The sequence below is a fragment of the Miscanthus floridulus genome, chromosome 18 (genome assembly GCF_019320115.1).
Source record: "Miscanthus floridulus cultivar M001 chromosome 18, ASM1932011v1, whole genome shotgun sequence".
NCBI lineage: Eukaryota > Viridiplantae > Streptophyta > Magnoliopsida > Poales > Poaceae > Miscanthus > Miscanthus floridulus.
The window spans coordinates 28,517,761-28,588,833 of NC_089597.1; the positions used below are offsets into that span (position 1 = coordinate 28,517,761).

At 48.2% G+C, this 71,073-nt stretch overlaps 4 protein-coding genes and 1 pseudogene across 4 annotated transcripts in view; 2 read left to right on the forward strand and 3 right to left on the reverse strand.

The window, feature by feature from the left end:
• Window positions 1-6,715: 6,715 nt before the first annotated feature.
• Window positions 6,716-9,660, reverse strand: LOC136523575 (tuliposide B-converting enzyme 1, amyloplastic-like; annotated as a pseudogene).
• A 350-nt stretch (window positions 9,661-10,010) lies between these two features.
• Window positions 10,011-14,952, forward strand: LOC136519520 (pyrophosphate-energized vacuolar membrane proton pump-like). The gene is made up of 8 exons (XM_066512912.1): window positions 10,011-10,385; window positions 11,881-12,455; window positions 12,562-12,941; window positions 13,021-13,107; window positions 13,197-13,527; window positions 13,796-14,206; window positions 14,287-14,346; window positions 14,441-14,952. The coding sequence occupies exons 1-8, from the start codon at window positions 10,142-10,144 to the stop codon at window positions 14,645-14,647; spliced, it is 2,295 nt and encodes a 764-aa protein (XP_066369009.1). The 5' UTR covers window positions 10,011-10,141; the 3' UTR covers window positions 14,648-14,952.
• Window positions 14,953-15,684: 732 nt separating this feature from the next.
• LOC136521415 (heparanase-like protein 3) lies at window positions 15,685-19,058 on the reverse strand. Its single transcript, XM_066515154.1, has 9 exons — window positions 18,692-19,058; window positions 18,531-18,567; window positions 18,230-18,419; window positions 17,992-18,140; window positions 17,310-17,543; window positions 17,037-17,226; window positions 16,824-16,949; window positions 16,457-16,556; window positions 15,685-16,342 (listed from the first exon to the last, which is right to left on the reverse strand). The coding sequence occupies exons 1-9, from the start codon at window positions 18,929-18,931 to the stop codon at window positions 15,950-15,952; spliced, it is 1,659 nt and encodes a 552-aa protein (XP_066371251.1). The 5' UTR covers window positions 18,932-19,058; the 3' UTR covers window positions 15,685-15,949.
• A 48,466-nt stretch (window positions 19,059-67,524) lies between these two features.
• On the forward strand, window positions 67,525-69,624 carry LOC136521374 (uncharacterized). Its single transcript, XM_066515109.1, has one exon. The coding sequence runs from the start codon at window positions 68,325-68,327 to the stop codon at window positions 69,051-69,053; it is 729 nt and encodes a 242-aa protein (XP_066371206.1). The 5' UTR covers window positions 67,525-68,324; the 3' UTR covers window positions 69,054-69,624.
• A 140-nt stretch (window positions 69,625-69,764) lies between these two features.
• The window catches only part of LOC136521373 (protein NUCLEAR FUSION DEFECTIVE 4-like), a 3,470-nt gene continuing 2,161 nt past the window's right edge, over window positions 69,765-71,073 (reverse strand). Inside the window, exon 3 of the mRNA XM_066515108.1 lies at window positions 69,765-70,606. Within this exon, the coding sequence (XP_066371205.1) occupies window positions 70,126-70,606 (481 nt within the window). The 3' untranslated portion in view covers window positions 69,765-70,125. The remainder of the gene's footprint in view (window positions 70,607-71,073) is intronic.

Genomic DNA, 71,073 nt, shown 5'->3' on the forward strand with positions numbered 1-71,073 from the left:
CAGCGACGACGTGTTAATTGCAAGGCCTTCATCATCACTACCACCGTTTGATAGTACAGTAACACACTAGTACTCATCTTATCGTGGTTGTGGTTAAATGCAGTCAAGAGAATCCACACAAAGGCAAGTTGTTTCGAACACAAACCAAAAAGAAGAAGGGCTACTCATCTTTGTGGGTGCGGTTAAATAATGCAGTCAAGAAGAAGACCCTTTTTTAGCATCACCGTGGAGCCAATTTTTCGTTGCATTGCTTTGTCGAGTAACCTCGCGCTCACGCCGCTGAAAACGCCGTTAGCTCGCCCGTAATCGCGCGCTTAAGCAGGAAGCCCCGCACGGCCACACAAGGAAATTTCACGCCGCGATCGCGCGCCCATGCACCCCCTCTCTTCTCACGTCGTGATCGACCTTCCATCTATTGCCGCCCATACCAAAATTCGACCACCATAGATAAAAAATAGGCACTAGTGCATCACCTTTCAGCACCAAAGTCTCACCTACAAATGTATCCATCGCTAACTGCACCTCGCTCTCGGACATGCTGATCAATTCCTTGCTCTCGCGTTAGCCATGGGCTCTTCATCTTTGTCGCTGGAATCTGATGCCCAGTTGACACCACGCACGTAGTGCACCTCATTTGCGTTGTCCTAGCGATCCATCGCATGCAACAACGTTGCGTCGTGGAGCGAATTGGTGGTGCTAAGACGTGTTAGCACGACGATGTGGAGCGACTTGCAGCGCATCGGTGCTGCGGAGAACATGGAGGTGTCGGTGTTTCATAAACCGAACTAAATTTATACGATTATCGCGCAGCTCTAGAAAGACGATGATAGCATCCAATAGACATAAGTATTTATACTGGTTCAGGCCGGAGCCCTACGTCCAGTCTCAGAGAAGATCGAGTACGTGTTCCTCGCTTGAATGCTCTGAAGTTCTTACAATGGGGGTGCAAGAATGGTGAAAGAGGTGGTAGAACCTATGCTAGATGAGGGATAGTTCGAAGAGAAGCTCCAGAAGCCCTACTGCTATGGATGAAATGGTAGAGGATGAAGAAATGTCAAGATGTCCCGAGATAGGAGCCCTGGCCACCCTTATATAGAGTCCGGGGCTAGGGCTCGTTACAAAGAGAAGGTTCTCCCGACCGAAGGGTCGAAAGCCTGAGGAAGGTCCTAACTAACTTGGCTTGCAAGCCACGTCGTCTTCTGATGTTTGCCCGGGCGTGGCTGTCGTCATGGTCTTGTGGCCACGTCGCGGCAGGGTTTGACGTGGTGCTACTGTGCTGGCCGTGGCAGCACTGTAGCCATGGTGATAGTTCATCAGCTATCCTGTGCAACGTGGCATCCTTCATGATCTTCGCCGTTGCATCTAGGTTCCCCGGGGCATCGTACCCATAGTAGATAGCCGCCCTATGTCGTCGTTCGCCTAGTCGCTTCATGAGGCTGAGGGCCACGACCCCTATCGTTGGTGTCGGGGCTCTCCGCAAGTCGAGATGGTCTCTAGGTCGAGACCATTGTCATGGATCCCATCCCGTAGTGGGTGGGATCGTACGCGCGTCCTATCAGTCCGTATTCGGATGGTGGGTTTCGTTCCCGTTGCCACCGTTGTGTGGTGCTGTATCGTTGGTGCGGCGTGGCACAGGGATGGCGTCTGACCGGATCGAGGTGACTGTTGTCCCCTCGGTCCTTGTGAGGTCAGTGCGGCATGCCTGCTTTTGTCAGAGCAGACATACTGAGCCGCGCTCGATCTCTCCCCGTCCTGCCCTCGGGGTCGTGATGAGGGAGAGGTCGCGCGTCTTCCGTGTGGCTAAGGTAGGAGAAGGGGTCGTGGCCGACCTTGGCCTAGGCGTTGGTTCGGCGTGCTATCCTAGCTGGGTCTCAGTCATTTGGGTCATTGTTAACCCGATGAGTTATATGCCGCGTGGCCTGTCAACTAATCGGTGCCTTAAGACACCTCAGGGTCATAACCCCAACAGGAGCGAACAGAGTTGTATTTGAGGATAACGGAAGGAGGATTGCGTCGTAACCCTGCATGCCATACAAGGCGTTGCCCGGGAATAAGCCCGAGAGGAAACACGAGGGACCACTTTAGATGATGCAGACTCTAAAAACACATTTTTCTCAAACGATGCCCATGATGCCCATTCGTCGACGGAGGGAGTATATAAGTATTTTAATAACTCATGCTTCAAAATAGCCAAATAGCGTTAAAGTATAGTTCTCACTAGATTCGTGCTCGTGCGTTGCTACGGAACAACTAAACTTTTATACTAAAAACATATGGATCGCACGATAAGATAACAATACTGTGAAATTAAATACAAATGTTAAATTGACAATTAATCCAAAAGGCAAAGTTCGTAAAATTAACATAGTCACGGAGAGCTTGGTGTCGCAGGCTCACAAATGCTATGCACAAGCTGCTGTATATATAAACTTAAATATAATATTTGAGTAAATATAAACATGTTCTTGAAATATAAATCTAACAAGGAATATATAACTAAAAATCATATGGACCGTCGGATCAGGCAAACTAAATATATGAACCGTCCGATTGCAAATCGGTTCAGGTCTTGCCCATTAAACCCCATGCACGGGCAGTTGTGAATCGTACAAAACCCGCTTGTCCCTTGGGCATGCTCCGCCGAGCTCCGCCTCTTGCCATGGCGCGCATCTCCTCCTCCAGTCTTCCTGCTCGTCCCTTCGCCTACCCCGTCTCTCGCACTCCACCCTCACCGCTCGTCACCCGTGCCCCCCAAAACCTAACCATAGCGGCAGTGCGAGGCGGCGGCGACAGGCACGGCGTGAGGAGCAGCGCGGGCGGCAGCAGCGGCAGCGCGCGCATGCCGCGGTGGTGATGGCGCTCACACAGGATCTCGCGAGGCGGCGGTGCCGACACCGTCTCTACAAATTATTTAGTATCTGCACTTGTACAAATTATTTAGTATCTGCACTTGTACAATGGACTTAGTTCTACAAATAAACAAAGCACATGAGAAGAGATGAATCAGCTTTGCTATGGTTGAGATGGAGTCGATGGCGTACTTGTATCAGCTCCAATTATTTAGTACTACAAGTAAACAAAGCTCATTATGAATAAACAGAGATATATTTATCGGGACAATAGTTGCAGAATGGATCGTCATTACAAGTTTAACTAAACCAAAATAAATTATATTGATAACTTGTTGCAATTTATTATTGAACCAAGGGATAATACAGACTACTTATGATATACAAAGGATTAGAAAACACTGATTCAACACTGGAGAACTCGGTTAGCTCCGCATTGGAACTTGTTGAAGCACAAGCTTGCTGCTTAATTTAATGGTTTGCTCGGCACAAGAATTCCTTGCTTTAACCCTTATCTTGGCTTGCTCTTTGCTTTTATGGTTAGCTCGGCACAAGAATTTGTTGCTTTAGTTGTTAGCTCTGCATCAAGAATTTGTAAATCATTGAACCAAGCATGCAGTCTTGAATAACCTTTAATTCAAGTCTCTTGTGAAATTTTACTTAAACTTGGATGGCACTTGACCAAATCTATAAAATATGGAGTGTTGAACGAACAACAAAAGATCAGAAAATCGAACAATTTATCATTTTAGTGTATAAAATATAATCAATATAAAATAAGTAACTTAATTTGTAGAGGCATTTTATGAAATATAGGTAAATGCCCGTGAGTTGCAACGGGAGCGTGTGTCTGTTATCTAAAAGATATACTATCATGATGTTGGTAACATCAATATCAATATTATATAAGTCTTCATGAAATATATTGTACAGTTAAGAATATAGTCTCTCAATAGTTCTACGAGGCGAACTTGTTGCTCTATGTGTACTATTGGTTGGCTAATTCTACTTAGTATTCCATAGTGTCATGATTAGATGGTTAAACCATAATGAAAATTAGATATTAATTAAGTCTACAATTATATAAAAGGAGTTTTTAGAGTTTCGATGACTTCAACTGCTACTGCTCAATTTTTTACTATATATCAGACCACAACGTGATATTGAATTACCATCTGCTGACAAAGATTCCAACTGCTACTGCTCAATTTTCTACAACTATCTCATGGTGAAAAATAGTATAGATGTCCAACGCACGATGATGCAAGCAAGTATATTATAGATTGATGACCAACATATAGTGGTAGACGGAAACATGCATGCAAGACTGAAAGGAATAACTTCAAGTAACAAAACTGCAAAATTGAATTTGTCGGACAGGAGCAGTGGTAGATCTAGGAAGACCTAAAAATGAAGTTACTCTGAGATGCAAGTGAACTTACCAGGTTTGCGAATTCGTGAATGACTACAAGACCCAAATTGTTTGCTGCTTCACTATCTGTTGAAAGGTCCTAATGGCTAGAGGGGGGTGAATAGCTTAATAAAAATTTCTATAACACTTAACCAAATGGTTAGACAATTATGAGGCGAAGCAAGTGTTGCGCTAGCCTACTCAAAATGCAAGCCACCTACCACAATTCTAGTTTAGATAGTGCCAATTCACACAAGAGCAATGACACTATCCTATGTTAGTGTGCTCTCAAAGGCTAACTAAAGAGCCACACCAACCAAGCATGTAAGCTCTCACAACTAGCTACACTAAAGAGCTTGTCAACTAGTTTGCGGTAAAGTAAAGAGAGTGATCAAGAGGGTTATACCGCCGTGTAGATGAATGAACCAATCAATCACGAAGATGAATAACAATGATGACCAATCACTTCGGAATCAATGATGAACACAATGATTTTTACCGAGGTTCACTTGCTTGCCGGCAAGCTAGTCCTCGTTGTGGCGATTCACTCACTTGGAGGTTCACGTGCTAATTGGCTTCACACGCCAAACCCTCAATAGGGTGCCACACAACCAACATAAGATGAGGATCACACAAGCCACGAGCAATCCACTAGAGTACCTTTTGGCGCTCCGCCGGGGAAAGGTCAAGAACCCCTCACAATCACCACGATCGGAGCCAGAGATAATCACCACCCTCCGCTCAACGATCCTCGCTGCTACAAGCCGTCTAGGTGGCGGCAACCACCAAGAGTAACAAGTGAAATCCACAGCGAAACACGAACACCAAGTGCCTCTAGATGCAATCACTCAAGCAATGCACTTGGATCACTCCCAATCTCACTAAGATGATGAATCAATGATGGAAATGAGTGAGTGGGAGGGCTTTTGCTAAACTCACAAGGTTGCTATGTCAATGAAAAATGTGCAAGAAGGTGAGCTTGAGCCGGCCATGGGGCTTAAATAGAAGCCCCCACGAAATAGAGCCATTGTACCCCTTCACTGCACTGAACACGGGCCGACTGGATGCTCCGGTCATATTGACCGGACACTGGACCTCAGCGTCCGGTCGTGCGATGTGCGCCACGTGTCATCGGCTTCAAACGCTGTTCGTCAGATTTCAACGGCTACGAAGCTGACCGGACGCTCCGGCACAAAATGACCGGACGCAGAAGCCTCAGCGTCCGGTCGTTTCTAGTAAGCTCCCCGAGGCGTATTTCTTCGACCGGACACGTCCGGTCCACCTTGACCAGATACAGACCAGCGTCTGGTGCAATACCCTCGGTACTGTGCAGACCCGTCAGTTTGATCGGACGCACGCTGCTAGGGTCCGGTGCTTTCAGACCCAGCGTCCGATCAGTTGACCGACACCAGCGTCTTCGCGATCAACTCGTTTTCACTTCTAACTTCTTCACCCTTCAATGTGCCAACCACAAGAATTTACATCCGGCACAATAGAAAATAGGCATTCTATTTTCTCGAAAGCGCCGAATCCCAAACCCATCTCAACCCTGCAAACACCACCTCCTTTGTAGATGTGCCAACACCACCAAGTGTATCACCTTGTGCACAAGTGTTAGCATATTTTCACAACTATTTTTAAGGGTGTTAGCACTCCACTAGATCCTAAATGCATATGCAATGAGTTAGAGCATCTAGTGGCAGTTTGATAACCGCATTCCGATACGAGTTTCACCCCTCTTAATAGTACGACTATCAAACCTAAATGTGATCACACTCTCTAATTGTCTTGATCACCAAAATAAAATAGCTCCTACAAAATATACCTTTGCCTTGAGCTTTTTGTTTTTCTTTTTCTTCTTTCCAAGTCGAAGCACTTGATCATCACCATGCCATCATCATCATCATGCTATGATCTTCATTGGCTTCTCCACTTGTAGTGTGCTACCTATCTCATGATCACTTAATAAACTAGGTTAGCACTTAGGGTTTCATCAATTCACCAAAACCAAACTAGAGCTTTCATCTATCCAGTTTGTCTTGATAAATCCAAATCCTAAAACAAAGAATGCACCATTGAAAAACCACTCAACAGTATGGTGACGATGTACAGTACATCTTGTGGCAGAACCACCCGAAATAGCATACTTACGGAGGCGCTTGTCTTCCACCAGACACTAAGCACCCCGAAAGCAAGCTACAACGGGTGGTATCTATCGGGCACACCCCAAGGGAGAACCCTAAAGATCCACATTTTCCCCCAAGGATCCAATAATGAGAACGAGTTACAATACTTAATCCATTTTATACATCTAAAGTTCATAAAAATTATATTATTACATTTCCAAAGTCAGAGTACGGAATATTAAACAGTGGAATTAAAAGTAAACATCTAGCGATAAAGAACGAGGATCCGTCTGTACCCACTAGAAGAATCCTCCACACAAAGGTGGTCTTCAAACATTACCTGCAACAGGGGTAAATAAACCCTGAGTACATAATGTACTCGCAAGACTTATCTGACTAGTGGGAATAATTTTCCGACTCCAAGGAATATGATAAGCTTTATGGTTTGCTGGTTTCTTTTTTACAGAAAGCAATACTAATAGTGAGTCCTTATTTATGTTATTATTAATAGCCATATTAATTTATTATCTAGTTGTTCTACGTAAGCCTCTATTCTACCTTCAAGCAAGAGTTAAGCAATTAGTTCCGTTTTATCACTTTCCATCTTTTAGTTCTTACTACGGTGCTAGACCCAAAACAAGCCATACCGGATTGCCCGGCGATTCGCGAATCAATGCCCCCAGCTGGGTACCCTGAAAACACACGCCTCGCTTGTACTCCAGGCACAAGCAGGATCAACCCATCACCCTCCTGTCATGGGGTCTAAGTTCCTGTCTAAACTTGGACTCCAAGCCCTCGCTTCTAAGTCTCGGACTTAGTGCGGTGCAAGGACCTCCACCATCCCCGCCTCCAATCAGTCCGTCCGAAAAGAGCCGAAACCCACAACAAGAGAGCAACAAGTCTTCCCTGCACCTATACCTAAGTATGTGCTCGGAATAATAAATCTGTGACTTACCTTGAGACTTATGCAACGGCCGATCCTTAACCGACACAGATAGAGAAAAAGTGTAACCAAGCTATGCCCTGTTGGCCTCAGGACACAACCTCTTACACCTACCAGTACCCAAACCATATCCCTGTCCGGTCACCACTTTTCCTTTCCACCATTATATCATGAGTGATCATAATTATCATTTATTGTGAGTAACGACAGGTTACTCACGCTACTGAAATCCTGAGCATAGCAACTACTAGACCTATACTAGTAGGACTCAGAAGTAGATATATTTGTGTATGTAGTTTCCATAAAATGCCTGTACATAAATGCACATCATATATATCTACCTTATTTTAAATGATCACTGATTATATATGATGTGCAGGGATTACTGTAGCACCGTGAAAAAACACTGTGCAACCAGGTTTAGTACCATACTGGAAACTGAGGAATCGTCGGATCGACTTAAATACCAGGGCCAGGGACGCATAGTAACCTTCGATTAACCGTTTTGAAGAAAGCGAGGACAAAAGTTCAAGCGGGTTGCTACGCGGGTGGGACCACTCCTCGGAAGAGTGGGCCTGGGCCATGTATGTCGGGACTGGTTGTTACACGCCGCCGCCGTGTACGCTAGGTCGCATGGCCGAAAGTCATCCAGGCCCGACGATGTGATCGCCACGCGTGAGCATGCCAGCTTCCGCCACTACGACGCCGGCATCGACAGTGGGTCCACCCGCAGGTCGTCGATGCCATACCGCCTGCCGCAGATGAAGGACCACATCGCTTCGTACTGGTGCCGCCTCACCGGGTCTGTCATCTCCCCGGCCACTGCTACTTCCCCAGAAGTAAGGAGCCCTGTGATGGCTGCGCCACCGTCTAGCCGCCGCCTGCCCTCCTCCGTGCCCCCCCCCCGCGCGCATGGCCATTTGTGCGTGATGTTGGCGCCGACACTGTCCTCGGCGACGAAGAGCCAGGACAGGTTGGCTCGGTCCCGCAGCCATGGCTCTAGCCCGGACATGGCGTTCTGGGCCACCCAATTGAGCGCCTGCCACAAGTCATCGTACGCTGTCGGCATCCGGTGCTCCGCGCCAGGCGGTACTCCACGGACACCGCCACCACGCGCGCCTTCGCCGCCACCCCGTTCAGGTACGCGTGGTACAGCGGCGTTAACGCTGACTCGATCACGAATGCGCCGCCGTGGTAGAACACCATCACCGGGTGCCTGCCCGATGAGCGAGGATGAGGGAGGCCACGCGATGGCGATGACTGTCGCGCTGAGATGGATGAGTCACAGGATGAGGGAGGCTACCAGATTTCCTTCCCGAGATGGCGAGGCGCGATGTTTCCTTTCCGAGATGGCGAGGCCGCGATGTTTCCTTCCCGAGATGGCTAGGCGTTTGCGCAAGGTTTCCAAGGCGTACTTGGCTATCTAAGCCACGGTATCGCAAGGGAGGGAAGGGCGACCCAAAAAAATGTTGCACTAAAAAATTATCTTACTTTTGTTCTTTTTAGTTGTAGGAAAGAGATTAAAACCGTAAGGCTTTTAGCAATATGTGGAGCTTAGAAAATAATGGGTCTCATTGCCCAAAAAAGGCATCATTATCCCAAGGCTACAGCGTGATGGCATTACTAGCGGCGACCAACAACTTTGCTGTAGTTTGTCCTTGTCAGAGTTAGCATCGAGGCAAGTACTCCATCCGGTTCTCTAAAACAAGTCGTTTTGAGGTTGTCTTAAGTCAAACATTTTAAACTTTGATTACAAATAACTTTTTTTGGGTTGAGTTTGAAAATATGAAAGTGATGTAAGTAGATTCATCTCGAAATGTAGTTTCATAAATGTATATATTGACTATATTTTATAAATATTTTATAGCAAAAAGTAGCGGTCAAAGTCGTTTTTTAAAGACCGTGTCGATATCCAAAACGACTTGCTTTAGAGAACCTTAGCAAATACCTATGCCGCTCTCAAAATTTGTAGCGTCGGCATCACTTGTTGCAGTGGCAGAGCCGTTCACAAATATTCTCTCTCCACTTCAAGCTTCAATCCAGGTTAACACTGCGGAGGGCCAATACCGCCTAAGCAATTAAGATGGGTTTACAATAGTTTTAGCAACGATTGTCCAAGTAGTTTTTTTGGCTATGACTGATGTAGTTTTTATAGTTTGTTTTGTTGTTATTTTCTCCCCACGTCTAGCCTACATGGTTATTCTCTTGTATTTTCTACTACTTTATTATTAATTTGTAAATGAATATTGTCTGGTTCCTAGCTCATTTCAAAGGAAAAAAATGTCTGGTTCTCGTTGACGCCCAAAGAAGACGGAGTAATCACATTGCCATTGCAGTATCCAAGATCATTAACTTATCCAATGTTGAAAGCAAATGACACGTCAGTGGAAGCTCACTCCCTTACGCTTGATCCAGATCTTTTCCCGCCTACAATGAAGAACAAAAGAAAAGATAAAGATATTTATCTCCTGGGCCCACCTGCCATAAAAAAATTCCAGCCCACCACACCAGCAACAACAAAAGGCTATAAAACGGGACACCCCACACACTGACACACGGGCCTGCAAATTTTACGCCTAACCCCTTCCAAGTTAATTGCATTCACGACCCGCCCCCCCCTTCTTCTTCTCTCTCCTGGCCACCTACACTCACCTTCCCCGCTATATAAGAACACGCGCCCCGAGCAGAGGGGAGAGAGCGTGCAGAGCGAGACGCGTCCGTCGCCTCTCCCCTTCCCCCACCCCGCCGCCGCCGCACGTCCGTGCGTTCGTTCCCCGCGTAGGGTTAGGGTTTGGCCTTCCGCCGGCGCGCCATGGCGATCCTCTCGGCGCTCGCCACTGAGGTGTTCATCCCCGTCGCCGCCGTCATCGGCATCGCCTTCGCCGTCGTGCAGTGGGTGATCGTGTCGCGGGTGAAGCTCTCCCCGGCCGCGGCCGCCGCGTCCGGCGGCGGCGGCAAGAACGGCTACGGCGACTACCTCATCGAGGAGGAGGAGGGGCTCAACGACCACAACGTCGTCGTCAAGTGCGCCGAGATCCAGAACGCTATCTCCGAAGGTGAGCCCGGGGATTCCTCAGATCTGGGGGCTGCCGCTCGCTGGGTCCGCTTAGATCCACGCATTTCGCGCTGCTCTGGCGCGTTTGCCAACCGAGGATTACGTTCTTAGCATATTTGTCGTTTATTATAGGATAGATATACACACGTTTCTCGAAAAATTGAGATCTTTGCGGGGGGTAAAAGGTCCAGACTTTTGTTATCCGTTCGTTTATTTAGTGGCTTTCACGCTGATCTGGCCGTGAAGTTCCTAATATCAGGATGTGTGCCTGGGTGAGCTCAAATGCCATTCTATTTTTACCCTCTTCGGGGACCATAGCTTACTGGCTAGGCATCACAGAATGATGTTTCTCTTTGGACTGAAACGAGTTTCAGACTGCATGTTTTCTACGGAATGGAAGACAAATATCTCTGTGGGGGGTGTTGGTACCTCTGTGGGGGCTGCCAGTTGCTGTACTACCCCTTCCCCCCTCCAGAGTCCAAACTATGTACTTTTTATGATAATTTTGGTCACTACTGGCACCTGTCCCAAATGTGGATTTTTTCAAATGGGGGCTCATGTGATATGTTACTGTTGTTTTGCTAGTATTCGGTTCACGGGTCCCAAGTGGGGCAGGCAAATAATTCCTTTTTCTCACCCCTTGGAAGTGTGAATCTGGGCTTTGGCTTTGGATGCTTGTAGTGGGTGATGGATCTAGGCTTTGCTGAAGAGTTCTTTTAATGCCTTGCGGTGTTCTTGCTCTGTGTCGGTGCTGCAGTAAAGGTGTAGCTTTCAGTTGACAAAAAAATGTTCTGATCTCGCCTGGCCCCTTGCTTCTAGACCAAAACTTGGTAATGGAAGGTGCGTGATGTATCTGTAACAAACTTTATATGTGCACACGTAGCAAAGTTGGGCAGGGCACCATTTGGTGGACTTGAGCTACCATTTATTTAATCAATACATGGGATCCTATGTCTCTAGTGCTAGGTAGATCTGGACCTGGAAGTTCCTGGGTAAGGGATGGGGATTCTCTGCCATCTGTCACTCACATGTCGCTTGTTCACTGACCTCTGAGCTTCCCATTTAGATCAGCATGGATGGCCTAGTGCTCATCAGATACATGCCCCCATATGTGGGGTTTTGTTTTAAGCGTGTCACCAATCTTTGACCGGATGTGCTATTTTCTGTGATTGAGATGGGGACACAGGAAAATAAGCACTTTTGGAGTTATCTGGTTGGGGGCCATGAGTTTGTTACTTCCCTGTGTGGTTGACAAATGGATGTTGGATGTGTCAAGTCTGTATTAGGCACTAGTTATTTATTTGCTGATACTGGAAAGATAAAATTGGACCAATAGTTTTGGTGTTCTTTCTGATCTTCCTTGACTAGTGTGCTATTGTATTGTGCATAGTTTGCATGCGCAGCGCAATATAATCTTGTGTGGTGTTATATTTACATCCTAGTGACCCTAACCATATAACTGATGTCTAACAATTGTCTTTTCTTTTATTGGACAGGAGCAACATCGTTTCTTTTCACTGAGTACCAATATGTTGGTATCTTCATGTCTATTTTTGCTGTTGTGATCTTCCTCTTCCTTGGTTCGGTTGAGGGATTCAGCACGAAGAGCCAGCCCTGCACCTATAGCAAGGACAAGTACTGCAAGCCTGCACTGTTCACTGCACTCTTTAGCACTGTGTCGTTCTTGCTTGGAGCCATCACATCTTTGGTATCTGGTTTCCTTGGCATGAAGATTGCCACATATGCGAATGCCAGAACTACCCTGGAAGCTAGGAAGGGTGTTGGCAAGGCTTTTATCACTGCCTTCCGCTCTGGCGCTGTTATGGGTTTCCTGCTTGCATCAAGTGGGCTTGTGGTTCTGTACATCACCATTAATGTATTTAAGTTGTATTACGGTGATGACTGGGAGGGTCTTTTTGAGTCCATCACTGGTTATGGCCTTGGTGGGTCATCCATGGCTCTCTTCGGAAGAGTTGGTGGAGGCATCTACACGAAGGCTGCTGATGTTGGTGCCGATCTTGTTGGAAAGGTCGAGAGGAACATTCCTGAGGATGATCCTAGGAACCCAGCTGTAAGTTTTCTTGACATATAGTGTTCATTTTAGGACAATTCTAGGAGCTATACAATCATTAATACATGGCATTTCCTTCCCTGAACTTTTAAATCTTATTTTGCAGGTGATTGCTGATAATGTCGGTGACAATGTTGGTGACATTGCTGGAATGGGATCTGATCTCTTTGGGTCATATGCTGAGTCTTCCTGTGCTGCCCTTGTTGTTGCGTCTATTTCATCTTTCGGAATCGACCATGATTTCACTGGGATGTGCTACCCACTCCTTGTTAGCTCTGTTGGTATCATCGTCTGCTTGATCACCACCCTTTTTGCTACTGATTTCTTTGAAGTCAAGGCTGTGAAGGAAATTGAGCCTGCACTTAAGAAGCAGCTCATCATCTCCACCGTCCTGATGACTGTTGGTATTGCTGTAATCAGCTGGTTGGCCCTTCCAGCTAAGTTCACCATCTACAACTTCGGTACTCAGAAGGAGGTCTCCAACTGGTATGCTTTTTTTTGTTAACCTTTGCCATTTATTTGTAGAATGGAATGTACCGTCTTGACAACTGCCATATCTTTCCAGGGGCTTGTTCTTCTGTGTTGCAATTGGTCTGTGGGCTGGTCTGATTATTGGTTTTGTCACAGAATACTACACTAGCAATGCATACAGGTTCGCATCCTACCAGTCTCTATTATGTTTTTCTTGTTATCATTTCTTTGTGATGGTGTTTTAATCCTAACATGTTTATTCTGTGGCAGTCCTGTGCAAGATGTCGCCGATTCGTGCAGAACTGGTGCTGCCACTAATGTCATTTTTGGTCTCGCTCTTGGGTACAAGTCGGTTATCATCCCGATTTTCGCTATCGCTATTAGCATCTATGTCAGTTTCTCCATTGCTGCAATGTACGGCATCGCAGTTGCCGCTCTTGGTATGCTGAGCACAATCGCAACTGGTCTTGCTATTGATGCTTATGGTCCCATCAGTGACAATGCTGGTGGTATTGCTGAGATGGCTGGAATGAGCCACAGAATCCGTGAGAGAACTGATGCTCTTGATGCTGCTGGCAACACAACTGCTGCTATTGGAAAGGTAAAAATGCTTTTTATTCATTTGTTGGCTCAACTTGTTCATTTGCCACTGTCATTATTGGCACTGTTGGTAGGTTATGTATTCCTTAATATTTTAACATATGAGAATGAAGTAGTAGGTAGAAGATAACAAAAGAAGTAAAGAACCATTGTACTCATTTGGTAACTTAATTCATCTGTATCCCTATGTAGTAGTAGTAGATAGTAATCTGCAACAAAAGAACAGTTGTACTCCTCTGGTAACTTAATTCATCTGTATCTCTTTGCAGGGATTTGCCATTGGTTCAGCTGCTCTTGTGTCCCTGGCGCTTTTTGGCGCCTTCGTCAGCAGAGCTGGAGTGACGGTTGTCGATGTCCTCTCCCCGAAAGTTTTCATTGGTTTGATTGTTGGAGCCATGCTTCCCTACTGGTTCTCTGCCATGACCATGAAGAGTGTTGGAAGTGCCGCCCTGAAGATGGTGGAGGAGGTCCGCAGGCAGTTCAACACCATTCCTGGGATAATGGAGGGAACTGCCAAGCCCGACTATGCAACCTGTGTGAAGATCTCCACTGATGCTTCCATCAAGGAGATGATACCTCCGGGTGCTCTGGTCATGCTCACTCCCCTCATTGTTGGAACCCTCTTCGGTGTTGAGACTCTTTCTGGCGTTCTTGCTGGTGCCCTGGTTTCTGGAGTGCAGGTGCGCTCTTTGCCTTCTACTCTTTGTGCACTTCAATGTGTTTGCTTGTTCTAGGGTTTATGGATTTCTGCTTTCGACAGATTGCCATCTCTGCTTCCAACACCGGTGGTGCATGGGACAATGCCAAGAAGTACATTGAGGTGAATGTCCTGAAAAAGTCTCATTGAACACCATGTCTGTTCATCTATGGTCAGTGCTAACTTTCTCCTCAATTTCATCCTCTGCTTGTTTCAGGCTGGTGCCAGCGAGCACGCGAGGACCCTTGGCCCCAAGGGATCTGACTGCCACAAGGCTGCTGTGATCGGTGACACCATTGGTGACCCCCTGAAGGACACCTCGGGCCCGTCCCTCAACATCCTCATCAAGCTCATGGCCGTGGAGTCCCTCGTGTTTGCCCCCTTCTTCGCCACCCAAGGTGGCATTCTGTTCAAGTATCTGTAAGGGCCACACCAACGAATAACTCCTGCCAAATCGCCAGTTCTTGTGTATTGTGCGCTAGCCGTCTTGCTGCACTGCTGTTTTTTTGGTCTCATTGTTTCAGGATTGCTGCTGCTGTTCGTATTTTCTCTTTGGGCCTCCTGGAGGCGTTACTGTTAGCCTTACTCTTACTCCCTGTAGCTCCACGTAGAAGAGAACAGATGTCCTGCGTCTGGCAAATTTTTCCAGTCCCTTTGATGATGGTGATGATGTTGAAATCTTTGAACAATGATACATGATTGTTGAATTGTACTGGTGGTAACTCTGTATTGCTCTGTTGATGCCCATTCCAATCATCCAGTGTTATGCTCTGCGTTATTGCGGAATACGAATGCTTTTTGTATACTGTCATGGCTGCTGCCGACGAGTTCATAAAAGAACCCAAGGCCCTGTTTGGATTGGAGTAATTTCAAAGTAATCTAATATCTTTGTTTTGCTTGCATCACATAGACTAGTGTTTGGAACAACCAAAGGAACGAAGTTTTCCTTTCCTTTAGAAATACTTGCTTTTTATAAAATGGAGGAAATAAAACATCCACTCCGAACTCTTGGAAATTTTTCCTACATGTGAATGGAGGGATGATGATAAGTCCTTGCTCAATAGAATGGAGGAATGAACATGTCTTATGTTCTCGTGTTTCAACCACCGGTTCCTATAAGATTCATGTGTTTTTCAATCCTTTATTTATTTTCAACGTACACACGTTTCATATTCGGTTCCTATAAAATTCATGTGTTTTTTCAATCCTTTATTTATTTTCAACGTACACACGTTTCATATTCCTGTGTTTTATTCATTTTCTCTGTTTTGAATTCCTCTTTTCCAAACAGACCTTGAAACTTGAAGTCAAATCAAATTCTCCTTTTTCTCGGTGCACCACAATATTCTGGAATTTCTTTGGTTCCAAGCAAAGTTCTTCTTAGATGCTTTCCATTTTTGCTTTTGAAAAGTTGATACTTTCCTTGAACTCAGCAAATTTCGCCAATACCACTCTCAAATCTGTTTCACTGGTGTTTCCAACCATGAACTGAAAGACAATGGGAACGAGCCTTTCCCCTTCCCATCGTTGTTCATCATAATTTCTTCAACCTTCTACAATTCTAAGAATAAAAAAAAACAAACTCACCCTTGAATTGCATCCCTTTTCTCTCGACAGATGCCTTGTACCTCATTTCACCTCATCTTACCAGATGGAAAGCTTAGCTGTCCATCATCACCAATCAGGCTAAACCCATTATGAATCTACTACCCATCTAGCTACTACTCTAACTACATGCCGGGGCACTGAAATGTGAAATGCGAGCGAACACGATGGAGTACGGCGCCACAGCGATGGGCTGTGCCGCATCCACCTTGACAGCCTCCAGTGTCGGGATGTTCCCCGCCGCGTCGGTGGCCAACGCCCTGCCGTTCAGCAGCATGACCTGGCTCCTCAGGTTGCCGTCCTTGGGGGTGAGATGGTACTCATCTCTCACGGCGCCGGCTGCCTCGTCGACGCCGGTGAAGCTGGGGCCGTGGACGTGCCGGAACTTCCTGCCGCCGACGTGCTTCCTTGCGCCATGCTTGTGCGCCGCTACCGTCCCTTGGGTCGTCACCGTCACTGAGACCTGGGTCGTCGTGTTGCCGCTGAGGTTGATCAGCAGTAGAGTGATTCCTGGCTGGACGAGGAGGACGCACGCAGAGTAAAGATTGAGCGTGAATTCTTTAGGAGATGAAGGTTTTTTTGGCTGCCGATGTGATGTTGCTGATGAAATAGGTACTGAATTGCTTACTGAATCTCTTGCGCAGTGCGCATATGCGCGGATCTTGTTCGTGCCGCTGAATGTTGTTGCTAGAACTTTGGTTCCCATGAGGCGATGCCACAGTAAAGCACTGCACAGAAAGTTGGGAGGAATTCTGTCATTGAAGTGACAAATCGGCAACTTTGTTTTTCTTTTTTGTTCTGCAAGATCAACCTTTTTAGCAATTGGGGGTAGTTCTATGCATTTAGGACAAAGGATTATATCTTGTTCGATGCATCCAATCTTCTTGTACTCCAGCACAAGACAAGTTCTTTTCGTCGGTACAAGGCTAAGTTTTTCCTCAAGTGTTTATACCTACTATACTACTTTAGCCATTAAGAACATTATGTATTTTTACCTGTAATAGTCAGGGTTTGGTTGGAACGTTGTGGTATTTAGCAGGCCGTAGTTGCCACCAATCAAACTCTGTCTGCAGTAGCTCTTTGTGTCATACTTTGCTGACATCCCAAGCTGATCTAAAAACCTTGAAAAAAAAAAAACCAAAACGAGCTCAAAAACATATCCAAGAACAGCTAAACAGAATTCGACACCGGAGAACTTGTTAGCTTACCAGAAGCTGAACACAAATGCATCAGTGACAAGGTGCCGTCCGCTATTGTAAGCGCCTCCAGCTTCCCCAACCCATGCGACGGTCGATGTTCCTGCGGATTTCAGCATCCCCTGAAGATTGCTGAATGTGCCTATCATTCCGTCGAGGGTTGATGGATTGAGGATCTTGTCAATCAGATGCGTGTCCTTTCCTGCGATGTTCAGTTCAGCAAATTGTTTTTCAGCTCTGTTTGCATAAACCAAATTATCCGCAAGTAAATAGCTGTGAGTATACCTGGTCCTAAATTGTAAATGTGGTGGGTGATCACATTCAGTAGATTTGGCTTGGTTTTGTCAATAAGTTGGCTAAACCAGGCTTGGTCAAAGAATCCTCCAGGAGCAAGCACCAATGGTTTTGATGGATTGCTTCGGTATATGTCATCGATTAGTTTTTTTAGGGCGATCACATCTGCAGCATATTGGTCCGCGCCAACCCGAGTTCCTACTCCAGTACCACTGAGTTCATTTCCTGCATTTTTTATTGAAATTGTAGCTAGTGACTCTAATTTTTTTTTGGAGAATTATTTTCAAAATTGGGGGGACCCAAAATGTTATTTATTATTAGGTATAAAAGCTGTGGATAATTCAGAAATTGGTATTAGGCAGCCTAACCACACATGCTACTGTCCTAAAGATTGGACATTTCACATGTCAACATCAATAATTTCAGAAAACTAGAGAACACTGAAAAGATGTTTGAACAGAAACTCTAGCCCTTCTCTGAAAATAGATAGACATACTGAATAGAGCCTTTCAGAAACAAGTTATGCATTAAAAATTCTCACTTTGAGACCAGGCATATGAAAAGAGACTTTCAGAAACAAGTTATACATCATTAAAAATTATCACTTTCAGACCAGACAGTAGGGGCATTTCGAACCAACTAGCATGATGAAATGCACAATAAAACAACATACCAAGCTCCCACCCATGAATTCGGTAGCCCTTGTTCGCGGTGTACCGAATCAGTGACGCCGCATTGGTGTAATCCCATGGCCCTCCCACGGATCCATCAGGCAACGGAACGCGGCCATTCAGCGCGTTGAGCCCGAACACAATCTTGGCACTGCAACATGCACCGCCCGATGAATTTCTCACAGCCCAAAGAGGAGCACAGAACTGAAAATTCAGTGGCTGAAATCGATGAAAACTCACGCAGATTTCTGGAAGAAGGCGTTGAGCTCGTCCCACCTGCGCAGGGGCAGGCAGCCCTGGGTGAAGCCGTGCATCTCCGACACGTTCTTGGCGAACGGCGCGCACGGCCGCCCGCCGAGGTCCGCGGTGCCGTACACCACCTTGTCCTGCAGCGACCCTCCCAGGCGGAGCACCAGCGGCGGCGAGAAGGCTGAAACAAACAAAATTCACCACCGCATTGGCAAAGAGCTACTGGGATGGGGGATTGGGAGAACCCCTCGATACAGCGGAGGGGCCACGGCCGCCGCCGGTCGTCGCCTACCTCTGACGGCATTGAGCAGGACCTTGTTGGAGAGATCCTGCGCGAGAGGAGAGACAGAAACTGCGCGTCAGCCAGCTGAGCTCGCGTCTCGCGTGTCCTTGGCTTGGACCACGAACAAACAGGGTCTTAATTACGCGGCCGTGTCGTCAGTTGTCACTCACCAGGTTGAGCAGGCCGGCGCGGCCCCAGGCGCAGGTGCCGTAGTCGCACTTGTCCGGCGGCCACCAGTCCAATGTCGCGCACACGAAGTCCTCCCCGGTCGCCGCGACGGCGAGCCGCGCATCGACGGTGGCCACCGCCGGCTGCCCGGCCGCCGCAGCGCCGCCCGGCCGCAACAACGCGGCCAGGAACCAGAGACCGCCGAGAAGCCGACCCAGCTGCTGCGTCCCCGCGGCGGCCATGCCAAGAAACCAGGCAATGCTTTGCAGAGCGGAGCAGTGTCGCGGCTGTGGCCAACCAAGCCTAGTGCTGTAGTAGTCCTCGGGGGGCTGGGAGTGGAGAGCACGCGGGAGGAGGTGGCTGCTGCCCTGCCGCCCAACCGCACCTCGGCTAAATAGTAAATGCTAGACGCCAAGGCATGGAGGCAAGCGGCAGAGGCCAAGCCAGAGTGTGGAAAGGGGATCGGAGCCTGACAGCCCGTCGCGGGGCGCGGGACACCTCCACCGTGCGATGCGAGACTTGGACCACTGCTATTCCGAGCTCGCGGGATCCTGTCCATGCACGGTGCGTGACGCGGTAAGCTCGGCGGCCGGGCGGGCCGGCGAAGTCTTTTTTTTTTTCCGTTAGCGGTTGGCGCGCGGGCGGGCGGTGAGCTCACATACAGTGATGCTGCTCAGGTTTTGACTGGGCATCGGCGCGACTGGGCGAGGCCGATGGGTTTTTTGGGTGAGCCACGGCCACCGTGGTGGTGAGCACTGTAGCCAGCAGCAGCGGTGGCCGGTGAGGACTGAGGAGTGAGGACAAGGGGGCAGGAGTAATAAAAAGGCGCTACTCCTGGGGATCCATCCGCCGTGTTGTCTTGTTGCAGAGGCGCAGGAGGCAGGCTGCATCGCACGGCCCGGCATGGCATGGCATGGCGCGGCACGGTCCCGTGCTTGCTTTGCTGGAGCGGCAGCAGTCTTTTGGTCTAGGCCTGTGCTGGTGAAAATCGACAACGGGAGGAGTCTGCTGCTTTGTTCCCATTCTTCGCAATGTTCCAAACAGAGCGTCAAAGGGCCTATAGTCCAACCGGTTGGAGCGTTCAGCAGCACTCACTCCTCAGGTCCTGGGTTTGACTTCTCGTGAGAGCGAATTTCAGGCTAGGATTAAAAAAATCGCCTTATCTGTCCCACGCTAAAGCACAAATCTAAGGAACGGCCCTGTTCTCACAGGGGTACGGTGCCGCTGTGTATAGGTGGGGCAGGGGTTCGAAGATTTTCTGGACCTACATGAGAATGTTCTTCTTCTTAATGCAATGCCCGGGGTGGGGCAGGGGTTCAGAGGTTTTCTGGACCTACGTGAAAAGATTCTTCTTCTTAATGCAATACCCGGGATGGCTTCCCCCCGCAGGTCTAGTTCAGCAATCAGCATAGGAAATACTACAAGAGAGAGAGAGAAAAAAGACAGTGCAATTAGGATTGACACATGCTTGCACAGAGAAAAGAAAAGGGTTCAACACATGTTGGCAATGCCTGTCACTCCGTCTCCTTTTTTTTAAAGAATACTTGGCAGGAGCTCCACTTCTCAATTAAGAGAAGTGGAGGTTTATGTATAGAAAGATCGAAGGCCTAAAACATCCCAGAGGGCACAACCTACGTATAGAAAAAGAACGATCTCCACTCCCCTTAGGGAAGAAACAGAGGGGGGCTAAGTTATATTGTTAAAGACCCGTGAGTGAAGATCGATGTCTTCTTTGATTTTGGAGGTTACCTGTCTTGCGTCCATGGCGGTGTTTTAAAAAATCTTTCTGTTTCTTTCTTTCCAAGTGTTCCACATCGAAATCACCACCCCGTTGAAGTGTTGTCATCGCTGCATTGGGATTGTGGCAGCTGCTTCCTCCCACCAAGCACAAATTTGTATTGGCTGGACATGTGGCTGGATTAGTTGCACATCAAAATGCTCTAAGGTCAGCACAATGTTCCAAATCTCTTTAGCTAGAGGGCGGAATGGTGGTCGAAGTCTCGCATCGCACGGTGGAGGTGTCCCGTGCCCCGCGCCGGGCTCGAATCCCTGCTCCACTGTGGCTGCCCTCTACCGCTTGCCCCCATGCCTTGGCCTCTAGCATTTAGGTAGCGTTTGGTTACCGTGGGATTCGAGGAATCAGGATAAAAAAAATCCTAGAATCTCATCCAAACACGATATGATTTTAGTGGATTTTAACATACATGTACGTAATCCAATAAGACACATCAAATTTTTTTTTATCTAGATTTTTAAAATCCTCTTGGATCAAACAAGACCTTACTATGTGGCCGAGGTGCGGGTGGACGGCACGGCAGCAGCGTCCTCCTCCCGCATGCTCCTCTCCTAGCCCCCCGGGGGTTTACTACTGGAGATAAAAAAAAACACTTGCAAAGATCTGGGAAGGCCAATGTGCAGTAGCAGTGCACCATTCCACTGGTCCTCCGAAAAACTCCATTCATCGTCCAATTGCCCATCCAAAGGGAAGGGAAGGGACCCTACACACAAGGATGGCCCGTCGCAGCTTCGCTTTCCTTGTGGGCGTGCGAAACGGCTCATAATGGCCAATGCCCGACAGTGCCTTGGCTGGCTTTATTAGCAATGGCATGGGGGTCACGTCCTTTCCTTCAACTGGATGCATCTTGGATTCTTGGCTCTGATTTTTTTTTACGGATGCCAATAATCAAGATCTGCACGGAGCATGATTTTCGTTCGCGCGGTTGCGAATTGTAGGGCCTCTTGAGTCTTGATCGATCGGATATAAGCCAGCTTGCTATTGCTCCTCTGAAAATGGTCCATCAGCCTGTTCGGTTGGCTAATTCGTATCGTTGCTGGTTCGTGAAAAAATACTACTGGCTGATTTATGTGAGAAAAAATACTATTCTGACTAAAAATTTACGATCGTTTACGACAACAGAATGAATATATGCCATGTGGTACTAGTTTCGTTATGGTTCAGGTCCCATCCCAGTCCTACAGTTTTCTTTTTTCAATTACACAGACACTCGTACACTCATCCCTACTCACGTACACATACAAATCCTACTTCTATAAATATCTTTTTTAAAGACTGCAACGATAAATCCTCAAAATTGGCTGGTCAGAGTTCTAAGACACGAGGGATTCACTTTTTATTCGTGGCTTCGGTCGCAGCTACCAGAGAAAAAAACTCCCTTGTCTGCCCCACGTTTAAAGCACAGGTCTGTGATTAGCTCATCTTACGAAGATGTGGTGCCGCTGTGTATAAATGGGGCAGGTGTTCGAGGGTTTTCTCGATCTGCATGAGAAAATCTTCTTCTTAAGCCGGAATACCCGGGGGCTATCTAGCCACCGCGGATCTAGTTTTTTTTTTCATTTATTTATATTGTTTCTTTTTTTTTCATACGAGTCACTCACAACAGGGCCAAAGACAGGACAAAAGAGGAGATGTTAACATACTAGCATACAAAATAAGGAGATGCAGTTGTGTTTCTCATTATTTTTTTCGATTCTAGTCTGGTTTTGTTCAATCGATTCATCTTTTGATTCTTGAACAGGATGGATCCAGCGGTGCCCCCCTAGCTTCTTCTAGGATTTTTTTTTTTATCATGGATGCACCTTAAGGAGAGGTTGGAGCAGTCTGAAGGTTAAAGAAGGCCTCCCTAGACATTATCCTGCATCCGACCCTGTTCCAGAATAAATATATAGCAACATATATAGCTTTAATTTGTAAACTTTTGTTTTCTCACATCATATATCAGAGTTTGAAGAAATATACCAGCAAGAATGTAGAGGGTGTAACAGAGGTTTGCAATATCTACCATAAACCTTATTCCTATATACCAAAGCCCCAAACTCCTTCATCCACGTCACTCCTACGTTTCCATCTGTCCGATCGTGTTACCCTTTCGTTTCTGTCCGTCCGATCAGCCAATACTACCGGTGCTTCCCCCAATCGGCCTCCGCCCCTCCGCTCGGACCTTCCAGAGCCGTCGTTGAAAATATCAACGCGCCCCTTCCTCCTCATCCGTACTCCCGCTAGCTGTCGAACCTTCACCTCCCGCACCGTCGACCGCTGTTGGTATATTTTAACGCACACAGATAAATCCGCAAGCGTACGGGTACCGCTGTAGCTTTCACCCAGAGGTATTCTAAGTATCGTATCCACAGGAAAACGTGTGAGACTAACTACGGTCTAACTTAACTAGGGGTAGCAATAAGGTTAGGATAAATATGAGTATAGAGGAGATCACAAAAGGTCTTCTAGTTCTAACTTCGGTAAGTTATGTCTTCTATTGTTCAACTGGGGATATTACTAAAGGAAGCACAAGCAGAGTATGTTTTCTATAGTAACTAAATCCTGCTAGGCCTACAAACGGGAGGTGGACTACAGAGGATTCAACGAGGCTATAAGAGTCACCCTCGCGAGCTACCATCGATCCGGAATGTAGGGTACATCCACAAGTAACCCGGTCTAAGCACCACGCTTACACCTACAATTACTACTTTAACCTAGAGCGTCCTATAGATTAAAGCACTCAAAGAGTTATGAACCTGATGAGCAATATAAACACGATGCTTACTTGAATTAGAAGTTGATTACCAGAGAATCCTTAGAAGCAAGCTTAAGTAGAACTTGGATCCGCCAAGGTACAAGCCATAGAGTGAGCACCGACAGGTCGGCACCTCCTCTAAACTCTTCCCTCACTCTCTATCTCACTATTCTATTTATAAGACTAGATCCTATGGAGGACTAATATTCTCTTGATTGCTGGCTCTGATCCTGAAGATATGAATTAGGGTTTCAGGGATCTACTGAGGGAGGAGGCAGGGGATAATATATATAGGTCGGAGCGTCCATCATGAGCCTTTGGATCAAACCGACTTAAAGAACGACGTAGATGCAACCTAGGAGGCAGCGGAGAACCGACATAATGAGGCAGAGGCTGACGGGTGGCCCTAGAGGCCGAGCGGCCTACAGGTGGGGCCGGCCTACCCCACATGGTAGCCCCTTGGCTCCCGCTTCGGTGTGGTGTCCTCTAGAGCCCCGTTTCACAGCGGATAAGCATGATTAATTCTGACATGTAGGTCCGCCTTGACGGTTTTCTAAATAAACCCTGCATAAAATACAGATTCACCAAAACTCGTGGAACTTATTAGTTTAAACCCCTAGACCTTTGTTGGTGATCACAATTATGCCCTTATACATGTTTTATTGATGTTTTATAATGGTTATTAACTACCATCAACAAGCTCCCCAAGCTTAACCTTTGCTAGTCCCTTAGCAAAGCTAAACCAGCAAAAATGGATCAGGAGTTGCTACGATGCTTTCACTCCTCAAAAGTACACATGCGTTCAAACAAGAATTTTTCTCTGGATTAGAATAAACCGATCTGACTTCAAACTTACCCATATTACCTTTAACCATGGGGCTTCTTAGCCTTCACTTCGGTCTTGGGCAATTGAAAGACAGAATGATTAAGTCAAGCACTATGTGTCGGGTACCATAAAAAGGGGTCCCCTAAGCAAGAACTGAAAAAATCGCTTAGACCTTATAAAAATCGAAGCCAAGAGACAACCACCGGCAAACCCCCACCTTATCCGAGGCTCGGCTGGACCGCCCGGCCCACCTCGAACAATATCCGGACTCACTCGAAGCGGGCTCGACCCAAAATGAAACCACGAGGCCACGGACGAGGTACCGATTCTCTGCCTCGCTCGAGGCCCCGCACGTAAGGCCTCGGACGAGGTACCGATTCTCCGCCTCGCTCGAGGCCCCGCCCGCAAGGCCTCAGACGAGGTACCGATTCTCTGCCTCGCCCGAGGCCCCACCCGTAAGGCCTTGGACGAGGTACCGATTCTCCGCCTCGCCTGAGGCCCCGCTCGTAAGGCCTCGAACAAGGTACTGATTCTCCGCCTTGCCCGAGGCCCTGTCCGTAAGGCCTCGGATGAGGTACCGATTCTCCGCCTCGCTCGAGGCCCCACCCGTAAGGCCTCGGACGAGGTACCGATTCTTCGCCTCGCTCGAGGCCTCGTCCGTAAGGCCTCGGATGAGGTACCAATTCTCTGCCTCGCCCGAGGCCCCGCCCATAAGGCCTCAGACGAGGTACCGATTCTCCGCCTCGCTCGAGGCCGGCTCGGCAACAACCCTGTCGCCTCCGCCTTGACTGACTTCTCTGACAGGACGTCACGACCAACTAACGCGTTCAACTACTCCTGCGACGTTAGCCGAACGACGGCTCGATACAGCGGAGTGGCCGATGAGACGTGAGTCACATCAACGCCATGCCATCCGGGATAGGACAGTGCAGGGGTTACCGGCTGCTGTGCTCGGTGCTGTGCCCACGACTGACACCCGTGCTGCACTGTGCTGCCTAACCCCTGCTCCGAGGACAGCGTGGCGTGGAGAGTCATGTTCGGGTCCCTGTAGCCTCAGAATCAACATACAAAGGCCAACTGCTCCCTCCGAGCCTCGGCTATCCGCTTTGGGGTCCCTGCAGCCTCGGGACTCGTGCCCACTGAGCCCCCTACAATGGTTCAGCCTCTGCACCGACTAGGCCTCGACTCTCTACGTTATCAACATACAGCGACCGACACGTCATCTGCAGTACGCACCATACCCTGCGCCAAGCCACAGGAGCTCCCACGTTGCACAGGATCAGGCGTGACTGACGCGTCGCTCTAGTGCACCGAGTATAAGGCCGCTCCACCAACCATGCCGCCGCAGTGACGAGCTACAGGGCTCGGACATGCCGCCTCTGCTCACAGAACGCCACGTAGCAAATCCATGTACCGCCCCTGTGCCTCCCTTCGACTATAAAAGGGAGTGACCGGGGCCGCTTCTAGAGGACGGACACAGACACACACAGACTCACATGTGCAAGCAACGCACAACGCTCTGTAACACACACGCTTCCTCACTGCAAGAGATCAACATCTCAAGCAACCCACGCCACTCCACGCAGAGACCTGGGACTAGCTCCCTCTCTCGCTCAGCTTGTAAGCCCCTACTACAAGCACCTCGGCGCAAGGAATATAAGATCTCTCTCTTAGACTAGACGTAGGGAACCTATTACCTGAACTAGTATAAACCTTGTATCTCTTTGCATCACCATCCGGGATTAGGGACACATAGTACACTTTTACTAGTCGGTTGAGGATCCGCCAGACCCAAAACACCGACAGTTGGCACGCCAGGTAGGGGCGCTACTGCGTGTCAACTTAGTCATCCCAACAAGTTTCGGATGGTAGACCCCGTGCGACCTCTGTGTCACGGCACGGTGATCTGGTTCGAGAGCCTAGAGTTCATGTCTCTAGGAAATGAGTACGATATGGTACTCCTCCCACCTAGAACCCCATCGACCGACGACGACATCGCGCACCAGCAGCCTAGGAGCAGGCGGCGCCTAGGCCACCGCTCTCATCGCGCTCGCTAGGCGCGACGCGGGTGGGACCACCCTGGCTTCGCGTGAGCTCAGGGCGACGCACCGCGCTCCGCCGGTATCCCATGCCCGGCTGTTGGTACAGAGTCCCTGGTTGAGGACCTGTCTAGCTTAAGCCTAGGTAAGGGAAAGACGCCGGTGGCGTGCAGCGACGCCCCATCACCAAGCTCTACCCCACCACCTCCTGAGGAGTCGGCTCCGATGGAGTGGAGCCCGGCGATGACATCATCCCCGTACCCCTTTGGGTTGGGTAATGCCGCCGCCACCTACCAACGTTTTGCCCTTGACCTCATCGCCACAACCCCAACCCACACCCACGCTGACTCCTCGAAGGAGGATGAGGCGTGGGCTGGAGCGGACTTCTCCGGGCTTTGCGACCCTAAAGCCATGCACTGCTTCATGGCCACAAGCGACTACTGCTTCGACTACTCTGACTCTAATGACGAAGGCACTTACGATCCCACTCGTGAGTGCTTCAATGTCGAGCTCAGGATGCCAAGCGAGGGCGATGAGGATGATGGGGCAGGCAATTGCTCCCTGCCCTGTGAGGGGGCAGGTGGCGCCGCACCTCCATGCGTTGAGCCCTGGGCAGCATGGAATGAGAACCTTACCCCCGAGGAACTTCGACGCTTGGACCTGGAGCAGCTTCGTGAGCTTCAGGCCAAGGTCGAACAAGACTGACTCCTTCTACAGCAGCTCCGAGACACTCTCGAGCAAGAGCAGCGAGGTCGTGGTGATGGCAGAGTAGCCCGGTGGAGGGCTCGCGACGTCAACCGCCGCATCAACAATGATGAAGGGGTGAGCAACTCCCTATCTTCAATCGCGCTAGCTAGAACATCGCGGCAGTGGTGATGGTACTCCGAACGATGCTCGAGCCCTCTACCTCGGAGGGGCGATGGGTCCATGGCGAGCTTCGAGACCTCCTCAAGACCGCCGTGGTACAGTAGGCCGAAAGTTCTGCCTCTCGACGGCACGGGGGCTCTTCGGAACTACCCATGGCACCATCTTGGTAGGATAGAGAGGCCTCAGTTCATCCCGAGCCTGCTCGGGCACTGACAGCCAACAAGGCCCCCTCGGTGCACGACCGCCTCAGCGACCGACGCGAGGCGCAAGGCGACCACGATGTGGTCAGCAGGCGATGGCGCCACGACAACAATGGGCCCACCCGAGGCTACCACCCACACCGAGGTGGTCGCTATGACAGTGAGGAGGACCGTCGTCCTTCTCCTAGGCCACCTGGCCCTCGAGTCTTTAGCAAGGCCATCCGCGGAACTCACTTCCTGGCCTGGTTTCGACAACCGGCCAACCTTGCAAAGTACAACGGTGATACCAACCCCGAGCTGTGGCTGGCCAATTACCACCTGGCTTGTCAGCTAGGTGGCGTGGATGATGACCTGCTCATCATCCGCAACCTCCCCTTGTTTCTGTCAGACTTGGCATGAGCCTGGCTCGAACACCTCCCTCCCTTGCAGATCCACAACTAGCGCGACTTGGTAAAGGTCTTCGTCGGGAATTTCTAGGGCACATACGTGCGCCCCAAGAACTCCTGGGACCTCAAGAGTTGTCGCCAGAGGCCAAACGAGTCTCTCCAAGACTTCATCCGATGCTTCTCCAAGCAATGCACCGAGTTGCCCCGCGTCGATGACTCAGAAATTGTCTAGGCGTTCCTCTTCGGCACCTCCTACCGAGACCTAGTCCGAGAGCTAGGCTGGAACATACCGACCATGGCGGCCGTGCTCCTCGACATCGCCACCAACTTCACTTCGGGCGAAGAGGCTGTCGGGGCCATCTTCCCCGACAACGACACCAAGGGGAAGCGGAGGGACGAGGCCCCTGGGGCCTCGGCCCCCACCTCCCCAAGAAAAAGAAAAAGGGTCGCCAGGGGAAGCAAGAGGCCTTCGAGGCCGGTCTAGTCATGGCCGCAGATCGCAAGAATCCCTGAGGCCCCGCTAGAGGCCCTAGGCTCTTCGACGATATGCTTAAGAAGCCTTGCCCTTACCACCAGGGCCCGGTGAAGCACACCCTCGAAGAGTGCACCATGCTCTGGTGTTACTATGCCAAGCTCGGGCTCCCAAACGACGATGCCAAGAAGAAGGGCGTTGACGACAGGGATGACGACAAGGACGACGGGTTCCCCAAGGTGCACAATGCCTTCATGATCTTTGGCGGGCCTTCAGCATGCCTCACAGCGCACCAGCGAAAGAAGGAGCACCGGGAGGTCTTCTTGGTTGAGGTGGCCACTCCTCGGTACCTCGACTGGTCTCGGGAGGCGATCACCTTTGATCGGGACGACCACCCCGATTATGTCCCAAACCTTAGGCAGTACCCACTCGTCGTCGACCCGATCATCGGCAACACCCAGCTCACCAAGGTGTTGATGGACGGAGGCAGCGGTCTCAACATCCTCTACGCCAACACCCTGGAGCTCCTGGAGCTCGACCAGTCACGACTCCAAGGTGATGCTGCGCCCTTCCACGGCATTGTGCTAGGGAAACGCATGTGACCCCTCGGGCGCATCGACTTGCCCGTCTGCTTTGGCACTCCCTCTAACTACCGCAAGGAGGTCCTCACCTTCGAGGTGGTTGGGTTCAAGGGGACCTATCATGTCATCCTAGGGCAGCCGTGCTACGCCAAGTTCATGGCGGTCCCCAACTACACCTACCTTAAGCTCAAGATGCCGGGCCCCAATGATGTCATCTCTGTCGAGTCCACGTATGAGCATGCATACGACTGTGACGTCGAATGCATCGAGTACGCTGAGGCTCTTGTGGAGGCCGAGACCCTCATCGTCAACCTCGACCGACTTGGTAGCGAGGCGCCTGACTCCAAGTGTCGTGCCGGGACTTTCGAGCCCACAGAGGCCATCAAGCTCGTCCCGATTGACCCCACCTGCTCTGACGACCGGGCGCTGAGGATCATTGCCACCCTCGATAGCAAATAGGAAGCCGTGCTCATCGACTTTCTTTGCGTGAATGCCAATGTATTCGCGTGGAGTCCCTCGGAGATGCCGGGCATACCGAGGGAGGTCGCCGAGCATGCCTTGGACATCCAGGCCGGCTCTAGACCGATGAAGCAGCGCCTACGCCGATTCGACAAGGAAAAGCGCAGGGCCATCGGCGAGGAGGTGTAGAAGCTTTTGGCGGCCGAATTCATTAAGGAAGTGTCCCATCCAGAGTGGTTAGCTAATCCTGTATTAGTTAAAAAGAAAAATGGGAAGTGGAGGATGTGTGTAGACTACACCGGTTTGAATAAAGCGTGTCCAACAGTTCCATTCCCATTACCTCGAATTGACCAAATCATCAACTCCACTGCGGGATGCGAAACCCTATCTTTCCTTGATGCATATTCCGGTTACCATCAAATCAAGATGAAAGAATCCGACCAGCTCGCGACTTCTTTCATCACCCCATTCGGCATGTACTGCTATGTGACTATGTCGTTCGGCCTCAGAAACACAGGGGCCACATACCAGCGGTGCATGACCTAGGTCTTCGACGAGCACATTGGGCGAACCATCGAGGCCTATGTGGACGACATCGTGGTCAAGTCCAGAAAGGCCAACAATCTCGTTGATGACTTGGAGATAGCCTTCAAATGCCTCAGAGAGAAGGGCATCAAGCTCAACCCCGAGAAGTGTGTCTTTGGGGTCCCCCGAGGCATGCTCTTGGGATTCATAGTCTCAGAGCGTGGCATCGAGGCCAACCCAGAGAAGGTCTCGGCCGTGACCAACATGGGACCAATCCGAGACCTCAAAGGAGTGCAGAGGGTTATGGGATGCCTTGCGGCCCTGAGCCGCTTCATCTCGCGCCTTGGCGAAAATGGCTTGCCTCTGTACCGCCTCTTGAGAAAATCCGAACGCTTTTCTTGGATCCCCGAGGCCAAAGAAGCCCTCGCCAAGCTCAAGGCACTGCTCACCAATCCTCCCGTCCTGGTGCCGCCGACCAATGGTGAGGCCCTCTTACTCTATATCACCGCAACGACCCAAGTGGTCAGCGCGGCCGTAGTGGCCGAGAGGCAGGAAGAGGGGCATGCTCTACCCATCCAATGACCTATTTACTTCATCAGCGAGGTGCTCTCCAAGACTAAGACACGCTACCCCCACATCTAGAAACTAATCTACGCTGTAGTCTTGGCTAGACGCAAGCTGCGTCACTACTTCGAGTCCTACCTGGTGACCGTGGTGTCATCTTTCCCTCTAGGAGAGATAATCCAAAACCGGGAGGCCTCGGGTAGGATAGCCAAGTGGGCCATCGAACTCATGGGGGGAGCCCTGTCTTTTGCACCTCGAAAAGCAATTAAATCCCAGGTCTTGGCCGATTTTGTGGCTAAATGGACCGACACCCAACTGCCACCTGCTCAACTCCAGGCGGAATGCTAGACCATGTACTTTGATGGGTCCCTGATGAAGACCGGGGCAGGCGCGGGTCTGCTTTTCATCTCACCCCTTGGAGTGCACATGCCCTACATGATTTGGCTCCACTTTGTCACCTCCAACAAAGCAGTCGAGTATGAAGCCCTCGTCAATGGGTTGCAGATCGCCATCAAACTTGGAGTATGGCGTCTCGACATACGGGGCAATTCGTAGCTCGTCGTCGATCAAGTGATGAAAGAGTCGAACTGCCATGACCCTAAAATGGAGGCATACTACAAGTTGGTACGTCGCCTAGAAGACAAGTTCGACGGTCTCAAACTCAACCACATTACGCAAAAATTCAACGAGGCCGTGGACGAACTGGCAAAGATGGCGTCGGCACGGGCCCCGGTCCCCCCAAACATCTTCGCCAGAGACCTCCACAAGCCTTCCATCAACTACGCCTCGGTGGCAGAAGAGGGCCCACCGGTCGAGCCCACCGCAGGGCCCGAGGCCCCCTCTGTCACCGAGGCCCCTGCGGCCGAGCCCGAGGCCATGGAAATCAATGCGGGGCCTCCCGTGGCCAACCAGGGCACGAACTGGCGAGTCTCGCTCCTTGATTGCCTCATTTGAGGAGAGCTTCCTACAGATAGGACTGAAGCCCGATGGCTTGCGCGACGAGCCAAAACTTACGTCCTCAACAATGGCGAGTTGTACAGGCAAAGCCCATCTGGCGTCCTCCAACGGTGCATCACCACCGAGGCAGGCCAAGCCCTACTTTGGGACTTGCACGTAGGAGCTTTCGGGCACCATGCAGTGCCTCGGACACTCGTCGGAAATGCCTTCCGCCAAGGGTTCTACTGGCCAACGGCGGTTGCTGACGCCACCAAGCTGGTACGCTCCTGCGAGGGATGCCAGTACTATGCGCGGCAGATGCACCTCCCGGCCCAAGCCCTCCAAACCATCCCCATTACATGGCCATTCGCCATGTGGGGGCTGGACATGGTTGGGCCTCTGCAGAAGGCCCCCGGGGGCTATACCCATTTGCTGGTAGCGATCGATAAGTTCTCCAAGTGGATCAAGGCTCATCTGATCACTCAAATCAAATCCGAGCAAGCGGTGCTGTTCTTCACCGATATCATCCACAGGTTCGGGGTTCCAAACACCATCATCACTGACAATGGGACATAATTCACCGGCCACAAGTTCCTGACATTCTGCGATGACCACCACATCCATGTGGCCTGGTCGGCCATAGGACACCCTAGGACAAATGACCAAGTATAACATGCCAACGGCATGATCCTACAGGGTCTCAAGCCAAGAATATACAACCGGTTGAAGAAATTTGGCAAGAAATGGCTTGCCGAACTCCCATCGGTCATCTGGAGCCTAAGGAACACTCCGAGTCGAGCCACGGGGTTCACACCGTTCTTCCTAGTCTATGGAGCCGAGGCCATCCTCCCCACTGACTTGGAGTACGGTTCCCCAAGGCTTCAGGCCTACAACGAGGGTAGAGCAACCACACTACCCATGAGGATGCCCTCGACCAACTAGAGGAAGCCCGAGACATTGCGCTGCTACACTCAGCCAAGTACCAGCAAGCCCTACGATGCTATCAAGCTCGGCGCATTCGAGGCCGAGACCTAAAGGTGGGCGACCTGGTGCTGAGACTGAGGCAGAACAATAAGGGCCGCCACAAGCTGACCCCGCCATGGGAAGGGCCATACATCGTCGCCCGAGTGCTAAAGCCCGGGACCTATAAGCTAGCCAACGAGAAGGGTGAAATCCTCACCAATGCTTGGAACATAGAATAGCTATGTCGCTTCTACCCTTAAATTTCCAAGCATTGTATACATTGTTTCTTGAAATACAATAAAGAAGCGTTCTTTAGTTATTCTAATTTTTCGAGAAACCCCCCGAGCCCATCGATGGGGGATCAGCGTTACGATAACGCTATAAAGGAGACTTGGCTCTGCCTCTGTAGAGGTGCCCACCACAGGGCTCAAACAAGACTCAGCTCTGCCTCTGCAGAACCGAGCCTCCCTCGGGGGCTAGAAGGGGGGACCCCCCCTAAGTCCCAGTCACCGTTTTAGTCGTTTTTTGAAAAAATTTCTACGCCAAACTCTCTCGCGTACTCTGGCAAATCGATTGTAAAAAACCTAAGGACCGAAAGTCAGTCTCAGGGCCAAAAGGCCAGCCGAGCCGCGAGATGGCCTACGCCTCTAGGCTATGGCAACTCCCTCTCCACCTTTTGCCCGAGGGGCAGCTTAGGCTCCGAGGATGTTTTTTGCAACAGATATGTTCAAAGACGAGACAGAGGGCAGAGGCTCAGAAATACAATAAAAAATGATTAAAAAAGCGTATACACATAAGTACTTTAAAAAGGCCTCGACGGCCACAAGCGTTATGGTACAATAATGTAAGTCCTAATCTATTTACATGGCCCCTTTGGCCCAGGTCAAGGCTCAGAGTCACCAGCGTCGGCGGTCGGCGTAGGAGGAACCACCTCCTCTTTGAACAGCTTGGCTAGCGCCGTGCCAGGGGCCTCAGCTGCCTCCACCAGCTTCATGACCTCCTCTTCGTCCTTCTCGTCATCCTCAGCCACGACGTAACCATCACTGATGGCCTCAAGGTCAATGCCAGCATAGTGCGAGGAGACGATGGCTAGGGCACGCTTGACGCCCGTATGCAGCGCCCCCCGAAGCCGCTCATGGACTCGGCCGCTCAACGCAATCAAGCGGCTACCAAGGGAGCTACCTGACTCGACCCCTCTGACCTCTAGGACCTCGCAGGTGGTACGGGCGGCACTCTACAGCACGTTGTGCTCCCGGATCTCGGCCTCAAGCACTGCCTGCTCTACGATGGAGGCCTCGGCTGCCCGGGTGACCTCCTTCTCCAACCCTGCACTAAGACAGGCGGGATGGGGTTAAGCACGAAACAAAATAAGCCAAACAGGGGCGCAAGCCTATGGGACTCACCCTTGGCTTTCTCCCTCTAGTTTTGGACCTCAACCCGAGAGGCCTCGGCCGCCCTGGAAGCCTCCCTCTCCAGCTCTGCGTCACATCAGGGAGTTAGGGGTCGAACGCAAGAAGAACAAATAAAACAAGGGGCGCGGCTCAACGGGGCTCACCCTCGGCCTTTTCCTTCTAGGCTAAGGCCTCGACTCAGGAGGCCTCGGCCACCTTGAGGGCCTTCGCCAGGGCACCTTTCGTCAATAGGTGCGCGCCCTGCTCCGCCCCCAGCTGCCCGGTGATGGCCTTGGTAGAGACCTCCACTTGTTCGGCTCGGGACCTGAAGGCGTCCCACTCATCGACCACCTGGGTCAACTCCTCGAGCTCCTTGATCCACGTCGCCAAAGGGATGGCCTGCTCCCAAGCCATGGCCACCTCAGCCTTCATATCAGCACAGCGAAGGCAGAGGTCATCCACCTCCGCGCTCCACGTTGACATAAGCTCATTAGCATTGGCGAGTAGGTCCTTCTGCTGCCAGAGCTGGTCCTAGACGTCCCTCTCCCGCCGGAGGAACATCAACTTCCTAAGGGACCGGGCCTCGAGCTCCTGGATAGGCAGAACAGAGGTCAAGCACTACGAGAAAACTCGGAAAAAGACGACACAGCACCGGGAAAGAAAGCGCGCACCTAGGCAATGCCGGGCAGATCATCAGCCATGACGGACAGCGCTGTCCATAGCGACCGCTCCACCAGCTGGCGGAATTGCTCGAAGGAGCCCTAGCGCCCCCCTCGGCCATGTCCTCAAGGGTGAACAAAGGCTCCCCCTCAGGGTCGTCCTAGCTCTGCCACAAGACACGCGGGCTATCCCATTCGTGGGGCTAGGGTTGTACCCGGACGAGGGCCGAGCTCTCCTCGCCAGAGGTTGGAGCTGGCTGCTCCGCGGTGCTGGCCGCCTCAGCGTCCGCCACCCCCTTCCCCTGGGAAGTATCGTCAGAGGAGATTGAATGAACCTCCACCTCCCGGACGCTCTCCTATGACGGTGGCAGGTCTTGGACCGGGGGCGGTACCGAAGCTCGCCCCACCTCCATCTCCGCATCCTAGGCCGCCGGCTCCACAGCGCCCACGCCAGCCTCCGCCACCTTGGCCTTGGTGGTCCCAGGAACTCTAGCCTCTGCCACCTCGGCCTCGGTGGTCCTTAGAGCCCCGACGTCTGCCACCTCAGCTTCGGAAGCCCTGGAAGCCCTGGCCTCCGCCACCTTGGTCTCGGAGGTCCTAGGGGCCTCAACCTCGGCCTCAACTTCACCTAGCTCGAGGGCCTCGGCCTCATGGGGCATAGGCACCTCCTCCCCCGCTTGCTTTGTGGCCACCTTGGTAGTCTTTCCTTGGGCGACCGACTCCTTTGGGTTAGCCCTGGCCGACGCTACACCACGCTATATGGCGGCCTGTGCCTCCACCACCCATTGGGTGGTGGAGCTGGTGCTCACCTTGAGCACCTTACGTGGCGCCAAGGCAGGCGCTTCCGCCTGACGCTTCCAGCTAAAGACGAAACACTTACTGGGTCAGCATACGACCAAAGAACGAGTGGAAGATGCTGCAAACTCCACTGACAAAGCACTTACCTCGAGCGGGGACACAATAACTTCCACACCGCGTCCCTCATCCTCTACAACGGCGGTGGCGGTGGTGGTGGCACGGCCCCCGTGTCCGTCGGTGCCGGCCGACCCTCGCTGGACTCCGACGCCCCCTCGACCCTCTGCGGAGACGGTTGGGCCACCCCCACCGTCGCCCGCTCCACCTCCGTCGTTGAGCCCATCAGGCTGATGACGTACTTCCCCAATGCCCGTGTCTCGGGCGTGTCGGCCTCAGCCCTGGGGCGAGCGATCGCCAGCCCCGAGGCATCCTCTCCTCCTCCTCCTAGAGACACTAGGCCGCTCGCCAACGCCCCGGGTGCCGTCCCCCTGACGTCAGGGAGATGGTCTAGAGGACCCCACCCTGCCTCGCTCTCATCGTCATCGCTCGAAGAATCCATCGACGACGGTGACGGAGACGGCTCCACCGGGAGACCGTCGTGCCTCTACTGCCGGTGACATTTCTCTAGCTCATTGCGCTCAAGGCTCTTCCTCTTGTGCCTTGCCTCCTTGGCATCCTTCCGCTCCTTGTATGCCTCGGCATGTGACCTGTTCGCTGCCCGCCACTCTGCGTCCTCGGGAACGGGCGGTGGGGAGGCTCGCACATCCCTCATCCCCTGTAGGAACAACAAACGCAAATAAGGGAACAGATTGAAAATGTAAGGAGCGAGGAGGCCTCGAGGGCCGCAGCGACGCGTCACTTACTAGAGAGATGTACCCCCACGATGGGCGCATCAGGAACGGGGTCAGCTCACTGCTCCTCTGCCGCCCTTCCACCATCTCTCTCACCCAACGTAGAACCTCCTCGTCGGAAAGGGTGACGACGGACAACTGGATGCCATCGATCGGCTCACTCGGTGTCATCTCGAACAGGCGTTACCGCCGAGCCATCAGCGACAACACCCTCTGGTGGTGGAACGCCACCATGACTACGACCACCGTAAGGCCACAGCTGCGTAGCCTCTCCAGCGCCTTCAGGAGCGGCTGCAGCTTGGGCTGATCAACCACCGGGACGCCGTACCTCCACCTCTCCGGCTGGCTCTCCACAACCCGCCTAGTATAGGGGGGAAGCCCGCCATCATTGTTGCAGAGGTAGAACCAGCTATTGTACCAGCGGTGGTTCGACGACGCGAGCTGGGCCAGGATGTAGAAGGGCTGCCTGTCTTGGTATACTTGGAGAGTGCAGCCACCGGCCCTCAACGCCTTCCATGTGCCCGTCGTGCCCGTTGGCTTGGTGTTGAGCCCTGCCCAAAAGAAGTGGAGCCACAACTCCCAGTGGGGGGCAATGCCTAGGTACCCCTCGTAGATAGCGACGAAGATGGCCGCCTGCATGATGGAGTTGGGGTTGAAGTTGTGGAGCTCCATGCCATAGTAATGCGGGAGCGCCAGCATGAACTGGTCCGCCGACAAGCCGAGACCACGCTCATGGAAGGCCATGAAGCTCACGATGTAGCCATCGCGTGGCCTCGGCTCTGGCTCACCCCCTGGAGCAATCCACTCTGGTCTATTGGGGTCGGTAACCGGGTAGAGGAGACCATCATCGACGAGCGACTGCAGCATCGCCGTAGACACATCGGGTGGACCCCAAGGATCTGCCTAGAAGACAACAGCGCCATTGGCCATGGGTGCGGTGGAGAATGCGGCTACGGCGGTAAGGCGTGCTCTCGCTATCCCTCTCTCTCTCTCCTTTCCTCCCCCTTCTCCTTTCTTCTCCCCGGCGCTCTCTTCCTCTGTTCTTAGCAACCGATCGAGGGTAGAAAGGGCGAACGCAGGCAGGCAAGGTAAGTAGGGGCGAGGCGAGGCTCATCACGTATTTATGAGGGAGGGAAGAGGGTGAAATGGATGGGCGACGAAACCGGGGAAGTTTCCCTCAGATCTAGCATAGTTAATCTAGATTTGACTAAATCACCCACGCGCCCACCTCTTCCTTATTAACCGCACGCACACAGTAACATCCCATCCGCAGACGTCATGTCACATCCGACCACAGCAACAGCAGACGCTATTCCATCTCCACGAGGAACTGCCTCAAAAGGCGCACCCGCCGTTGTCAGCCGATGGGAGGGGAATATCCACCACCCGATTCCTTCTAGACTAAGGAACTAGGCACTGAGCCCATTACGGTCTAGGGGTTCGAAGGCTGGGCCCCCGAGGGTCTCGACAGCTGCCCCAGGACAAACAGAGTCAGGGATGACTATGGGTGAGCCCGTACATGGCTGAGGCCCAAGCAAGCGATTGCTTGGGATGCCCTAAGTCGTGTCTGAGATCGGGAGAGAGGTCTCTAAATGGGATCCCACCGTATGGAGGCACCGAGCCCCTGGGGCCAATCGAATGGCCCTGGGACCCATTAGAGAAGCCCTCTGGTACTTTTGGAGTGCATCTCTGGACCGCTAGCTGACCCCTATTGAATGTGGCACGGGCCTCCACTTGGACTTACCCGATAATAGCTCACTGGAGGTGTCACTACTCGCGCCCACCGAGGGTAGCCTGGCATACTCCACCCCTCCTTCCGAATGAAAAGGATGCACGAGGGCCACACTAAAAAGACAGAGAAACTCCTGATCGTCCTCCTACTCCGCACAGAGGCTCGGGGGCTCTTCCTGCAAACAAGCTGAGGCCTAGGAACCCGAACTCGCACTCGGGGCTCGGCAAACGTGATAAAAGGCATCGAGCCCATTATGGTCCAGGGGTTCAAAGGCTAGGCCCCCGAGGGTCTCGACAGCTGCCCCAGGACAAACATAGTTAGGGATGACTATGGGCGAGCTCGTACATGGCCAAGGCCTAAGCAAGCGATTGCTTGGGATGCCCTAAGTCGTGTTCGAGACCGGCAGGGAGGTCTCTGAATGGGATCCCACCGTAGGGAGGCACCGAGCCCCTGGGGCCAATCGAATGGCCCTAGGACCCACTAGAGAAGCCCTCTAGTACTTTTGGAGTGCGTCTCTGGACCGCTAGCCGACCCCTATCGAATAGGGCATGGGCCTCCACTCGGACTTACCCGATAACAGCTCACCGGAGGTGTCACTGCTTGCGCCCACCGAGGGTAGCCTAGCATACTCCACCCCTCCTTCTGAATGAAAAGGATGCGCGAGGGCTGCACAAAAAAGACAGGGAAACTCCTAATTGCCCTCTTGCTCCACGCAGAGGCTCGGGGGCTCTTCCTGCAAACAAGCCAAGGCCCAGCGACTCAAAATCGCACTCAGGGGCTCGGCAAACGTGATAAAACCCCTCACTCAACATGAGAAAAGCCCATGGAGGAATAAATCCACTCCTTTAGGGCCTCGGGGGCCACACCCAGCGGGTGCACTCACGCGCACCCACTGAAGCCTCGAGTACAAAACACCATCCCGCCAGGAGCTACCGTGAGCCGAGTCTCGTCAAAACCTCAGGGAGAGCGCTCACACTCTCCCCGAGGCTTAGGGGCTACTGTCGGGTACCATAAAAAGGGGTCCCCTAAGCAAGAACCAAAAAAAATGCTTAGACCTTATAAAAATCGAAGCCAAGACACAACTACCGGCAAACCCCCACCTTATCCGAGGCTCGGCTGGACTGCCCGGCCCACCTCAAACAATATCTAGACTCACCCGAAGCGGGCTTGGCCCAAAATGAAACCACGAGGCCTCGGATAAGGTACCGATTCTCCGCCTCGCTCGAGGCCCCGCCCATAAGGCCTCGGACGAGGTACCGATTCTCCGCCTCGCTCGAGGCCCGCCCGTAAGGCCTCAGACGAGGTACCAATTCTCCGCCTTGCCCGAGGCCCCGCCCGTAAGGCCTTGGACAAGGTACCAATTCTCCACCTCGCCCGAAGCCCCGCCCGTAAGGCCTCAGATGAGGTACCGATTCTCCGCCTCGCCCGAGGCCCTGCCCGTAAGGCCTCAGACAAGGTACTGATTCTTCGCCTTGCTCGAGGCCCCGCCCATAAGGCCTTGGACAAGGTACCAATTCTCCGCCTCACTCGAGGCCCCACCCGTAAGGCCTCAGACGAGGTACCGATTCTCCACCTCGCCTGAGGCCCCACCCATAAGGCCTCGGACGAGGTACCGATTCTCCGCCTTGCTCGAGGCTGGCTCGGCAACAACCCCATTGCCTCTGCCTTGACCGACTTCTCTGATAGGACATCATGACCAACTAACGCGTTCAACCACTCCCACGACATCAGCCGAACGACGGCTCGATACAACAGAGTGGCCGATGAGACGTGAGTCACATCAATGCCATGCCGTCCGGGATAGGACGGGGCAGGGGTTACCGACCGCTGTGCTCGGTGCTATGCCTATGACTGACACCCATGCTGCACTATGCTGCCTAACCCCTGCTCCGAGGATAGCACAGCATGGAGAGTCATGTCTAGGTCCCTGTAGCCTCGGAATCAATGTACAAAGGCCAACTGCTCCCTCCGAGCCTCGGCTATCCGCTTTGGGGTCCCTATAGCCTCGGGACTCGTGCCCACCAAGCCCCCCATAATGGTTCAGCCTCTGCACCGACCAGGCCTCGGCTCTCTATGTTATCAACATACATCGACCGGCACATCGTCTGTAGTACGCACCATACCCTGCACCAAGCCACAGGAGCTCCCACGTCGCACAGGATCAGGCGTGATCGGCGCGTCGCTCCAGTGCACCGAGTACAAGGCCGCTCCACCAACCATGCCGTCGCAGTGATGAGCTATAGGGCTCAGACATGCCGCCTCTGCTCATAGAACGCCACATAGCAAATCCATGTACCACCCCCGTGCCTCCCTTCGACTATAAAAGGGAGTGACCGGGGCCGCTTCTAGAGGACGAACACAGACACACACAGACTCACATGTGCAAGCAACGCACAACGCTCTATAACACACACGCTTCCTCACTGCAAGAGATCAACATCTCAAGCAACTCACGCCACTCCACGTAGAGACCTGGGACTAGCTCCCTCTCTCGCTCAGCTTGTAAGCCCCTACTACAAGCACCTCGGTGCAAGGAATACAAGATCGCTCTCTCAGACTGGACGTAGGGCACCTATTGCCTGAACCAGTATAAACCTTGTGTCTCTTTGCATCACCATCCGGGATTAGGGACACGCATTACACTTTCACTAGTCGGTTGAGGATCCGCCAGACCCAAAACACCGACACTATGTCTCAAGTTCTTTGCTCAACTATTATTCTAGAGTTTTTTTTTTCAAAATAAAACTCAGAGCTTCCATTGTATGACACTCTCAAATATCTCAATATATGTGGTATTTGTGGATCCTCACTAAGGAAATAAAGATGTTACGCCTTTTTCTTTTCCTACCACTAAGGCTTATATGGAGTTCATAGGTAGGGAGAAAGCTAGAGCATACTTGCAATGCATATATTGTAAAGTCAAACAATGGATCCAAAGAGAGTTGAGTCATACAATCAAATCAAGATGTGCATGTGTGTGGAATATATGGTGGCTAATCCTAATTCTACTTTGCTCCTTGAAAACTTATCTCTTTTTTGAAACTTGGAAACACTTGCTAGAGAGTAGGGGCTATCTTATTCATCTCTCTCTTTTTTAGGCGGGCATCTAAGTACCCATTGTTTTAAATATCTTGGACACTTGTTCATTTTTTCTCAACTCTTTTTTTTCTTTTCTTTCTTTTTTTATGAATAACTTTTGCATAGTCCCATGCCTCTTTTCTACAACAAAACTTTTGAGAGATAGCAACAAAAATTTAGAGCATTTATTTTGAGTGGATGAAAAACCTAATAAACATATTTTTGTGTTCACCCCCAGTGTAGGAGTAGAACATTTTTGGGTGGATCTAGATGGAAGGCATGTTTTTACGCCTACCCCTAGTGTAGGAGTAGTGCATATGTGGATGGTGTGTACGTGATCTTGATTTTAAGAACATGACAAACCTCTCATAAGGGTCAACAAAGCTTGACAAAACTCAATGCAAAAGCAAGCAGCATATATGTGGAAGTTTCCTAGCCTAAATAACATGTATGCATCTAGTGGGAATTCAAGCTTTGTCATATAGGAACTCATCATGTAGCATTTTTATGTTTTTCAAAAGATAAATCTCTAGAACTTTAGTGTCACTCGGAACAAGATAAACATCAGCTCAGACCTTCTCATATCATATCCGTTAATTACCTAGACTTAGATAAAGCATATGCTACCCACGAGTTTCAAGTTCAGAGCAAATCCTTATATCAAAATAATCTTATCCAAAACTCGAGAGAATTCAAGGCTAAAAACTAGGTACTTGAAAGGAATTACAACAAAGCAACTATTCATCATTTCCATTCAAGAGATTAATTTGAGTCCTCTTTATTTATCCAACTCTTAAAAATAAGTTAAAGCAAACTAGACACAACTTTTATTTTGTTTTTAATTTGACTAGATCACACATTATTACTATAGCTATATATATTTATTATAAAATAACTTTTTATTTTGTTTCATTCATCATTTTCTTAACTATTGAAAAGAAACTAAAATCTAAAACAAAAGGAGAAAGAATACTTACCTGGATACACGGGAGTGTTTCTCCCCCAAGCTAGCTCTTTCGGTGAGGGTTCGGTATTGTAAGTCCTTAGAACCAGACTTCTCCTTGTGAAGTTCATTGATAACTTGGTTTGCTTTGAAGACGAGGATTCTTGTGATGACGCCACTAATGGTAATGTCACCTTCTTCTGCCAAACCCATTTTGATTTTGAGTTTTGATTTTTTTTGACAGGCTCAGAACTTTCACTTGTAGAAATAGGGGGAATTAACTAACTCCCCCACACTTTGCTTGAAGTGTGTCCTGCTATAAAACAAGGTAGAGATCAAGTGCATAAGCTCTGTTGGTGGAAAAATACTAATAGAACCAAAACTTTATTTATTCTTCTCTAACCTTAGAAACATTGAACAAGATGAAGTTGATGTTAAGTGATACGTTCAATTATAACATAGGTAGTAAGATCAGAAGGTTGAGCATGAATGTAGCATTTAAGTTCATTTGGCAGAAAAGATTGAGTTGCTTAACCCATGGAAGGATTGTCTATCTGTGCATAATGTATCAATCTTTACATGATTATGACTATCAGCTTCCAGAGATAGGATGTGCATTTTTTAGTTTATTTGGTTAAGACTATGGTCACAAGAAAGTGGTGCAAGGAACAAGCTTGAAGAACTAAACATGTTGAGTTAATCAGGTTGGACCAAGTAGAACTGTAACTCAAACATGTTTGTTTCTTATTTGTGTGCCTACCAGAATCAAGGAAAAACTTTTGTAAATAATGACCATTTACCTTTGATGTTACCTTTGTCATTGAAGCATGATGTCACCATATGACGAAGGGTAGATGACTCATGATGGTCCTTCCCTTTTGCTTAAAGTTTTCCTTTTTTCGGCTAGCCTCGCATCTTGAGCTGTTCATGAGCTTCTTGTCTCCTAGATTGCACCTTTTTTATCATCCTTTTGTCATGCCATCTTTCCGCTCTTTGATTTTTTAACACCTTGTTAGACCTCTTTCCTCACTCATTGTTTTATGCCTGCAAAGGATTAGTGGACAACACATACCCGAAGGAATATACAATTTTGAAACATGGGTTGTTTGTCCAGAATTTTATAATTTCCCTCTATGCTAATGAAAAGATGGTGTTAGAATTATTTAGCATAGTTTTTGTTTATCATGTTCTGTACAGTCATGGCTCAAGACAAAGGTAACTTGCAGCTAAAGACAAAGCAGATGATCATGAATGAATTATGTCTTCTTTACGCAACATTATTGGAGTTCATCATGTGCTTTGCTTCATCTCCAATTTAAATTCATTTTGTGACTTACCCAAATTGATTTGAGAGTTTCCGGTAGGGGTTAGTCTAACAAAATGACCAGTATCTACTATAGCATATTCTTAGTTCAAAAATCAACCTAGACACCATGTCTAATTTGATTTAGGAAGGCATTTTAACCTAAGCACCACGCTTAATTTAAAAGCCTTTGAAAGTAAAATCAACACATCTTTTGGTTCAAACTAAGCACCATGCCTAATTTAAAAGGGTGTATGAAAATACTCCAAACCTTAAGCATACTATAGCAAACAAAGGTAGCATGAAAGCATTATAGAGATTTATTTAATTGGAGATGAAAAAACATGATTGTTATTTAGCAAATTGAGCATGGCTTAAAGGTAGAGACAACCAAAATAATTGAGCAACATGGCATAGGATTTTCCAAAGAAATTCATCCCCCACACTTGAATTTTGCAAGGCAAAATCAAGTTTGGATGGATGTGATTCAATGTTGCATGGTGATTGGTTGGACACCTAGCATCATCATCCTTCGTTCTTTTTGCTTCAAACCTAGAATGGTTAGTGACAAAAATACCCGAAGGAATATTTTCACAATTATATTCTATGCTCATTTCACAAGGGTATCACAACAAGAGGTGAAAACTCATATTATCTCCCAAAAGTGCTTGTTTTAGGACAGAAGCTCGTCCTTGGGAAACCTTCGAATTGTGTTTCAAATTGGTGAAGTGGTTTCCCCTCCAACACCAACCTTTGTGTACCTATCTCAAAATTCATGCAACGAGGTTTGCAATATTAATGATAAACATATTCATCTACAACCACCTTTTCAAAAATTTTAGGAACAAAAAGTATAAGGGGGTTGAAGATCTCGTGTGTGGCAATATTAGAGAGACCAATTGATACCGTAGATTTCTCATGTGAGCATGAATTTGATGAGGTGTTCATGAAATAACTCCCATGCTCATCAATGTCATCTTCCTTTTCAAGCTCCAAGGATGTTTCTTCATGAATGTGCAATATTTTCTTTGGATTGGAGATTCTTGGGGTGAGCTTCTCTAAAGCCTCCTCCAAACTTGGATGAGTCATGCTTATTAAAGAGGCTAATTTAAGTTCACCGTTTGGATCTAAGCCAAGTTTGGATTCTACCCATAAGGCTTCGTCCTTGTCCACCCAATCTTTAGCAATAACATATGAATTATTAATATATTCCAGCCAATTCTTAATACATTCCAACCATTGTCGTTGCTCTTCTTGGTTATCCTTGTGGTCTTCATGACTCCTATGCTTTGGTTGTCTTAATGGATTTCTAGGGTCATCATGAGACTTAGGAGAAAGAGCATAAGAGGGATCATTGGGGTCAAGGATGGGTTCAAATAAGATATCTAATGTGGGTATAGAATTAGAGAAGATAGGATTGGCTTCTAAATGGCTTGGCTCTCCTTCTATGGCATCACTAGACATGCCATCCTTGAATTCTTTCTAATGTCCCACATGGGAATAAGGACGCTTTCTATGAGATCCCTTCTTGAGAGAATTTAAATTATATTCGCTTGAAGGTCTTTTATGATAATTTAATGCTCTCCCAAAATCTGCACCAAAGAGGTCATCCTTAATCTCAACAGGGATTTCCAAAGGTAGAATTACTTCTTCTTTCGGGGGATTTTGGGATATTGGTGGTTCAGGATTAATAGCTAAATCTTGGGATTGAAGTGGTTGTGCTTTGGCTATCAGAACTTCCTCTTCTTGATCGGGAGATAGTTTCTTCTCTTTCTTAGGGAGTTCATAATGAATGCTAGTGCAGGGAGTCCTTCCACTAATTCTATCAAGCATAGCCCTTGCTTCACTAGCAGACAAATAAAGGAAAGCTCCTCTAGAGGCTACATCAAGGGATTCCCTAGAATCCTTGCTAAGACCCATGTAAAAATGTTGAAGAAGTATAGGGTCTTGAATGGCAAGGTCCGGACCAGTGATGATGAGTTCATTAAAACGATCCCACGATGTACCAAGAGATTCTTCTTCTAGTTGTCTAAAATTTAGAACCTCTTTTTGAAGGCTGACTACCTTAGAGATGGGAAGAAATGTAAACAAAATTTAGAGCATAATATTTCCCAATCTCCTTGCATACTTCCTACGGTTAGGTTGTACCATTGTTGAGCTCTTCCCATCAAAGAGAACGGGAATAACTTCCATCTTAAGGTTTTGTCAGACATGCCAGCGATACGCAAGCATGCATAGGTCTGTTCAAACTCCTGTAGGTGCGAGTATGGGTTTTCATTGCCTTCTCCCGAGAAGGATTTATCCCAAATCAGTTTTATTAAATACAAACGCAGCTCATAACCAGGTGTTATGATAGGGTCTAAGGATTCTGGTGGCTTTAGGCTTGCGCTCGTGGGTTTAACATATTGATAGATAGGAGTGGAATCCATGCTAAATGAAAAAGTAAAACAAAAGAAAGAACAAAAGATAAAATGTTAAGCTAGACTTGTAGTTAATTCAACAACCATTTCTCCAGCAATGGTGTCAGAAAGCTTGTTGGTATATTTTAATGCACACGGATAAATCCACAAGCGCATGGATACACTGTAGCTTTCACCCAAAGATATTCCAAGTATCGTATCCATAGGGAAATGTGTGAGACTAACTATGGTCTAACTTAACTAGGGGTAGCAACAAGGTTATGATAAATAGAGTATAGAGGAGATCACAAAGGTCTTCTAGTTCTAACTTCGGTAAGCTATGTCTTCTATTGCTCAACTAGGGATATTACTAAGGGAAGCACAAGCAGAGTATGTTTCCTATAGTAACTAAATCCTACTAGGCCTACAAACGGGAGGTGGACTATAGAGGATTCAACGAGGCTATAAGAGTCACCCTCGCGAGCTACCACTGATCTGGAATGTAGGGTACATCCATAAGTAACCCGGTCTAAGTACCACGCTTACACCTACAATTACTACTTTAACCTAGAGCGTCCTATAGATTAAAGCACTCAAAGAGTTGTGAACCTGATGAGTAATATAAACATGATGCTTACTTAAATTAGAAGTTAATTACCAGAGAATCCTCAGAAGCAAGCTTAAGTAGAACTTGGATCCACCAAGGTACAAGATGTAGAGTGAGCACCGATAGGCCAGCACCTCCTCCAAACTCTTCTCTCACTCTCTATCTCACTATTCTATTTTTAAGACTAGATCCTATGGAGGACAAATCTTCTCTTGATTGCTAGCTCTGATCCTAAAGATATGAATTAGGGTTTTAGGGATCTGCTGAGGGAGGCGGGGCAGGGTCTGATATATATAGGCTGGAGCGTCCATCATGAGCCCTTGGATCAAACTGACTTAAAGAACAGCGTAGATGCAACACAGGAGGCGATGGAGAATCGACATAACGAGGTAGAGGCTGACGGGTGGCCCCAGGGGCTGGGCGGCCTACAGGTGCGGCCGGCCAGCCCCACATGGTAGCCCCTTAGCTCCCGCTTTGGTGTGGTGTCCTCTGTAGTCCTCTGGAACCTTTTGGTGCCTGTTTCACGGTGGATAAGCATGATTAATTCTGACATGTAGGTCCGCCTTGATGGTTTTCTGGATAAACCCTGTAGAAAATACAGATTCACCAAAACTCATGGAATTTGTTAGTTTAAACCCCTAGACCTTTGTTGGTGATCACAATTGTGCCATTATACATATTTTATTGACGGTTTATAATGGTTGTTAACTACCATCAACAACCGCTCTGACCCTGGTCATGCATGTTCCCTCCCTCTAGCACTGACACCGGTAGGGCCGTGCTGCTAGCCATCATCCCCACCCCCTCCCCCAAGGGCGCCATGGCCTCCTCTCTCCACGGCTTCCCTCTTCCTCTTTCCTAGTAGCGGCCCACTCGAGGGCAGATGGGAGCGCCACCATCACCTCGGTGGCTGCACCTAGAGGGCCCTAGGGTAGCGAAGCCATGGCCCCAAACGAGGAAACCATAGCAACAGGTCACGACTGTGCCCGGTAGCCGCCCATGGTCGTGCCCCACATCATGCCACCACCGCTGATGCTAATAGGAGGAACGCAACCGACCGCTTCACCGCTGCCGTTACCTTCCTTTCCTCACCATCTACAAGCATACATCTTTGCTTTTCTTCTCACCTCCCTTTCAACCTTCATGGCATTGATTCCATCTCCTCTCTGAACACAGCCTTAGGCAGCAACACGGGCAATCTGGCCGTAACACCGCTGTCCTGCCCTAGATGGTTAGCTCGGGATGTCTCTTGTGAAATCTCAAGTTTGGTTTTGGTGAATTGATGAAACCCTAAGTGTTAACCCAATACTCTAAGTGATCATGAGATAGGGTAGCACATTCCAAGTGGTGGAGCAAATGGTGACGATCATGATGATGATGGAGGCCATGGTGATGATCAAGTGCTCAGGCTTAGAAAAGAAGAAAGAGAAGAACAAAAGGCTCAAGGCAAAGGTATATTTGATAGGAGCTTTTGTTTTGGTGATCAAGACACCGAGTGGGTGTGATCACATTTAGGATAGATAGCCATATTATTAAGAGGGGTGAAACTCGTCGTGAAATGCGGTTATCAAAATGCCACTAGATGTTCTAACTCATTGCATATACATTTAGATTCTAGTGAGTGCTAACACCCTTGAAAATGTCTGTGAAAATATGCTAACACACATGCATAAGGTGATACACTTGGTGGTTGACACATTTGATCAAGGGTGGCGAAGTTTGAGACTTGGAGGTGCTCCCTCGAGCTGACCAGACGCTGCCTAGGCAGTGATCGGACTCAGGCAGGCGCATCTGATCAGTGGCGCATAGTATGGCATGGCTTCAGTCCTTCGACCGGACGTAGGAGAAGAGGAAGGTCCGGACACACACGGTGAAAGGTCCTAATATGGCTAGAGGGGGCTAAATAGCCTATTTAAAACTCTATAAATTCACTAGAGCAATTTGTTAGTAAACTAAGTGGCGAAAAGCAAACTTGCTCTAGCTCTACAAGGGTTGCAAGCCACCTACTCAACAATTCTAGTTGCTATGATCACTATGCACACAAGAGGCTAAGTCACTACTCACTAAGAGCTCTCAATAAAGCTACACCAAAGAGCTCCACTAGATGAAACTATGCTACAAAGCAAGCTCTCAAAACTAGCTACACTAAAGAGCTTGTTACAACAAGTTTGCAAGAAATTAAAGTAATGAAGTGAGTAGGGTGATTATACCGCTGTGTCGAGGAATGAACCAATCACTATGTAGACAATCAAATCACTGGGAGAAATCCAAATACACAAGAGACACAAGATTTTTCTCCCGAGGTTCACGTGCTTGCCCGCACGCTAGTCCCCGTTGTGTCAACCAACACTTGGTGGTTCGGCGGCTAATAGGTGTTGCACAAACCTCGCCAACAAATGGCACCGTAAGAACCTACCCACAAGTGAGGTATCTCAATGACACGAGCAATTTACTAGAGTTGCCTTTGGCGCTCCACTGGGGAAGGCACAAGACCCCTCACAAGCAACTGATCGAGGACAGGGACAATCATCAACTCCGCTCAACGATCCTCCAATCACAGGGCCATTTAGGTGTCGCTTGCTCTCCGATGTGCACTAGGCCTAAATGCAATGCATGAAGTCCAACACCTAGTGGTACTAGATGACTGAATTGTCTAGTAAAGAACCCATCTTAATAGTATGGCCATCTACCCTAAATGTGATCACACTCTCTATAGTGCCTTGATCATCGAAACAAAACCCCTATTTATACCTTTGCCTTGATCTCCATAGGGTTTTGTTTTTCTCTTTCTTCTTTTCCAAGTTGAGCACTTGATCATCATCACATGTGGCCATCTCATCATTTCATGTGATCAACACCATCTCTTGAGTGCCACCATGCTTCACACTTGGATTGCACCAACCTAGCTCATATCACAACTCATGACAAAGGTTAGTGCAAAGGTTTCATCAATTATCCAAAACCAAACTAGGGCCTTCAATCTCCCCCTTTTTGGTAATTGATGACAACCCATTTACAAAGATATTCAATGAAGTTTTCTTTGGATTTATGTTGCTTGCCCAAACATATTACTATGTGTAAAGATCATGGACAAGTTTCATCAACCCAAATTGGTAGTATTAGCTCTCCCTACACATGTGCTAAGAGTTTGGATTTGAAAGCTTACACATATGCATGGATTGTAAGTTTGGGAGAGTAATAGCTACCAAATGATGCTAAGGTGTAAAGAATGGACCTTTGAAGCATGATACCAATCGGAGTTGCCATTTGAACACCATCCTTAGCACCATGGTTTGCTAGATACCACTTGAAAAGCAAAGACAAACTAGATACCTCGTGAAATCAACTTTAGAAGCAAGGTTCTAGTACCACTTGTAAAAGAACAAGGAATATCTAGCTATCCTATGCATGCTAGTTTTCATTTCATCAATCATTTTCTACAATCTAGCATACACCACACAAGTATGGATAGGGAATTTAGAACTTGTGCCATGCAAGCAAACATATGTAATGCACATACAAATGCAACATACAAGTTTATGAGCTTGCTCCCCCCTATCCCCTTACCAAGTCATTTCATTTGTTTGCTCTCCCTATCTCTTACTATCTTTGTGAATTTCTCCCCCCCTTTGTCAACAATTAGTATAAAAAGGTGAGCTCATATTTTAGATAGGTTGGGGTGAAACCATGTTAGGTGAGGATCATTTTTCCAATTTGGTTCAATCTAAATCACTTGCAAAAGATATTTAACTTGGCTTGATCCAAGGACAAGCTTCTTCACACCTCCAAATATGGGTTATCTTGTACCATGTTGAGTTAAACACTTATAGCTCATTTTCTAGATAAAACACTAGGTTCACAAGCTCACAAACATGTCATATGCTACCACTAGATCATATCAAGCTTACAAGCAATAGGGGTAGCATACAAGCATCAAATTCATTTAGATTTTCAAGAATGAGCCTAATACATGATAGGAATGATTAGATGCACTAAACAAGTCCTTAGCAATGAATGAATGACATATCAATCAACTTTACCTTGCTTTGCTTTAAGGAGAGGCATGTCATATAATGGGGGTGCATCAACACATATTTGATAAGTCAAGTATGTTCAATTCATTCTTTAGCTTGCAAAATCTCTTCTCATCAAGTGGCTTGGTGAATATATCAGCAAGTTGATCATCGGTGCCCACACTCTCAATGCAAATGTCCCCTTTTTGTTGGTGATCTCTTATAAAATGATGGTGGACATCTACGTGCTTTGTTCTTGAATGTTGAACCAGGTTGTTGGTGAGCTTCACGACACTCTCATTGTCACATAGCAATGGCACTTGTTTGAACTTGATTTCAAAATCATTCAAAGTAGCCATCATCCAAAGTAATTGAGCACAACAACTATCGGCCGAAATGTACTCCGCTTTGACAGTTGAAAGTGCTACACTATTTTGCTTCTTTGATGATGAAGACACAAGTGATCTTTCCAATAGTTGACATATGCCCGATGTGCTCTTTCCCTCAACTTTGCATCCTACATAATCGGAGTCCAAATATCCAATCAACTCAAATCTAGCTCCTTTGGGATACCAAAATCCAATATTTTGTGTATACTTCAAGTACCTCAATATTCTCTTGGTTGGCTTCAAATGACTTTTTCTTGGTGAGGCTTAAAATCTAGCACACATATATGCACTAAACATCACATCTGGCCTTGATGCGGTCACATAAAGTAGGCTTACAATCATAGACCGATACATCTTTTGATCCACCATGTTGCCACTAGCATCACTATCCAAGTTTCCATTTCTCACCATTAGTGTACTAATAGCTTTAGCATCATCCATTCTAAACTTCTTGAGTATGTCTTTGATGTACTTGCCTTGACTCACAAATGTGCCATTCTTCATTTGCTTGATTTGAAGACCAAGGAAGTAACTAAGCTTTCCAATCATAGACATCTCAAACTCACTTGCCATCATCTTTCCAAACTCCTCACAAAAATCTTGATTGGTTGATCCAAAGATAATATCATCAACATAGATTTACAACACAAACAAGTCCTTGCCTATCTTCTTGGTGAAGGGAGCGGTGTCAACCTTGCCCATCTTTAATCCCTTAGAGAGTAGGAAATCCCTCAATTTCTCATATCATGCTCTTGGTGCTTGTTTCAATCCATACAAAGCCTTTCTCAACTTATAGACATGATTGGATTTCTTCTCATCTTCAAAACTGGGAGGTTGCTCAACATACACAAGCTCATTGATGTACCCATTGAGAAATCCACTCTTCACATCCATTTGGTCCAACTTGATATTGTGGGCACAAGCATAGGCTAACAAGATCCTAATTGCTTCTAATCTTGCAACCGGGGCATATGTTTCTCCAAAGTCAAGACCTTCAACTTGAGTGTAACCTTGAGCCACTAATCTTGGTTTGTTCCTTACAACTATCCCTTCTTGATCTTGCTTGTTCCGAAAGACCCACTTGGTTCCAATCACATTATGATCCTTAGGCCTCTCAACTAACTTCCACACTTGATTTCTTGTGAAGTTGTTTAGCTCTTCATGCATAGCATTTACCCAATCAATATCCAATAAAGCTTCATCTATCTTCTTAGGTTCAATGGATGACACAAAATGATGCCAATCTTGATCTTGTTTGTACATCTCTAGAGATATCACTAATTATAGAGTCCAAATGATGATCTCTTGCAATATTGGTTGGTTGGAGCACTTGCGCTTGATTGCTTGCATTTGATTGATCATTTGGTTGAGATGATGAACTAGCCACTTGTTGTTGATCTTGCACTTTGTCATTACTTGCACTAGCTTGATCTTGATCATGAGAACCACTAGCTTGCACATTTGAGTTAGAGAGCGCTTGATTCTTGTCATCTTCAACATCAATCACCTCTCTAGGCCTTATGTCACAAATGTCCATATTCTTCATTGCATTGACCAATTGAGTGCCTCTCACATCATCTAGATTCTCATCTTCCTCTTGGAAACCATTGGTTTCATCAAATTCTACATCACGAAAGCAAGAATCCTTCATCACATTTCTTCTCAAACTTGCTCAATCTCGTGCCTTTCTTCAATATGTAGCATTTGCAACCAAAAAACCAAAACTATGCAATGTTGGGCTTTCTTCCATTCAAGAGCTCATAAGGTGTCTTCTCCATCATGGGATGACAATAGAGTCGGTTGCTATAGTAGCAAGCCGTGTTGATTGCTTTGGCCCAAAATGAATGACTCATATTGTACTCACTCAACATTGATCTTGCCATGTCAATCAAAGTTCTATTCTTCCTCTCAACTAGACTATTTGATTGTGGAGTGTACTTCTCCAAGAATTGATGCCTAATCCCAAACTCATCACACAAATCATCAACTCTTGTGTTATTGAATTCACTTTCATTGTCACTGCTCACTTTCTTGATGGTTGTTTCAAACTCATTGTGAATTCTCTTGATGAATGTTTTGAAGGTTGCAAACACATCACTCTTGTCAACAAGAAAGAACACCCATGTATATCTAGTGAAACCATCCATAATCACAAATCCATATTTGTTTCCACCAATGCTAGTGTATGTGGTTGGTCGAAACAAGTCCATGTGCAACAACTCAAATGCCTTAGATGTGCTCATCATGCTCTTCTTAGGATGTGTATTGCCAACTTGCTTTCTGACTTGACATGCACTACATAGCTTATCCTTCTCAAATCTGACATCTTTCAAGCCTCTAACTAGATCATGCTTAACTAATTTGTTCAATTGTTTTATTCCAACATGACCAAGCCTTCTATGCCATAACCAACCCATGCTAGACTTAGTGAGCAAACAGTTAACAATTGAGCTTCTCTAGCATTGAAATCAACCAAGTATAGATTCTCATATCTAAATCCTTTGAATATCAAGTTAGAGCCATCTACACTTATGATTTATACATCATCCACACCAAATATGCACTTGAAATCAAGATCACACAATTAAGCTACCGAGATATAACACCCTCAGTGTTACACCGTTAATCATCTACTAAAACATGTCATGAGCATCATATTTGTATGTTAATGCATGTGGTGAAATGAGTAGATGAAGTGTCGTAATGTAGAAGGATCAATAAAATGTTAATCGGAAAGTTATTCCATGATTCGCGTAATTATCAAGTAGGGTTGTAAACCAATTTTTATTGAACAAAAATAATATAGAACATATATGCAACACTTAAATAAAGTTGGAAGTACAAACTTTGTAGATGACAATGAAATACTTGGTGTTGATAAATAATGTTGCTAGATTATATTTCTAAGGGTTTGGAAATGCAACTAGAAATAGAAAGTCATTCAACACTTAGAAGATTTCATGAACTTTTGGTGAGGTAGACATTGCGATGTTTGATAATTTTTGTAAGGTAATTTGGTTAAGAAGTAGGGTAGTGTTATGGGTTGTTTTAGTGGCCTAATGTACCCTCTAGGTGATGGCATAGGTGGTTTTGGAATGGGATCGATGGTTTAGTTTTTGTGAACACTTTAAAAAGCGTGCACGACACGTCTTCAGTCGCTTCCCTCGCATGGGCGCGATCACCGCATTCCCAAGTTGTGATGTTGGTGCATTGGACGCCCGTGCACGAGCACTGACCGTGCTTGGTTGGCCACCATGGCCGGTCGGTCGGCCCGCGTAGTGCCGCCGCTATGTAAGTCTCCTATCCTGGCCGCCGTGCTGCCCCACTACTGTGTTGCTACCCACTGCGTCCGCTCTGCCTCACTCCCGCTCATCATGTCGTGCTGTGGGCCGCCTCATCGTTGCTCGCTGTGCCGCTGTCGCGCGTTGCCAGCGTGCACGTGGGGTGCTCCAGTTGCGCTCGCGTTGTCGCCTCACCTTAATGGCGCTGTGGCCGCACGGGCCATGCCATGCTTGCCCATCTCGCACATGCACGTGGCCAGTTGTGGAGGGTGTGCTCATCATTTGCGCCTTGGAAGGAAGCACTTGGTCATGACATACACGTCCTACCAGGGTGAACAGCCGTGCCACTGCCGCCATCGTATTTTCCCTGCTGCACCTCTGCCCACCGCGGTCACATCACGACCACCGAGGGCCCAAGCGCGAGCACCAGCGATCAATTCTTTGTGCTCGTGGGTATGCTTGATCACTAGCATCTCAACCGCCACGTCACCGCTTTGATTTGCATGATGATGAGCCCTAATTTGGGAGCTTCCTCTTCGTCGCGCCATTTTAGGCCACATAAGGCCACAGCTAGGGGCAGCCTCTAGCTCACCGCTCCAGGCCAATCCAGCTACACCTCTAGTTTAGCCTCCATCCCCACTTCACCATGTGTCCCCACGTACACCTCTCTGCCTCGCCATAGCCACTGATGTGGCCGCACCGTCTCAGAGCGCCGCCTCATTCCACCACCCGCACGTGGCCAGCCCTATTCGGGGAACCTCCGACCAAACCACCACCGTAGCCGCAACCAAGGTAAGGTAGTGATGCTATAGCGCTAGCTAGTTCACCCCACAATGCCTTAGGGTGGCTGGCATGGCTACGCCACTATCGCGCATGGCCACGCGCCGTGGTCACCACTTCCGCGAGCTCCACCGCTCCTGTAACCTAGGCTAGTGTAGGCGCTAGGGTTGTAGACGGCGGTCGGCCCATTAGTGGAGCCAGTGTGGGTCCCAACTAGCCAGCGTGACCGTTCAATGCCATCACCACCACGCCAGCGTGCACGGGGGTGACCGGAGGACCAGGCCGTTGTGAAGGAGAGAAAGGGGAAGGGCTTATTTGCATAGGAGCACTATGTAGGAATAGTGTTATGGACCTCGGGTTGAATTGCCGATAGCTCAAGGGTGTTTTTGCAAAGATGCCGACGCGCTCGGGCTTCCCCATTGTGGGCCGATTTTGCACGTGGGCCGCGCCCCGCTTGGGCCGCATTGGGCCAGGATTTGTTTATCTTTTTCATAGAGAAATAGCAATAGCTTTTGATTTTAGTTGTGAGCTAAACTTTGGAAATTAATATCAATTCACTTGGGTGTCCAAAAATTGTGAGATAAATTTTGGTAGGCTCCTAAAAATGTTGTCTATCTGATGGTATGATTAGATTATGCAGGTCTAAGTTGATGCTAAGGCTTATTAATTCATTTGAGAATGTTTAGAATTATTTAGATTAATATTGTAGGAATTTTGTGGCAAATTGGTAAAAGCTTTGACCATGAAACTTTTACAGTGGGTTCATTGTATTATTATGTGTTTTGTAGCCCAAGAAAAGGTTGAGAAATCAGGTAGCTAAGTACCCCTTGTTTTAGTATATATTAACTCGGTAATAAAAATAAGGATGCCTTTAGTTGCTAAGATAATGCTTGAAAGGTTTCATATCCATTTAGTGGAAATAATATGTAACTTAGTGTCTTAGTCATTAGAGTTAGCTTAGTAGCTTAGCATGTGTATTCTTATTTTAAGAGTTGCTATTGCAAAAATACTAAGTGTTGCATCATTATTTCATGCACGTAGAGAACGAGTTGGTAGAGTTCATGACCGCGGACACGTAGGAGTACGAGGAGGTGATCGAGGAGTACTAGGAGGAGATCTTCGTTCTAGAAGGAGCCCTAGAGCCGCCAGTGACTGACCTTACCGACACCCCGCCTGCCCAAGGCAAGCCCCGGTGCATAACCCTTATTTTTGAATAATCACTGTATATATATGAGATGTACATTATGTTTTAGGACTTTGGTGAAAACTACATGCATAAATATATCTGCCTATGAGTCCTACTAGTATAGATCGAGCAGCTGCTATGCTTAGATTTTTCGATAGCTTGAGTAACCTGCCGTTACTCACAGTAGGTGATTATTATTACTGCTCTCATAATAAAATGGTCAAAGGAAAAATGGAGACCGGGCAGGGATATGGTATGGGTATTGGTGGGTGTAACATGTTGTGTCCTGCGGCCAACGGGGCATCGCTTGGTTACACTGTTTTCCCTATCTGTGTTGGTTAAGGACCATCCATTGCTGTGGATGGTAGTCAGGTCACAGACTTATTATCCTGAGCACATACTTGCTTATGGGAATAGGAAGACTTGTTACTTTCTTGTCTTGGGTTCTGGCTCTTTCTGGACCGACTGATTGGAGGCGGGGATGGTGGACGTCTAAGCACCGCACTGAGTCCAGGACTCAGGAGCAGGGGCTTGGAGTCCGAGTTTGGACGGGGACCTAGACCCCATGATAGAAGAGTGGTAGGTTGGTCTTCCTTGTGCCTAGGGTACAAGTGGGGTGTGTGTTTCAGGGTACCCAGCTAGGATACATTGGTTCATGAATCACCACGCGATGCGGTACGACATGACTATGATCTAGCATCATAATAAGAACTGGAAGATGAAAGGTGAGAATGGATCTGATGGCTCAACTCATGCTTGAAAGTAGAACAGGTGCTTACCTAGAATGGTTAGTTAATGGATTAATCTGGACTGCTAATAAAATGAACACATAAGGATTCATGATTAGTAATGCTTTCCGCTAAAAGAAAACCAGCAAGCCATAAAGCCTATCATATCCTTTGGAGTAGAGAAACTATTCCCACTAGTAGGGTAAGTCTTGCGAGTACATTGTGTACTCAGGATTTATTTACCCCTGTTGCAGGTGTAGCTTAAGGATGGCTTTTGAGTGGAGGATTCTTCTAGTGGGCACAGATGGATCCTTGTATCTTATCGCTAGATGTTTATTTTAATTCCGCTATTTAATTTACGCACTCTGAACTCTGGTATTGTAATAATTTATTTCCAAGAACTCTTGTTGTATGAAATAGACTAAGTATTATAAGCTTGTTCTCATTATTGGATCCTGTATTCAAAATGTGGATTGATTCGAGTTCTCCCTCGAGGTGTGCTCGATGGGACTACTGATGTAACTCCCATTCAGGGCGCTTAGTGTCTAGCGGAAGACGAGCACCTCCGTGAGTGCGTTATTTTGGGCGGTTCTGCCACATGAGAATAGGTTGAAGTTTAAGCTCTATACTAGTAGCACGTTGGAAATGCTCAAGTCATTGGATATTGCAATCTTACCAAGACCTTTGACCTTGCCTTTGCCATTGTCACCAAACGTGATACTATCAATCCCATTGCTTTCATTTGCATTGATTGAATTGAACATTCTTGAATCAACGGTCATGTGTTGTGTGCACCCACTATCAAGCACCCAATGCCTTTCTTTGGCTTTGTAATTGACCTACAAAAGAAGATCAATTCTTTTTAGGTACCCAAACTTACTTGGGTCCTTGAAGGTTAGTCACTAAGGTCTTTGGTACCCAAATGACTTTCTTCTTTGAGCTCACAATTGGTGTACCAATGAACTTAGCCTTCACACCATTGGCACCCTGAACAAGCATATAACAAGAATCAAATCTAATTGAGGATACATTAGGTTGCTTGTTCTTATTAGTCTTGCAATATTGCTCTATATGCCCAACTTGCTTGCATCTATTGCAAAACCGACCATTATCCTTCATAAAGCTAGCTTTGGGAGTAACAAAGGCCGCCCTGCCTTTCTTGGGGTTATAGCCTAATCCCTCTTTGTTGAGAGAAAACCTTTGGCTACCCAAGCACTTTATCAAGTGGGCATCTTCACCATAGCCATTGCCTAACGTACGAGTGAGCTCATTTACCTCCTTCTTGATGGTCTCATTTTCCACCATTAGTGAGGCACCACAAGTGAAACCATCACTCAAAGGTGAAGTAGAAGTGGTAGTGCTACAAGAAGGGTTAGTGAGAGCAACAACAATGGGCTTATAAAAAGATTCATCAAGAATATCACATGTTAGTCCCACATCATATGACACAATCACTTACTCCTTCTTGGCTTCCTCCTTCTTGACTTGATCGAGGAGAGAGGAGTGAGCTTTTTCAAGCTTGGAGTGAGCTTTGCCAAGCTTCTCATGGTCTTCCCTTAGACTCTCATGAGAAGCATTGAGCTCATCAAAGGATTGCTCAAGAAATTTGATCTTCTTGCGCAATTCTTTGCACTCCTTTATCTTCATCTCAAAGCAAGTGTGTACTTGCTTACACATGTCCAAGAGCTCCTCCTTGGTGTACTCCTCCTCATCATCATCACTCCTAGAATCATCACTTTCACAATCATCATTACTCACATCATATTTTACCTTGGTGGGCTTTGCCATGAGGCAAGTCGATGGAGTGTCGAAGATGGAGGGCTTGTTGTTGATGGCAATGCTTGCTAGTGCCTTCTTGATGGATTTCTTGTCATCATCACTAGAACCATCATCATCATCAGAGGTGCCATCACTATCCCAAGTGACAACATAGCCGCTTCCCTTCTTCTTTATGAAAGTCTTCTTCTCTTTCTTTTTCTTCTTCTCCTTCTTATGCTTCTTCTTCTCATCCTCATCATTGTCACTATTGTAGGGACAATCCGCTACAACGTGATCCAAGCTCTTGCACTTGTAGCATGTCCTCACATACTCCTAGTTGTGATCTCTTCTCTTTCTTACACAATAGCCCTTCTTCATGAATTTGCCCATTTTGCGTACAAGGAGAGCCATAGCCTCATCATCAATGTCACTAGCATCTTCATCACCACTTGATTCTTTCTTGGACTTTCCCTTGTTCTTGGATGATGAGCTAGCCTTGAATGCTACACTCTTCTTCTTCTTGTCTTCATCTTCCTTCTTCTCATCCTTGTCAACCCCTTCCCTTTCCACATGGTATGTCTCTTGTGTCATGACATCACCTAGTACTTGGTTAGAGGTAAGCTCCTTCAATCCTCCTCTTATGATGAGCAATCTCAACATCTCAAATCTTGGAGGTAAACACAGTAAGAACCGATGAGAGACATCATCATCATTGATTTTCTCACCTAAAGCCTTTAAATCATTGACAATCACTTACAATCGATGGAATATCATCGGAATGCTCTCATCATCCTTCATCTTGAAACTTGTCAACTTGTCCTTGAGGATGTATAGCTTGGCACTCTTAACCGCTGGTGTGCCCTCATATGTTTCCTCTAATCTCTTCCACACCTCATTAGCTCTCTCACAATCCTTGATTTGCTCAAACACCTTGGATTCAATGGCATTGTAGATGGTGTTGAGAGCCATTGTATTGCATTGCTTGTTGGTCTTGTCCTAGTTGGTGAGATTGGTGGGATCAATAATCACATAGTCACTCTCAGTCACATCCCACAGTTGATCATTGATTGAACCAAGATACATCTTTATTTTTCTCTTCCAATAATCATAGCATGTGCCATCAAAGAAAGGTGGTTTGCCCCCACATTGTTGAACATAACTTGAGCCATCTTTTGACACCGAGGTTATTAAGCCCTCAATTAAATGGTGACCACGGCTTCGATACCCCTTAAAAAGTCCTAATATGGATAGAGGGGGAGGGGGTGAATAGCCTATTTAAAACTCTACAAATTCACTAGAGCAATTTGTTAGTAAACTAAGTGGCGAAAAACAAACTTGCTCTAGCTCTACAAGGGTTGCAAGCCACCTACCCAACAATTCTAGTTGCTATGATCACTAGGCACACAAGAGGCTAAGTCACTACTCACTAAGTGCTCTCAACAAAGCTACACTAAAGAGCTCCACTAGATGAAACTAGGCTACAAAGCAAGCTCTCAAAACTAGCTACACTAAAGAGCTTGCTACAACTAGTTTGCAAGAAATTAAAGTAATGGAGTGAGTAGGGTGATTATACCACCGCGTCGAGGTATGAACCAATCACAATATGTAGACAATCCAATCACCGGGAGAAATCCAAACACACAAGAGACACAAGATTTTTCTCCCGAGGTTCATGTGCTTGCTGGCACGCTAGTCCCCGTTGTGTCGACCAACACTTGGTGGTTCAGCGACTAAGAGGTGTTGCATGAACCTCACTAACAAATGGCACCGCAAGAACCTACCCACAAGTGAGGTAGCTCAATGACACGAGCAATTTACTAGAGTTGCCTTTGGCGCTCCGCCAGGGAAGGCACAAGACCCCTCACAAGCAACCAATCAAGGCCGAAGACAATCACCAACTCCGCTCAACGATCCTCCAATCACCAGGCCATCTAGGTGTCGGCAAACACCAAGGGTAACAAGCTCACAACCAGCCTAAATCACCCAACTAGTGCCACAACATGATGCAACTCAATGCAATGTACTAGAGGCTCTCCAATCTCACTCAAGATGATGAAATCAAGTGAACAAGTGAGTGGAGTGTGTTGCTCAGCTTCCAAAGGGTGTGCACAAATGTAAGAGGGGCCAAGAGAGTGGCCAAGGCCGGCCACACCCTTTATTTATAGCCACACAAGCAAATAGAGCCGTTTTACCGCTTGGAGCTGTCTACGCGAGGGCACCGAACACGGTGGTGGCACACCGCCCCTGGGGTGGCGGTGCCCCAACGGTCACTTACCAACTGCTAGAAAAGTCACTAGACATGGCATGGCGGTGGCACCGCCCTAGGGGTGGCAGTGACCATCCCAGCCAAGTCCCCGAAACCACAATCCCTAGAAAAATAGGGTGGTGCACCGCCGTCACCATGGCGGTGACCAGCCTAGCTTGCACCCGTCTCTAGAGAAAAACGGTGGTGGCACCGTACACCCAGTGGCGGTGCACCGCCGCGCCCGAAGTGGTGTACACCAGCATGTCCGGTGACCACCCTGAACCTGCTGCTCTCGGCCATGTCCTGGTGGGCACCGCCCTAGGGGTGGTGGTGCACTGGACAGGGGGTGGCGGTGCCACCCAGACACCACCACAAGCTCACCAAGTTGCAAACTTTGTCGTGTTTTGATCCACTTCAACTCGAGCTACTCCCCGCAAGCGATGCTAACCCTCAAAGTGTTTTCTCAAAACATGTTAGAGCCAAGTTAGCATTTCTCAAAACTTTTTCAATAAATATTTTCGCTTGCTCTCCGATGTGCACTAGGTCTAAATGAAATGCATGAAGTCCAACACTTAGTGGCACTAAAGGACCGAATTGTCTAGTAGAGAACCCCTCTTAATAGTATGTCCATCTATCCTAAATGTGATCACACTCTCTATAGTGTCTTGATCATCGAAACAAAACCCCTATTTATACCTTTGCCTTGATCTCCATAGGGTTTTGTTTTTCTCTTTCTTCTTTTCCAAGTTGAGCACTTGATCATCATCACATGTGGTCATCTCATCATTTCATGTGATCAACACCATCTCTTGAGTGCCACCATGCTTCACACTTGGATTGCTCCAACCTAGCTCATATCACAACTCATGGCAAAGGTTTGTGCAGAGGTTTCATCAATTATCCAAAACCAAACTAGGGCTTTCACAGGGGTGCATCCGGTCCCTGCTAACATACGCTGACGCAAGCACTAACGCGAGGAAGAAAGGAGCAGACGTAGGGGCGCGTCTGGTCATCGTTGACCTGACACGTTCGGTCACGTTTGGACGACTCTGGAACATCTCTGGAAGTGTTCGGACGCCATGTTGGTAGCACGTCTGGTCATTCCCTCGTCGCATCAGGTCATGGTGCGAAGGCAGCAGGGCATGTGAGCGGATGCGGTGGCACATCGTCAGGTCGAGGCTGGCGCGTCCGGTCATCACTTAAGCGCAAGCGCGAGCAAGTTGACCATTGGGATCGGGCGATCGTGGTTGAACCAGGGGGACACATGGACAGAGATCCACGACCGGACGCTGGGGGGTCTACGTCCGTTCAGCGCGACCTGCGTGTCCGGTCACCCCGTGAGAGTTGGCAGTGGGGAGCCAACGACTCTATTCGTTGGGGCTCCCTATTTAAGCGTGTTGGCCGGCTCTTGCTCACTCTCTTGGTCATTTTTATTGATATAACAACCTAGTGAGCTAAGCCAAAGCCCTCCCACTTATTTTCATCATTGATTCATCATCTTTGTGAGATTAGGAGTGAATCCAAGTATATTGCTTGAGTGATTGCATCTAGAGGCACTAGGTGATTGTGTTTCGCTACGGATTTCGCTTGTTTCTCTTTGTGGTTGCCGCCACCTAGACGGTTTGGTGCAGCGAGGATCGTCGAGTGGAGGAAGGTGAATGTCTTCAACTTCGATCATGGTGATTGTGAGGGGTTCTTGACCTTTTTTCAGCGAAGAGTCAAAAGATACTCTAGTGGATTGCTCGTGGCTTGTGGATCCTTATCTTGTGTTGGTTGTGCGGCACCCGATTGCAAGTTAGGCGTGTGATGCCTATTAGCGCGTGAACCTCCAAGTGAGTGAATCGCCACAACGGGAACTAGCTTGCCGGCAAGCAAGTGAATCTCGGTGAAAAATTATTGTGTCATCTTATCTCCGAGGATTTCTATTGGTATTCATTGTGATTGATTGATCTTCTCTTACCACGGCGGTATAACCATCATTGCATCTCTTATCCATTTACTTTCCTATTGTAGCTAAGCTCTTTAGTGTAATTAGTTTTAAGAGCTAGCTTATATCTTGTCTAGTGGTTAGTGAGTCTCTTTAGTTAGTCTTTGAGAGCTCACTAACTTAGTGGCAGTGACTTAGCCTCTTGTGTGTGAAATAGAGATCATAGCAATTAGAATTGTGGATAAGAGGCTTGCATTTTGAGTAGGCTAGTGTAATACTCGCTTTGCTTCATAATTATCTAACACTTTGGCTTAAATGTTGTTGTAGATTTTTTAATAGGCTATTCACCCCTCAAACTATTTCTCTTCCTTCGATGTTTACATTCATTCAATTTCCTAGATAATTTTGGTTACACACAAACATGCAGCTGCTGCCCTATTGGTTGCGGGAAAGGATGGCTCCATTTTTCCATGAATACTGGACAAGCTGTGCGGAAGAGGCCTTGATAGAATAATGCAGCAGATGTAATATCTTGCAACACATCACCGATCCCGACCTGCTGCTGCCTGTTGCATCATGTTTCCATGTTCTGCCATAGTCACACCGCTATGTCTGCATTAGTTAGGCCAAGTTTAGTTCCAAAAAGTTTTTCCAAAAAGTGTTATAGTAGTCATCACATCGAATCTTGCGATACGTGCATAGAGCATTAAATGTAGACGAAAAAAACTAATTGCACAGTTTGGTTGAAAATCACGAGACGAACGTTTTGAGCCTAATTAGTCCATGATTGAATACTAATTATCAAATAAAAACAAAAGCGCTACAGTAGCCAAATTTCAAATTTCACCCAACTAAACAAGGTCTTACTTTCATTGATTCACTAGAAACTACGCACGGTGTTGCCGCGCGATAGCCTGTTTTGTCCAGCCCGTGATGCGTGAGTAATAGACCCCAGCTGGTTTGTCACGATTGTTAATACATTGTTAAATATGGGCAATGAACGTCTCATCTTATAACACCTGGTGATAGTTTAGAGCTTTAGGCCATGTTAAGATCCGTGGTGTTTAGGTAAGTTTCTTTTGTTTGTATAGTATTTGTTTGTCACATGAGTGATTTCCGTACATTAGAAGTGATGTAAAACTAAGCAGGGTTTTTAGAGTGCATGAATTTATTTTAACATGAACACTGTAGTAAGGAGAAATGTTGTCTTTGTCGGAGAGAATCTAGAGTTTCAATTACTATCAAATGGTGGTGGCAGAAACAGTGACAGTGCGGCTCGTAATGATTTGAGAGCCTTGTTTCCCTCATGTGGTAGCCATCGACATCAAGCTGCCCACGGGGGATGCGCTCAACCCATCAAACTAAACCCAAATATGTAGAAGTAATGCTACAAACACATAAAAATATATCCTATCAACTAAAATTATGAGCGAAGGAAGTAGAGATATAAATGGAGTTTATCATGTGGACTGTACGATCTTACTGATAGGTCAGACCAACTTATGGTTGGTTGGTGTAGTAATAGGTATGGAGCGGCCGAAACTTTTCTAGACCCCATAGCAAATTAATTGTTCGTAGCAAAATAATGCAATTAAGTAATGGGAAGTGAAGCATTTGTAGAAAATAATAAGTATCAAAGTATGTAACTTGAGTGATTTTAAAGTCAGAGGAGGCCAGAAGTGTAAGGGAGTTTCAGTAATATTGATTTTCGTACACTCTCTAAGTTTCTCATTAGTACCCAGTGAGAACCGTCAGATACTCTTATATTTTTCTATAGGGAGAGCAGAGGTGGCTCAACCACGCCACGACACGCTTATAACTTGGAAGAAATATCCATCAAACACTTTTGTTCATAACTTGGAAGAAATGGATTAAACAATGGTAGAAGAGGACCAACAAGACATGATACAAAATCATATTCATTTCAAGTTAGGGTAGTTGATGTTATTGTGTCTTTTCTTTAATTATCCGAAACCTGTCACTTAGCCTTCATCTGAAGTGAAGATATGGTGCGCCTTGTACACATAATATTCACAACACCTAGGTAAATTTAGGGCTCTAAAAATAATATAGCATTGTTGCTTATTTTACAATGACAATACAAGGGCAAGTTATAAGTTGATCTAATTCAGATTGCAGTTAAGGATACCTTTGCATATAAGCAATTTCTTCTCAGCTCTAGTGAATAAATGACACCATATCTAAATATGTCAGGTTTTGCAGCTTAATTAGTACTAAGAATTAAGGGAGTTGATTATGATAATATATTCAGCTAATAACCAAGGAGAATAAGAAGTGTCAGATTCATGTATAAGAATGTGATTTGGCTCAAAGCATAAAAGACAGAAGTGTGTACTCGTTGGAATGAACCGATAGCATAGCAGCTGATCAAATTAAGCAAGAGGCTATCAAAGCTTGTGCCTCCTATCCCGAGGACAGAGCAAAATTGTGAAATAGGATGATCTGCTGAGGGAACTCTAAAGTTGTATATGAAATAAAAAGAAAAATGAATACTCATATAACAGGGTGATGATATGGCCATTTCGTCAAACACATGACATGCAAATTCATAGGGAGGCCATCAGGGCAAGCACCGGACAACAAAAGCCAATATGGAACCACTTTCTATGATGATTGCTTCACCTGTTCGAGTGGGAGGAGATCGACGCCAATCTGCTCCTCATCCCAGCCAACAGCCACCACAGCACAAGCACCGAGATGTGCCATCTTCTCAAATGTATTGTACGGGCGTACTGAGCATGTAGGGAAGGGAGGTGGAGGCAATGCCGTAATGGAGATGGTGCTAGAGCCGCTGGGCTCGCCGGCGGACTGCGCCTGTGCCGGTGGCACGCACTCGTGGCGGCGTTCGCTGGGAGCCACATCCGTGTGGCGGCGTGCTCTGCTCGCTGTGCCACGCCAGCACTTGCAGTCCGTGGTGGCGGTCATGTACGGCTGGCCTAGGCCCTAGGGCCTGTGCCCGTGCCGCGCGACGCTCGACTCGCCCTCGCCGCCTCGCTGGTGGCCTGTGCCGCGCCAAGCGCGACGGCGGGAGGGGCCGACCCCGCGCCGTCGGCCCGCCGCACATCCAGGTGGCCTCGCACGGTCCCGGCCCCGCGAGGGCGAGGCAGAACAATTCGCGAGTCGAGCGGGTGGCGACGATTCGCGAAAGTTTGGGTTTCCAGCTTACCGGGCGACAGACCCTAGATGACTCCGATCGAACGGTGGATATCGCATGAACGCTCGATCCAACGGCTAGCAAGTTAGCGGGCGATGTGGTCCTAGCGGGTGCCCGCGGTTTGGGTGCAGGATTCCTATAAGAAGATGCGGTAATGATCTCCATTCACTGTTGCTCAGGTGGTTCTTTACTTCCACTGACTATGGTTTGTCCTTTGCAGATAGTTACAGAGAGAACAAGGGCACCCTGTTGGTTCTACTGTACGTGGCAACCTTTTCACATACGATATTTGAGGTAGCCTCACCTTCAGTCATGTCAGGTACATAATTTGAGGTAGCCTCCCCTTCAGTCATGCTGTTTTTATGGATGGTCAGTTTCCCTGTTGTATATCGGGTACATATCTAATTATATGTCAAGTTATTGACATTCACTGACGTAAATTCTTATCTTCCTCATTATTCCTGTTTTTACACACTAGCTAATTTACAAGAACTAATTGCTTTGGTTATGGACCTTTCTTTCCTTTCACATTCACATGTGTAGATTCAGAACTAACTTCCTGTAAAATATCGTGTGCCTGTGCAGCTAAGGTTCTCATTCGAATTCCTTTCCTACTTTATTGCTCATGTGAGGTAGCGATTGTCCCTGCTTTTGATTTACAGATTTACTGTATGCAGCCACGCCATCCCTGAACACGTGCTCGGTCAGCCATCCCCAACCAGGTACATCATGTCCCCTCTCTATAAATTTACAGACTATGGGTAAACCATCTTCGAATGCTGGGCAAGAATGTTTCTTATAAGGTGATTTCTTTCATGTTTGTGCTTACTGTAGTACCATGAGTTCATGAGCACTCTGATTAGCACAACTTGCAGGCCTACAATATAACTAATTCTGTGGTTCGTTGCACTACAATCCATGATTCTCTGAACTTCTGTACTACGTCTACAGAAGTTGATAACTTGATATGGCAAAGATGTATGATAATTTCAGGGTTTGTCGCAAATTGCCATGCACTAGGCTATAGACGAATGCTCGATGCATATTTTGGGTTTGCATAGACCAATAATTTGAGAGTCATTTCATTAGTGCTACTTATACAAGTTTAAGCATTGTATGCTGTTTAAAAAAAATCCTATGTTTCAGGCATTGCAGATTTGCAGTGAACCACGCTGTGTGCAGCAAATAAAGAAGCTACCTGACCTGACTACATTCCAGTGACATTTAGTAGATACAATAACAAAGGCTACCTATTTAGGTACGACGACAAGCTACCCTCGACATTTCCTTTACCGTTTCCAATCACCAGTAGGCATTGTCCTGTACCTTAGCTGAAATCTCTATAAATAGTTCAATTTGCTTTCTTATGGCAAACCTAAAAATTGGTTTTTTTCCTCTGAAGTTATTTATTTTTGTAGGCCGCAACTGTACGACATTGTCAGTTGTTCCGATGAATGATCTCCCTACTTCTATATTCAATGGTGAGCCTCGGGCTATGAACTTACCTACAGTCTCTTTTCCTGACGATGAATAGAAGACTAAGCTTTGCATACATAGGTTCATACACACACTGGTCAAAAAATAAATCGGAAGTTCCTGGAGTACTAACACTATTATACTTACTATTCTTAGTATAATGAGCCATTTAGATTATCTTTTCCTCTCTCTTTCTGCTTTTGACTGCTACTAAGTATGGATATTTTCCAAAAAAAAAAATGATCTTATAGCCTGGGCTTTAACTGCTGCTCTTGATGCATTTCCCTTTCCACATTCCAGTCTGTCATTCAGGTTCACCCAGGTGATGGTATCTCAGCTGTTGGTCCTATGACTCTGAGCATATCAAATAGCAATATTACTTGGATGCTTCCAAACCATCCCAACTGTTATGTTGATGCAGTCTGTCCTTAGATTGATCTTTGTTTTTGTACAAACATTTTATTACTTCTTAAGTGTGAGGTGGCAAGGTGTTACTCTATAGCTTCACCTCTGCGTTGTGCACTGAAAGCTCTCTGCGTAAACTCTAGGTTTCTCCGTAAACTTTGTTTATAATGGACTTACTTGAGAGTAAACATCCAGCAATGTTTTTATTCACAATTCTTTCATTATTTTCATGTCATCACACTTATTTTGTTAATTGAAATTGTTTACCGCTCTTAAATGTATTCATCTTACGCACTATAATTTCTGACTTCTCCTTATTCAATCATATTTGCAACACTCTCCCTCAGGGTACTGACTAGTATAAGAAAATTCTTCTACTGCGGTCGTTATTATTGGTAACAACCCCAGCCAGAACGGCAGAACCAGAGAAAGTTCAGGAACAACAACCAACCCCTTACTCTGGAGTCTGGACAATCCTCGAGAGGATCCGCGCATCCGTCGTGGTCCTTCCACTTCCACTTCCACTTCTGCGCATCCTGGAGCTCGTCGTGGGCTCGCGCGGCTCTCGCCAACCGGGACTCTATTGGTTGGGCCGGCCGAGCGCCAGACCAGCCGCTGTGCTATGTTTTGGTCCGGCCCAAGTCCTAAATTCGGCAAGCCACGCGGCGCGAGGCTGGGCCTAGACCCTGGAGGCCCGAGGCGCTTTCGCTTTCGTTTGGATCCGCCGACGATCCATATCCCGAGCTGCACTGCACATGGTGCGCAGTTGCGGATGAACCAGTACCGGACTACTGCCTGCCGGTGCGGCGGCGGCGTGCCCGGCGTCTCAGGTGCTCGTTTGCGCACGGATCCGCCACCTGATCCCACAAAACGGGCGCACGCACGCACGCGCCCCCCTCTTCCGTGGGTGGGCGGCCCACCGGTCCGTGCACGGTGTAGCGGCACCAATCTGCCACCATCACCACCACCACCACCACCCAGCCAACAACCTCTCTCGGCTCTCGCCCGTTTTTATAATCGGGTTCACGTGACGCTACCCGCCCATCGGGCAGTGCCACTACACACCAGAGCGCGCGCCCGCACGGGCTGCCACCGCGCGCGGGAGCCTCACTTGCTGCTGCCGTCGCCACTCGCCGCTCCGCTCCGCCGAGCGCGAACGAGCGAATGGACTGGTACGCGTGGCTCTGCAGGGCGGGGCTGCACCCGGACGTGGCGTTCGAGTACGCGCTGCTGTTCGCGCGCAACGAGCTCGGCGCCGCCGACGTGCGCCACCTGGACCACGAGTTCCTCCTCAGCATGGGCGTCGCCGTCGCCAAGCACCGCCTCGAGATCCTCAAGCTCGCCAGGAAGGATCCCTCCTCCCACGGCGGCAGGGCCACCGCCGTGGCCGCCATCACCGTCGTCCTGCCGTGGCGCGCCACCAGGCTGCTCGCCGCGGCCGTGCACCGGTCCGCGCGCTCGGCGCTCGGCCGCCTCCGCGCCTCGGTGTCCCACTCCCGCGGCCGGGACCGGGACCGCGCGGCGGCCGTCCTCGCCACGCCGCGCCTGCTGCCTCTGCTGCGGCACCGCGGCGGGAGGGTCGCGCACAGCAGCTGGAGCAAGATCGCGTCGCCCGTGGCGGTCCGTGGCGGCGGGAAGCTGCCGCACGTCGGCAAGTCCGTGCTGCTCACCAACAGCTGCGCCGATAAGTGGAGGGGCAACGGCGGCGCGGCGGTCAGGACGCTGCCCGCGCCCGCTGGGTCCATAGCCGCCTGCCTCATGAGCACGGACGTCTGCAGCTGCGACGAAGACGAGGAGGGGGACGGCAGCGGCAGCGACGTGGAGGTGGTGGTGGACGTCGGCGGCGAGGAGATGCGGTGGGAGTCCATGTTCCAGGATCTGAAGCCCACTTAGCCCGGACGCGCTCGCGTGCCCTGCACCTGTGACCTGCCGCTGCCGGCCGGTGCGTACCAGCCGGCTGCCGCCATCCAGCCGTGTACGTACAGCGAGCGAAGACAATGTGCATGATGGCCAGTGGCCAGTGGTCAGTGGTCACTACTCACTAGCTATGCTACCTGCTGCCTGTTACTGTTATTGCAACTGTCTGTGTAAATGAGTGTGAAAAATAATGCCATGTGTCATTCTCTGAAATTTTGAGCTCGGAATCGAATAATCGATCCATGTTCACGCGCACAGAGGTTGTAGGATCTCGTTCCTGGTGCGATCGGATCACGAGTTCATGACGATCAAAAATACCTGCAGCATTTTCGTTCCTGCTGTGAAAATATTTTAACGACTACTACTCGCCTGTCGTTAGTGTAGAGCCCTGACAACGGGATGGAATAGATGAGGGGCCATGTTCCCAACGGAGACAAATCAAAGGGTGGCGCCAAAACGAGCCGAGGAGGTATCCAGATCTGAACTGACAGTCGCCGCTCCACTCAACGATTCAAACTGGGGACACGGCGTCTGGATGTACGGAAGTAGATCTGTCGGATTCAGCAAAGTTTAGCTGGCCAACCCTGGTCAGATCTCAACCACTGCCTGTTCAAAAATTTCAGTGCTGATGCTGCCCTGGCCTTGAAGAGGACCATTGCCCTGTTTTTAGGCCAAGAGTAAACCAAATTTTAAAGACAGCACGATTAAGACCTGAGATGCAGTTTATTTCACAATTTGAGAAACATGCAGATATTTCTCAATATCATGAAATCCGCCAAAAAATGTCCATGAGCATGTCATATACAAGCACCATCATTCTACACAAATAGGGATTTCACCTAAAATTCGGGCCTCAGCACGTTAACCTGGAGCAACAGCACGAACAGGACGAGCATCTGGTGCAAGTAGCAGCACGAAACCATCACCCCCTCCTCATATTAAGGTGCGTGCTCATGAATTGCAATAGATCATTTACGAAGCTATTCAGACGTCATACTGGATTTATTGTAGTAGATGCAGAAAACACTACAGCTCGTATCACCGTCGGTCAATGTGCAGAGTTCCTGGGCTGGCTGAAGGATCCCCCCGCATACAGCATCTGATACACTGGCCGGACCCTCACCGTCAGAACCGTGCTCAGCAATGTGCCCAAACAAGCCGCGCCGGAGAGGACACAAAACGTGAGTCTGAAGCAATTAGGGCCATAGCATGCAATATCCGACCCTGATGTTGTGGCATGCTGCTCTGCCACTTCGAGATCGTAGACATATCCCGCAAGGGTGTTAAACAGGTATGCGCCTACTGGATTCGCCAATATGATGAAGTTGAATATCTTTCCGAAGTGCTTTAGTCCGAAGAGCTCTGATGAGGTTGAGATTATCACGGAGAGCAGGACACCATAACATATGCCGAGTAAGGCGACAGAGACGTAAAGTGTGGCAAGCTGACCCAATGCAAAGAGCAGGTATGTAATTATCATCACGACTTGGGTACATATGATCAGAACACTTCGCGGAAGTGTCCTTGACCTGCAAAAGAAGATTGTAAGTTAACCATAGGATGCAATGGCAACAATTTTGAATCTCAACAAACTCATGTCTATCACTCACAAACAAGAAAGCTGTTCGCTACATTACATGTTTCTACACATGGGATTCAGGATTTTCCTTACTGTTTGTCTTCAGAAAATGGACCCTTCGCTAGTTTGTCAGGCTTTCATGTTTTCTATTCACAATTTTTACCCAAGCTATTGACTAACACGAGAGGAGATGCATTGGGCTGCTACGGAACTTTTCCTCAGGACAGAAATTCAAAACTTGAGACTGTAATGCAGTTTTCTAATAATTCAAAGGGGGGTTAACATGGTTAATAAATTTGGGCAGTTAGGAGCTATAATAAAGACACATTGGTTCGCTACCAGATATCTCTCAGTAGTCAGCGCCCACTAGGCCAAAAGCAATGTGAAATTGATAGAGCTATTAAAGCCAAGAATGGC

What these genes read in the sequence shown, in the direction of transcription:
- LOC136519520 (XM_066512912.1), top strand. Translation starts at nt 10,142, where the DNA reads ATGGCGATCCTCTCGGCGCTCGCCACTGAGGTGTTCATCCCCGTCGCC. An exon ending in CAGAAGGAGGTCTCCAACTG is followed by an intron (nt 12,942 to 13,020) that starts GTATGCTTTTTT and finishes ATATCTTTCCAG; the next exon opens with GGGCTTGTTCTTCTGTGTTG. An exon ending in TACACTAGCAATGCATACAG is followed by an intron (nt 13,108 to 13,196) that starts GTTCGCATCCTA and finishes ATTCTGTGGCAG; the next exon opens with TCCTGTGCAAGATGTCGCCG.
- LOC136521415 (XM_066515154.1), bottom strand. Translation starts at nt 18,931, where the DNA reads ATGGCCGCCGCGGGGACGCAGCAGCTGGGTCGGCTTCTCGGCGGTCTC. An exon ending in AATTCATGGGTGGGAGCTTG is followed by an intron (nt 17,544 to 17,991) that starts GTATGTTGTTTT and finishes TAAAAAATGCAG; the next exon opens with GAAATGAACTCAGTGGTACT. An exon ending in CCAAACCCTGACTATTACAG is followed by an intron (nt 16,557 to 16,823) that starts GTAAAAATACAT and finishes CTTTCTGTGCAG; the next exon opens with TGCTTTACTGTGGCATCGCC.
- LOC136521374 (XM_066515109.1), top strand. Translation starts at nt 68,325, where the DNA reads ATGGACTGGTACGCGTGGCTCTGCAGGGCGGGGCTGCACCCGGACGTG.